We start from the raw sequence: 71,115 nt of genomic DNA, 5'->3' as shown, positions 1-71,115 counted from the left end.
TTGTGGATGAGCTCCGATGATAAAGATGTGAGGGCCGAGGCTCGTAATGGGGAGCCGGCTGAGCTTTTGATACCTCGTATTCGTGTTAAGTATGAGGGTCCTGATTCTGCCAAACCTCGTACCTATAGTATTAAGACTGTGAAAGCTCGTCCTGATCGAAAGCGAAAGGAAGTTCCTCCCCGTTCCAGTTTCAGGCCTAAAAAGATGCCTAACATGAAAGGGCCTGCTGTTGTTAAAAGAAATGCAAGCTCTCGCGGAGATCGTCGCCGGAACAATGTATGGGTTAGGAAGGCTCAGCCGCCTGTAGAAACAATGGCTAGTCTAGTTGATGATAATAATCCTTCTCCCACCATTGTCTGTGCCCTTGAGGCTGAGCGGGCTATAACTAAGAATGTTTCTGAAGCCTTGGCATCTTTAGAAGTTAGTGTCCAGGAGCCGGTTCTTATGGAGATTGATATTGGGGCAGCGCAGAAGACTGTGGGCGTGGATCCTGCGAACATTGCCCTCTATAAGACTTTATTTGATGATCCAGAAGAACTAGAGTAGTGTAGTTCTTGCTAGGGTGTAGGTGCCCTTTTATTTATTTCAGTTGTGTTTGTTTTTCTTATTAGCACTTTGTTTTCCTTCTTATTATTTTTTCAATAAAGGCGTATTTTTATTTTTCATTTTCATTTATTTTGTTTCTCCTCTTTTTTATGTTTTTATTATGTCTAACACTTTTTGCACAAAGAATATGTGTTTTTTTTATTGGACCGAATCCTTGGTAAGGATTGCCTACGTATCTTGTAAGAATCAGGTCGCGCGTAGTTCTAGCTTTAGAATAAGTTCTAATATGCCGGATTTCGGTAGATGTGCCCTGAGGTGGAAGCATATTACTTAATCGGTCAAATGAGTGAAGTATTATCATTATTTTCATATGCCGTTTTTTTGCCGTAAGTCGCGTAAAAAAATGAAATTCGACTATGTTTTGTATGGCTATATTTTTGGTAAGCCTATTTGGATACGTACTGTACCCCCCAAGTGTTCGTTATTTTTCCGTTGTGTGCGGATAAAATGACGAGCACTTTTGAAAAGAAAATTTTTGGCAAGCAGAGAGTTTCAACGCCCAGGCTGGGGCGTCAGAAATTTCGGCGCCAAGCCCTGGGCGCTGAAAATGACTTGGGCGGTCAATTTTGGACGCTTTGCTTCACATGTTCTTGCATTTATTTCTTTTTTGTGCCTTGATATTTTTCTCGGATTTAAAGTCAATTTTGAGGCTATTTTGGAGGCTTTTTTTGACCGTTAGCGTGAAATGCGTTTTTGTCCGGATTAATTTTTTCTATTCGTGACTCGAAACAGTTTTGAAAATGGGGTTAGGGTGCGGAAGTTATGAAGATCTTTGTGTAGGCTTTTGAGGTGGGTTGAAGTGCGTGTTGTTAGTGAAGGGTATGATGGAATTATGTTTTATGAATCTGTTTTTTGGTAACATTTGCATTGTTTTGGATTTTGATTTCCTTTGATTTTGGGTTGCATGGATTGACTCTTATGATGACACTGGTTGGCTTTTTAGGTTTTGGGGATATGAATGGGATAGTGTGGTTTATTTTGTGGGTTTCGGGAATTGGTTCCCATGGCACTATTTCAAAACCGAGTGGGCTTTGTTTGTTGAGCCTAGAGTGGGCCGCCTCTTTATTTTTGTATTTAGCAAGTACATTTGGTGTTTATTTAGTGTTAGAAAAAAAATTTAGGAGAAATATTACGCCTTTATTGATTCGGAAAGTAAGGAAAACACAGTGAAATAAAACTGACCTATATTCTAAGGGGCCTTAGGACCATCTAAAGTCTCTATTATTTTTTCTATTAATCTAAAGAACTACTAGGCGCTTTTTACTAATGGTGCTCTATGTGGCTCAAGCCTGGGGTTTAGTCTCATAAAACTTTGGTCCTTCACCAGTACTCATCTTGAATTCTATTCCTTTTGCATTGACCCACTGATATGTCTTCACCCATCCGTTCTCGATCTCTTCTAGTGTTGATGCAGGAGAGATTAACCGGGTTGGATCGAAACCTTCATCTTGTAAAGCTAGGGTAGTCATCACAGTCTCGTTCTCCATAGGCCTCGATTCGTTAAACAATGTCCATAGAGCCTGGTTGTCCAATATTTCAGCTGTTTTAGTCTTGGTGAGGTGGGGTGCCTCATCCAAGGTGTGGCAGTCATGGAAAATTTCAAATCCGGGTTTTAGCAAGCCATCCTGAACGAAGGGTTCAGGGAAATCACAGCATGGGTGTTCTTCTCCTTCCCGAACGAACATCCCGTTAAGGGTCCTTTGATACGGGGGAAGGAGGGTGGTTTGTTTGGCTTTATTAAGGCGTAGCCTAGACAGGCGGTCAACAATATCTTCCTCCGTTGGTTCATAGCCTAAGCCAAAGGGAGTAGATTTGTTGGGAAAAGGATGGAATGTGTATTCCTTCTTCCTTATGCCCAATGGGGTTCCTGGGAAATAACCTTGAGCTAACAGCATTCTAGGGATGACTCGGGATGCATGCAGGTCTAGGAATGCTCGATCATAATCTTCGATGAACTGGATTGTTTCTTCCATTTGAAACCCGTAAAGGTCGTCTGCAGTTTCGGCCGTTCCAACCATAGTGCAACTGACGTCGAGAGGAGGGGCGCGGATTTCTAGTATTACCCCGTTACGGTTAAGTTTAACCATTTGGTGCAAGGTAGAAGCCACACCTCCTAAGTCATGGAGCCAAGGTCGCCCCAAGAGGAGGTTGAAAGTGGGCTTGATGTCAATTATTTGAAACTCCGTGGTGCGTGCCACAGGCCCGGTTTGTATGGTGAGGTTGATTTTTCCCAACACATGCCTTCGGGAGTTATCATAAGCTCGTACCCCTTGCGTGGAGGTTTGGAAGTCATCGTTTCCTAGCCCCAAGCAATGGGCGGTTCGCAATGGGCAGACATTAACTGCTGAACCATTATCTACGAGCGCTAGAGCGATGTTTTGTCCTTTGCATCCAACCACTAGGTAAAGGGCTTTATTGTGAGCACCCCCCTCTTTGGGCAAGTCTTTGTCAGTGAAAACTATGGCTTTTTCTCCGGTATCTCTCGTGACATGGCTAACCAACGAGTCAGGTGTGATATCTCTAGGTACTAAGATGAGGTCGAGTGAGCGAATAAGCTTTTCGCGATGTTCCTTTGAAGTACACATGAGATCCAAGATGGTAATCTCGACCTTGGTTCTTTTTAGTTGTTTCAGGAGAGGATTTTCAATGACTTCTGCGACGGTGGCGTGCCGTCCATTCTCAGGAGTTTGCCTAACCGGGATGTCGTCCATAGGAGGTGGGTGAATATCCGGTTGGTATATTCTTCCGGATCGGGTGAGGTTGTCGGCCTCGGGCTCCTGAGGGGTGGTGTCAATGAGAGCATACCCGGGCCAAGTTTCGGTGAAGAGGTCCTGGCCGGATACTTGAGATAGGTAAATATCTTCAGCATCATCATCCCACACACCGCACACTTCTCTCTCGATTCGACCCATAGGGACCACAACGAGTGGTGCACCTTGAGGCGTGATGTACACCGTGGGGTCGAAATTCTCTGGTTGGTCGAGAGAGATGTGACAAGAGCCGAGTGGGCTCTTGTTGTTGTTGGGTTTGCCAACGTTAGGGAGAGGTATCACTTCATCCTCTATCATGTCCTGGATTGTATGTTTTAGATTCCAGCAGTTTTCAGTGTCATGCCCATTTCCTTGATGGAATTTGCAGTAAGTACCTTCGACCCAATATTTTCTTTTGACAGGGGGGTCACGGGTGGGGCCTATAGGTCTCAACTTTCCTTGATTGGTTAGTCTTTCAAAGGCTTGTACCAAAGTCGACCCGAGTGGGGCAAACTTTCGGTCGCGGACCCATCTTCCAGGGCTTCTTCGGGCGGGAGTCTCTTCTACAGCATGGACTTCTTGGGCTTGGGATGTGTTACCCCGGTTATAGGTGTTGTTTTTATATGTGGGTTTGCTTTGTATGGTTTTGGCGAGGTCGTCCTCGATCTTTATTCCCACATCATAAACTCTTTTGAAAGTGTCAAGTCCCAGGTACCTAAGGTGTTGTCTGTAAGCCGGGTCCAGGTTGTCAATGAATTTTTGGACCAATTCTGTTTCTGGAGGCCTATTGATTAGCTGGGCCGCCTGGTCCCTCCATCTAGCAAAGTAGGTCGTGAAACCCTCATTTTTCTTTTGGAAGAGAACTTCCAGCTCGCGCATGGTGACTTGGAAATCCATGTTCGACGAGTATTGCTTGATGAAGACATTGACAAAGTCTTCCCAAGTGGGGAAGAGCTTAGGGTCCTGGTGATAGTACCATTTGAGCGGCACAGGTTCCAAGGACAAAGGAAAGGCAGGTAGATACATGGACTTGTCCACGCCTTTCAAGTTCATGGCATTCACAAAGCTCAGTAGATGATCACGGGGGTTGTCCGTGGCCTTGAACTTTGGTAAGTCAGATGAACTGAACTTTTCTGGTAGTTTGCCCGGAAAAGGTTCAGGATCGAGGGAGAAGTATTTGCTCCACATGGTTTGCTGTAGGACCATTTTTTCAATCCTCTTCTCATTATCGAGGTCATTTTTGGCTTGCGCAGCCGCTAAAGCTTCATTTTCCATTTTCAATTGGCCCATAAGTTGGGTCATTTGGACCATCTGGTCTCGCAAATCTTCGATGGACATGTTTGAGGGCGCGAATCGAGGTTGGGGAAGCGGAGATCCTTGAAATGAGTGACGACGGACGGAGCTTGGAGTCACTAAACCTGATGTTGGCGATGTATCTTCAAGACGCACTAACCGTTGATTCCCTGATCGGCACCAAGTGGCAGGACCAGTCCTAGGCATAAGATAAGCCAAAGTTTAGGTTCCCAAAGTTTCAAGCATTACTTAGTCTAGACTTCGACTCTCTCTATTGGTTTTTCACTCTTTCTTTTGTTGGTACACTTTTTGGTTTTTTTTTTCTTTTGGTCATTCTTCGGATTTTCGAAACACTTGCCCGTGTGACATTCATAGTTGTTAGCATGTTCGGTTTTTTAGTGCTGAGCATCGTCGTCGTAGGAGGCCTAACAACGACGCAAAGAGTTATTAATTTTTTACGAGTCGCTTTTGAAATCGAGTGCTTTTCTTACGCCCTCGTAGCAATTCTTTTTACGAATATTTTTTTGTGCTACGTATTTTCCTTTCGCGCGGGCACCGAGGCTGCTGCGCCTGACCAGAAGGCCAAGCATCAACTTCAGCGCCCAGCGAGGGGCGTGAGAAATTCTGGCGCCCAGCTAGGGGCGTTGAAAATACGTCCCTGGCTGGTTCTCATTTTCTGTCTTCTGTTTATGCGACTTCGATTTGCGTGCTTGCCTAATAACGTCCTTTACGCGTAGCAGCATTTGTGGGATTCGTTACAGGCCATCCCGAGCGTCGCTTATTTTTGTGGCGATCATTCGGGTTTGCGGAACACGTATTTCGGTATAACTCTTTGGCAAATTAGTCTATGAATGTTTGGGCAATTTTCAAGGTCGTTGGTTTTGTAGGATATTTTGTCACACACAATCACATATTTCGCTACACATAACTAACATTCATCATGAGGCGATAATAACATGTCATGTAGTTTATGATAGGCTTCTATGAGTAGTTATTTGCGCCTGGCTTGGTACCGCTTCTATCGTAGATCCAACACATGCCCCGGTCTAGGTAGTGTCTTCAACAGACGAATTTCGCTCAAGAGGCCAACCCGCAAGTGCAAGCCGAGGGGGCATGCAGGCGAGAGTGACCTAATGAGCGAGCGATTGGGTTCGGGATAGGTGTACTACCCGCACAAGTACCGAGTGGGCAACATGAGCGGAGTATGCACCCCCCTATTGGCGGATAAAGGTATCCTTAGTCCCAACTCCCGAGGGAGCCGAGATTCGTTATGCGGTTCTGCCCGTTCACATTAATATGCTGATTTTCAGGTCGTCCCAACTTGATGGGGAAATAAACGCGGGGTAGGATCGTTTCACCCTTCGGCTATTTTGATTACCTACAAGCACGAGTATTTCCTTCACTATCCCCTGTGGAGTACTTTCTGTGAGGGGGTCGAAAAAGCACGAGGCTAATGCGTGACCTCGTCCCTCGTGGGTGTGACGATTCTTTTATTCAATCAAGTGTAATTAGATTTCCTGTGAGTATACACCCAATTGACTAGTAATATAGGAGTCGCCATTCAGTTTTTAACAACAATGAGAAAAACTGACAAAACCCGGTTATCGTGACATAAAGGGAGTGCAATTATGTTTGACCACGACGGCCGTAGGTTCCCTTGTGATCCCTGGTGTGGGGATCTCTCAACATACACCCGCAAGGTAGAGATTGAGGGTTCGGGGGACTGTAACTACCGAGAGGAGTACTTCGCTCGTCGATAACTCCAGAGGCAGGATATCCATACTAGCTCAGCATAAATAATTGAAGGGACATGCGTTAACTATTAAACTAATCTGAGTTGATTTAAGCAATATGCAACATATAATACTAGATCGATCGTGATTATCTGATTTAAATAGTATTAAGGGACCTAGCATGATAATCCAATTTCCCAAAAATATTATATTTGTTAGGCGTGATAGAACAATCAGATTTAGTTAGTTTAACAGTTCATAAAAAGGGCGAGGAAAGCAATTAAATCACCGAGAAGGGGCACATTACGACGCACCCTTGAGAGGTGCGTCACGGATCTCAGAAAACTAACCATTTTGACTTTGCTATTTCTCCTTTTTATTTAACGAATCTCAATTATGGGACAGGATACGTTCTGTTCGATTTATGGATCGATTGCGACAGAACGCGTGAACAGTTTCGCTGCGTGAGCCTTAGGCTAAGGGTTGGAGTCAATACTCAGAATATGAATTGTGTGTTGTTTTCAAGTCGAATTTGGGGCTTTATTTATAGGGGAGAGTTCGTGGAAAGATAGAATTGCAGAGTTCTAATCCACAAAGAATTAGAAAAAAACACGTACCCAGGTATTTTCAGCGCCCAGAGCCAGGCGTTGAAAATAGGGTCTGGGCTGTTTTCTTAGTCAGATTCGGATTCCTGAAATCCGTAATGTTTGAGACTTAATCGAGTCTTTTAGTGCGTATCAATTTCATGACGGAGTGCGTCTGGGCCCGTTACGAACTCTAGGCTCGTTAGGATTTTAATTAATACGTAACTCTTATTTCCGAATCATATTAGGAATAGGATTCTCGCAGTTTTCTATCTCATTTAGGATTTATGTTGGAGTGCAACACCTAATTCTGACAGGTTTCTATCTTTTATGACTTGCCACTTTTAGAAGCTACCCTTTACGGCAGTTACTATTTTTAGCAGGTTTCCATAAATAGCAGGTTTCGAATGAAATGAAAAGGGGAATTGAGATTCGTTATTTTATAGGAGATGCGTTGTCAAGTGGAGATTTATGCTTTCATCATCGAACCTTCCCTTTCAGGAATGGGGACAAAGTAGGTGTCTACACTTTCGTTCACATAAAATATGCCTTCAGGCCCACGAGCAACCTCAATGCCTAGGAAATATTTCAGAGTACCTAGATCTTTCATGTAAAAGCAAGTGCTCAAATATTCTTTGAAACGTATTATGGCATCATGAGAATTTCCTGCAATGATTAAATCATCAACGTAAACCAGAACATGTAAGGATATACTCCCCTGAATGTAACTGAACAATGAATAATCTGCATACGAAGGTTTGAAACCAAATGCCCGTAAGGCTCTAGATAACTTTGCAAACCACTGTCTAGGAGCCTGTTTTAATCCATATAATGACTTTCTCAACCTGCACACCTTCCCAGGAACTGGATGACTGTATCCTGGTGGAAATTGCATATAAACCTATTCCTCCGAATCACCGTGTAAGAAGGCATTATGAACATCCATCTGATGTAGTTCCAAATTTAGTGACACATCAACAGCAAGAAACAAACGAACTGTACCCATTTTTGCTACAGGAGCAAAAGTTTCATTATAATCAATACCTTCAACTTGCCGATTACCAAAGACCACCAAACGCCCTTTAAGACGTTCCACTTTTGACTCGTCAGTGTATTTTATCTTATACACCCAACCACTGCCAATAGCTTTCTTACCAGGAGGAAGGTCCTCTACTGTCCATGTACCACTACGCTCAAGAGCATCAATCTCCTCTTGCATTGCCTTACGCCAACCTGGATGTTTCATTGCTTCCTTAAATGAAGGTGGTTCTATCCCTTTTGTAATAGTTGTTAGAAAACATTTATGCTTCTCAGAAAATTTATCATAATCAACATAACAAGCTATAGGAAAAGGTGTACCTGAGGAACGCGATGGAGGAGGAACAGTTGATGTAGAAGGGTCTATATTTTTTAAATGACAATATTAGTAACAAAACCACGGAGCTTAGTCGATGGAATCTTTGTACGCTGACCACGACCAAGAGACTCATCCACATTTGACCCAATGTTATTTGTCGTACTCCCCCTTAAAACAAGAGGCGTCGATGCATCACACTCGTAAGCACCAATACGTACATATGAAGTAGGAGAAGCAAGCACAACAGTAGGCTCATCACTCGGTGCCGTAACGGAAGTAGTTGTACTAACTGTAGCATTGTCTTGCACAACTTTCTTTTGTCTTCGTGCATATACCTTGACAGCAGGATGTAAAGTTGTTTCTCCCTCATTATTGTTACCATGTGGGGCATTAGACCCAACAAGGTCAACGTGAACAATAGGCTGCATATTATTTTCTTGTGCACCATAATATTCGACATCGTCCCATAATCTCGGTTGATTATAATAGTTTTCCCATAAGACTCTCTTAGCATCGGGAAGTGACTCTAGCTATGGGAATTTATCCTCAATGAATTGAACATCACAACTCACAAAAAAATTCATTTGTCTCTAAATCATAAAGACGCCAACCCTTTTTACCAAATGGATAACCAACAAAGATGCATTTTCTAGCCCTGGAATCAAACTTGTCCTTCACACGGGGCCTATTAGCAGCATAACACAAACAACCAAAAACACGAATACTGTCGTACGAAGGTTTTTGACCAAACAGACACTCATGGGGTGTTTTCCCATTCAAGACGGGAATAGGAGTCCTGTTAATAAGGTGAACCGCAGTCAGGACACATTCTCCCCAAAAGTACTTTGGCAACTTAGCCTGAAATCGCAATGCACGAGCAACATTCAAAATATGACGATGTTTTCTTTCAACTCTACCATTTTGTTGTGCCGTATCAGCACAAGTAGTCTGATGTAGTATTCCTTTCTTTGCAAAAAAAGATTTTAAACTCAAAAATTCTTGACCATCGTCACTCCGTACTATTTTAAATTTCCTCTGAAATTGAGGTTTAGCCATTGCACAAAAATCTTGAAGTAATTGTCTAGCTTCATATTTTCCTTCCATCAAATACACCCAAGTAGCACGAGAATAATCATCAACTATGGTAAGGAAAAACCGAGCATCACAACTTGATAATATTTTATTCGGACCCCAAATATCACAATGAATTAAATCAAACACACCGGATGCTCTATTCGTACTTAAAGGAAATGAGTTACGAGGTTGCTTCCCCATAAAACAAATGTCGCAATTAAAGGAACAACCCACACTAGCACTACTACCACCGGCTACTCCAGGAAAAGAAGAAATTACTTGCATTGAAGGGTGCCCTAGTCTCTTATGCCATAACAAACTTGCATCTGAAACCACTACTTTGTTTGCCTGAAGACTTCGTGCACGAACGGGACGAAAAATATAGACCCCCTTACACTGCTCCCCTGCTCCTATTAGGTTCCTCAAATTGTGGTCCTGGATAGTACATAGCTTGTTAGTGAAAATAACAATATATTTTTGATTTTCTAACAATTGAGATACAAAGAGGAAATTACAAGTAAGGGTAGGAACATAAAGAACATTATCCAAAATTAAACCATCACTTAACATAATTCTTCCTTCCTTCGTAGCAGTAGTACTCTTTCCATTAGGAAAACCAACAGGCGAAGAAATATCACATAAACTTGTAAATAAATTTATATTACCAGACATGTGATTCGACGCTCCAGTATCAATAATCCACTTATCGGATTTATGCATACCGGATGATTGTTTCGAGCCTGTGATAGAAACCATACATTGCGCCCATTGTTCATCAGACAATGTAGGGGCACTAGCAGTGGCGGACCCAGGAATTTGATAATGGTAGGGCACTAATGCGCTATCTATGTGTTTAACCACATATTTTTTTTGAAGTAAGAAATATCTTGATAGCCGTAAAAAAACGGTATGTACAAAGGTGAATACCAAAAAAACAACAAAGAACAAAAAAAATGTTGTTTTCTTTTTTCAAATGAAATTTAAGCTAATTATTAAATATTATTTTTTATTTAAAATCTTCCTCTTTATTTTCAAGTTTAAATACCCTCTTATTCTTTCTCCCTAAACCTCCTGTTCTTGAGCCCATCAACAACATTTCCACCAAATTCGTATTTATCCTAAATCTAATTTGGTATTGGAAGCTTGGAGCATATGAAATCATACAAATTCTAAATCAGTATCATTCTATCAATTGCATCTTTTATTGATCTTAATTTCTTGAATTTGGAACTGATTTTCCAAAACAAAATTAATACCATTTTTTTCCCCGCGATTTTTCGAAATTGAAGTCCAAATTATAATACATAATTGCACAAAAAATATTCAAATACAATTTAACTAGGAACTTTGAATGAAAAATTACTATAAATAACAAACCTTATTGAATTCGTGATGTGTGTGACCGTTGATGGTGTTGTAGGTGGCCGAATCGTACAGGAATCCATCCGCCAGGTAATTCCGTGAATCCGTGATGGTGAGAGGCCGCTTCCGATTCTCGTTAGTGTGTCGTGTTGTCGCCGCTTCCGCTTAGATCTAACTCCCAATTCTCAAATCACCAACCCTAATTTTCTAAACAGAGAAGCAGAGAAGGTGATTGACTGATTGTGGTTCCGTTGCGGTGGTGCGCCGGTCCGATGAGAGGACAAAGGAGTCTAAGGAGGCCAGGAGAAGATAAGGGATTAGCTATGGTGAGAGGAGAGATAAAGTATCTTTCAAGTTGGAAGGGGAAGGATGGAAGATGTGTGGTTTTGGGCGAAATATACTGATTTCTCAAATTTTTTATTTATTTAAATAATGGGTATGCACGTGCATAGCCAGGTTAGTAGCTAGGTCCACCACTGGGCACTAGCACGATCCAAATTACTAATTTCTTGGACCATGATAACAATAGGAAGAATCACGAAGGGAAATTATATGGACAAACCTAAGCCTTGCGGAACACTTTGTCACCAAAAAAAATCCAAACTTCCAGACAACCTCAATAATTTGGATCAAGCAAATTGTAGACTTGAGAATGGAAATTGCACCCACCGAATAATTCAAACAAGAAAAAGAAATTGCACTGAACAAACGACCAAACGAATACAAGGATGCTGCTCAACAAACCAACGAAAGATACACTTCAAACGGGCAGCAACAATACTAGATCACAAAAGGAGACTACGAGGCACTTCGTAGCACTCCACGCAATAGACCACACTCACGGACAGGTACACTAGCTCCTGCAGCAACAGACCACACAGGCAGGTACACTCCTGCTAACAATTACCAAGGACAAACTGATCAAGAACAATGCTCGACCTAAGAGATTGAAGCTACGATTTCTCACTTAACTGAATTTGCGGAAAAATAAATAATTTTTAGGGTTGTGTTTAGACAAAGAATCGAAAACAAATCTCTAATCTTAGAGAGGCTGTGATACCATGTTAAACTCAGAAAAGATTAGGAGAAAACGGCTTGCCTTTTCGTATATTGATATAACATATATATACTATAATGTACACAACCCTAACACCACATAAACTCCTAAACCTAATAACATTAGGAAACTTTACATAATATATAGCCTGGAATCATATCTACAATATAATTCCTAATAAGTACATTATTTGAATCCTGTAACGGTTTACAGTTTACCATAAACTCTTTCTTCCTTATCTCTATCTAGGTCCAGGTTCCGTGATCGATACATCATTCACAGACCAATTTGCTGACTTTCCCGATGATTGGTCTGAACCAATCTCCTTATTTGAAACTCTACTCTTTGTGAACAAACCCGGAGCTTCAGGCACAGAAAGAGTAACTGAGTAGCTGTCTAATGTGAGGACTACGGTTGCCATTGTTGGTCTATCATCTGGATATTCTTGAATGTAAGAACTATGACTAATAAGAACAATAATTAGAACAAGCTTATCTGTAACAATGTCGTGGCGTGACACCAATCACTGCCCTAAAGTCGAATTTGCCCCGCTAAGTACACGCGGACTCGTAGCAACCGACCCCCAGGGATACACGACTCCAATCCTTCGGTGTACGACGAAGAACTAGATTGAGAACACCCTTAAGCAATTCCCAGAACAATGGAGGTTTTGTGTTTTTATTTCGGAGAAGAGGAGAAGAACCAACCTTCTGTGTGTTTTCTGTGGAAAAAGATCATGAATTTATAGAGAGTTTTTGGGAAACTGTAACAGCCATAAACGGCTAGTGGAGCAGTTACCGGAGTAATGGGGAACTCCAACAGTCATAAAACGGCTAGTGGGGTTAATGGAGCAGTTTCCAGAGTTAGTGGGTTGATTAAGTCTCCTGACTTAATCAAACTGCCCTTGACCAAAAAGAATAACCCGGTCCACAAAACCCACCCCACGCCCGCGAACCGCATTCGCCAAGTACCAAGTACCAAGGCCCAAGGCCCAAGGCCCAAGGCCCAAGGCCCAAGTACCAAGTACCAAGTACCAAGGCCCAAGGCCCAAGGCCCTCGCCCGAGCCCGGCCCGGCGCGCGCGCGCGCGTGTGTGTGTTGTGACCACCCATGCCACTCTCAAGCACTCTTGAACAAATGATTAAAGGGTAGTGCAATATATAAAGAAGGTAGTATGTGAGTTTTTTATCAATGTGGGACAATTGGTTTTTCATTCTTTTGAAGCATTCCTTTTTTGGAGGAACAAACTCCAACATTCCCCCACATGATTCAAAAGAAGGACGACTTTGGTAATGAAAGATGTTCTGGGCAAGGGATACTTAGTTTTGCAAGTATCAATGTCTTGTGGACTTGAATTGATACCTAGTGCATACTAGGATGTCATACAGCCATATAAGGTGGATTTATCCTTGAACCCTGCATGGGGATTGTAGTAACACAACAGCGCACCAAACTTTTCTCAAAACAAGTAGTGTTCTCGCGAACTTTAATAGTCAGTGCCCCACAAGTTCCTGGTATTTCATGAACGCTCTAGAGGTCCTAAGCCAAGGGACCTCATAGGGGGTTGGGCGTAGCCCCCACATTCACATAGGTAAGTTCATCAGGTTTATACTGTCATAAACCACCTCAATAGGCTATGAACTTATTAAGAGCTTTGGCTCATCCTTACTCATTTGACAGTAAGACAAAATACTACATCACTTTATTAATAGGAATGGCAGTAGTATACAAAACGCGAGTTCTTTTGTGACTTAGTTTGACCCATTGAACTTAGATTTCTCCAAGATGGGTATCCATCACAATTCACTCCTCAATAGGCTTTAAACCCATTCCTTGTGCTGACTCATGCACCATTTTCTTACAAAGGCCTTTGGTGAGAGGATCTGCAATATTCCTCTCCGACTTTAAATACTCAAGTGATATCACATTATTTCTGATCAGATCTCTAACAATTGCATGCCTCACGCGAATGTGCCTCCTTTTTCCATTATAGGATTGATTGTTCGCTACCCCAATTGCAGCTTGTGAGTCACAATGCATGGACACTGATGGAGTTGGCTTCCCCCACAATGGTATGTCAGCTAGCAGGCTCCTTAGCCACTCGGCTTCTTGACCTGCCAATTCTAAAGCAATAAACTCAGATTCCATTGTAGATTTAGCAATACAAGTTTGTTTAGATGATTTCCATGAAATAACACCACTAGCAAGAGTGAAAACATAGCCACTAGTAGAATGAATCTCATCATTATCTGACACCCAATTAGCATCGCAATATCCTTCTAAAACACATGGTGTCCTATGATAGTGCAAACCCCAATTGATAGTGCCTTTCAAGTACCTCAATAGTCTTATTAAAGCATTCCAATGATCACGATTAGGACTATGAGTATACCTACTCAATCTACTAACAGCATATGCAATATCTGGTCTAGTATAATTCATTAAAAACATCACACTTCCAATGATCTTGGCATATTGTTCCTGAGACACACTATCACCTTTATTTTTCTTCAAAGTAATATTAGAATCATATGGGGTTTTCGCAGGTGTACAATCAAATTGATTAAATTTCTTTAAAATTTTCTCAACATAATGAGATTGGTTTAAAGACAGCCCATATGAAGTTCTAATAATTTTTATGCCAAGAATAACATCCGCCTCTCCCAAATCCTTCATTTCAAAACAAGAATTTAAGAAGGCCTTAGTTGCATTAACAACATCTATATTGGTTCCAAAAATTAACATATCATCCACATATAGACATATGATCACACAACCAAACTTGTCAAGTTTAGAATACACACAAGCATCAGAATCATTAACACAAAAACCATCAGAAATAATAGTTTGATGAAACTTGTCATACCATTACTTAGGTGCTTGTTTTAGACCGTATAACGATCTAATGAGTTTACATACCTTGTTTTCCTGTCCAGGAGCAATACATCCCTCTAGTTGCTTCATGTAAATCTCCTCTTTCAAATCACCATTCAAAAAAGCAGTTTTCACATCCATTTGATGCACAATAAGATCATGAATAGATGCAAGTGCAATTAAAGCTCTAATGGTAGCAACCTTTGTCACAGGAGAATAGGTATCAAAGAAATCTAGACCTTTCTTTTGATGATGACCACCAACTACTAATCTAGCTTTAAACTTGATCAAATTTCCATTAGTATCCTCTTTCTTTGTAAAAATCCACTTACTTCCTAAAGCTTTACAACCCCTAGGAAGTTCAGCCAAAACCCAAGTATTGTTACTCATGATAGACTCTATCTCACTATTTATGGCCTCTAACCAGAAACTAGAGTCAACAGACCTCATAGCCTCCCCATAGGTCCTAGGATTTTCTTCTAAAATAAATGCATCTATCTCATGCTCATTCAGAAACTCATTTTCAATAAGAAATGCAGTTATGAATTCAGGACCAAAACTAGACTCAGTTCTAGCTCTCTTACTCCTTCTAGGTTCTACATTAGATGATGCAATGTCATGATGCACAACAGAAGAAGATGGAGATGGAACAGGTAAACTTGCTTGCACATTCAATTTCATAGGAAAAATATGCTCAAAAAATTCAACATCCCTTGACTCACGAATTGGACCAAAACCAGATGCATCCTTAAGAATGAGTCTATATGCAGCACTGTTAGAAGCATAACCAATAAAAATCCCATCAATAGTCTTAGGCCCAATCTTACTCCTTTGGAAATCAGGAAGTCCTATTTTTCCTAGACACCCCCACACTTTAAGGTAACTCAGGTTTGGTTTAAAACCTATCCATAGCTCAAAAGGGGTTTTATCTAGTTTTTTATGGGGAACACGATTAAGCACATAGCAAGCAGAAAGAATGGCCTCACCCCACATGTTAGTAGGCATACCCAAACTAATAAGCATAGCATTCATCATATCCTTAAGGGTTCTATTTTTCCGCTCAGCTATTCCATTTTGTTCGGGGGTATAAGGAGCTGTAGTCTCATGAATAATACCATTAGTTTCACAAAATTTCTTAAGGGGATTGCTATCATACTCTCCACCTCTATCTGATCTCAGCCTTTTAATCTTAAGGTTTAATTGGTTTTCAACTTCAGCCTTATAGATAAGAAACTTTTCTTCAGCCTCATCTTTAGTACTCAACAAATAAACCTTAGTAAATCGGGAAAAATCATCAACAAAAGTAATATAGTAATGCTTACCTCCTCTACTCATTGAATTCTTAAAGTCACCTAAGTCACTATGAACTAACTCAAGTAAAGAAGAAGTACGAGTTACACTTTTGTTAAACGCTTTCTTAGGGTGTTTAGCCTCCACACATACTTCACACTTATCGAAAGAAGTATTGCTAAAGTCAGGAATTAAACTAAGTTGTTTAAGTCGTTTAACAGATGCAACATTCACATGACCTAGTCTAGAATGCCATAAAGAAACAGACTCAGCAATATAAACAGAAGCAGTAGGAGTTTTATTATCAGAAACAACATCAAGCACAAACAAACCCCCATTACAAAATCCCTTTCCCACAAAATCCCCATTTCTGGTGAGTACAAGTTTATCAGATTCAAAAGTTAATTTGATGCCAGCTTTGTTCAATAATGCACCAGAAATGAGGTTTCTGCGAATATCAGGTACATGTAAGACATTTTGCAAAGCAATGGTTTTTCCGGAAGTTAATTTCAGAAAAACCTTTCCTTTGCCAAGAACACTCACAGTGCTTGAGTTGCCCATGAAGACACATTCTCCTTCAGAAACTTTTTCGTACTCCTTGAACATCTCCTTGCTAGAACAAATATGACGAGTTGCACCGGTATCAAGCACCCATTCTGTTACGTTGCTCACCAAGTTTACTTCCGACACCACAGCAGCAATGATTTCATCCTCAACAAGATTGGCTTGAGCTTTATTCTCCTTTGCTTTGTTGTTTGGTCCATGCCTTTGTCTGCAATCTTTTGCAATATGCCCGAACTTACCACAAGTGAAGCAGTTTCCCTTGAATTGCCTATTTCCCTTGAAGTTGTTGTTGGCTTGTCTGGTCCCATGAAGTTGATTAGAACCTTTGCCTTTCGAACCTTTATTATAACCTGCATTTTTAGATTCAACAAGGTTAGCAGTAGAAGAGGAATGATCCTGAGATTTCCCTTTGGTTTGGATGCGATTCTGCTCTTCTATCTTGATCCCAGAAACCAACTCTTGGAGGGTGAAATCCTTCTGTTTATGCTTCATGGAGTGAACATAATTCTGCCAGGAAGGAGGTAGTTTTTCAAGAAGACAATTGGCTTGAAACTGATCACAAAACTTCATTCCTTCAGCAATAATATCAGCACATAGATTCTCATACTCATGTACTTGATCTAAAACAGGCTTATCATCAGTCATACGAAAATTTAACCAACGAGAACAAGCATACTTCTTAGTCCCAAAATCATCAGTACCATACTTAGATTTCAAAGCATCCCAAATATCCTTTGCATTCTTTGACTTACTATGAATCATGTAAAGGGAAGTAGTCATATAATGCAACAACATACCACGACAGGTCTTATTATCCTTATCGAAATCCCTAATAGAATCAACAGGGGCTACATCAATAAGGAGAGTATAATCTACCCCAATTTGACCCAAGAAAAATTCCATTTTATCAGACCACATCCTATAGTTTTTCCCATCAAAATGTTGCATTTTCGACATATCAGGAATGAAAGCATGGGAAAGCATGGATGAGGAAAGGGGTACAGCAGTAGGAATATTACCAGCCATAATTCACGAAAATAAAATAGAATTCGACTTTAGATTGTAAGAACTATGACTAATAAGAACAATAATTAGAACAAGCTTATCTGTAACAATGTCGTGGCGTGACACCAATCACTGCCCTAAAGTCGAATTTGCCCCGCTAAGTACACGCGGACTCGTAGCAACCGACCCCCAGGGATACACGACTCCAATCCTTCGGTGTACGACGAAGAACTAGATTGAGAACACCCTTAAGCAATGCCCAGAACAATGGAGGTTTTGTGTTTTTATTTCGGAGAAGAGGAGAAGAACCAACCTTCTGTGTGTTTTCTGTGGAAAAAGATCATGAATTTATAGAGAGTTTTTGGGAAACTGTAACAGCCATAAACGGCTAGTGGAGCAGTTACCGGAGTAATGGGGAACTCCAACAGTCATAAAACGGCAAGTGGGGTTAATGGAGCAGTTTCCAGAGTTAGTGGGTTGATTAAGTCTCCTGACTTAATCAAACTGCCCTTGACCAAAAAGAATAACCCGGTACCAAGTACCAAGTGCCCAAGGCCCAAGTGCCCAAGGCCCAAGGCCCAAGTACCAAGGCCCAAGTACCAAGGCCCAAGGCCCAAGGCCCTCGCCCGAGCCCGAGCCCGGCCCGGCGCGCGCGCGTGTGTGTGTTGTGACCACCCATGCCACTCTCAAGCACTCTTGAACAAATGATTAAAGGGTAGTGCAATATACTTCCTCCGTTTAGTTATAGTTGCACCATTTGTAAATGGCACAAGATTTTAGGAGAAAAAGAAATGCATGTGAGGGGTAGTGGTTAGCAAAATAGATTAGAAATTAATCAAAAGGCATGCAAGTGGGCTCTGGTCCCCACTGACTTTTCATGTGGATTCATTAAACAAAATTGGGGGTAAATTTCAACTTCCCTCCACTTGCATACTTTTTACATGCAAAAAGTACCTTTTCCCCCCAAATATTTCAGTTGCCCACAATTTCAAAGTTTAACTTTTTGGTAAATTTCAACTTCCCTCCACTTGCACACTTTTTACATACAAAAATTACCTTTTCCCCCCAAAAAATTCAGCTGCCCACAATTTCAGAGTTCTTTTTTTTTGTAACTGCCACCCTTTTACAAGTCCAATATCTAAAATTAAATTACACTTTTCATTACCATTTTCCACAACTTATCTCAAACATTTCTCTCTCATTCACTCAGCACACACATCACAATTTCAGTGTTTGCACTTCATCTTCAATGGATGATGATTGTTGGTTTGAAGCCTTGGTTGCTTCAAATGGGGTTGGTGATTATATGTTCATCGATACAGACGAGTTGCTGCAACTTGAAATGGAGTACGATGCTGCAATTTACATAGAAGAAAATCAAATGCAAGATGAGTTTGAAGAACAAATGATGCAATTTGAAGAAGACATGACGCATTATGAAGACGATCCAACATATGAGTTGGATTCAACTATTTCACCTGAAGAACTACATAGCCTGGAAGAGCAGATGAACCACTTTGAAGATGACATGACAGAAGAAGAAGAAGACACATGGTATGTGACAGATTCTGAAGGTGAGGAAGATGAAGTTATTCTGCCTCTGTTTGTGGACACAGCTCTAAATCTTAGGAAAAAACATGAATTGGGAAACAAAAACAGAGCACACATAATCAGGGACTGCTTGTCAGCTGCAACAAATTTAGAGCTACCATGGGGGAAAAGGAAGCAAATTGCAGAGAAGTGGAATATTCATAGAAGCACACTTTACAGATTATGGTCATCGGCAAAAATTCAAGCAAGTCAAGGGTTGGACATTAATGTGCAGACCAAAAAGAATCTATGTGGTAGAAAATCAAAGATAAATGATGAAGAACTGTTAAGGGCTGTTCCCTTGGAGAAAAGGACAAGTTTAAGGATGTTTGCAGGAGCGTTAATGGTTAGTGTAGCCACTGTTTTCAGGCTTATGAAGAGGGGTATTTTGAGGTCTCATACAAATTCCATAAAACCCAAAGTTACTCACATTCACAAATTACAAAGGTTGCACTTTGTTTTAGGTAAGATCTTACCAAGGACTGTGAATCAAGTACCCAGGTTTTCTGTAACGCCCCGACCTCTAATTCAATTATTTAATCATAATTAGCAGCGGAATTAACCTAATTCGGTCGGGACATTACCCGCCGTAACTCCCTCTTGGGAATTACAAGGCAACTATCAATCATAAGCTATTAAACTCCAAAATTCACATAATCATCCTTCTCAATTCCTTAATCAAAGTACATAACTTAATCTCGAATCTTTACTGAAACTTGATACAACTTAACATTAACTTAGGTGAACTTGGTAATAGTGAAATCCTCGCCACTACTCGTTCCCGTGGTCCCCAGCAGTACCTAAAACGGAAAACAAAACGGTGAGCCGAAGACTCAGTAACAAGTTACCCTAGCATCGTAACATCATTTCAATTCATTTTATTTAATAAACATGGAGAATAGAATATAGTAAAACATTTAATAAATCAATATTTCAGAAGCATCATTTCAAAAACATCATTCCAGAAACATAATTTTAGAAACGTCATCATTTCAGGAACATTATTTCAGGAGTATTATTTCAGGAATATTATTTCATTAACCTTTTTCCTTTTAACAGTATTATTCTGGTCTTCATGACTTTACATGAAAACATGGTAGGACGTCTCCTACGAACAGGGGAAGCCAGTGCTTCATAACAGGGGGAGTCAATGCTCCATAACAGGGGAAGCCAGTGCTTCATTTCAGGGGGAACCTTGGTTCCATATCAGGGGAAGCCAATGCTTCTTATCAGGGGGAACCTTGGTTCCATATCAGGGGAAGCCAGTGCTTCTTATCAGGGGGAGCCTGGGCTCCATATCAGGGGAACTTGACCAGTTCTTACACTTTTATTTATCATGTTTACATTTCTTTTAATAGAACATTAATCAGGAAAATCTCATTCATTCAGGGTGGTTCAACAAAACCATTAAATTTCGTTATTTCATAAAATCATTCTTTCAGGAATAATAATTCGTTAAATCAATCATTTGCATAAAGCTGCATTACCATAAAATAATTCAATCAAATCATGCTTGTAATCCCGCAAATCATAAAACATCATTATAAAACATCAATCATTCATAACATCATTCATAAATACATTTCGAAGGGATTGCGGGTACTAGCAATAACCGTTACCTCAGTTCCACAATTTGCTAAGCCTTTTCGCTGGTTCGTTCTTCCTGAGCTCCGAGAATCGAGATCTTATAAAATAATAATTATTGACTTAGTAATTCTATTTTAATAAAACTAATAATTTAAATATATAAATTTCTTTATGTAAAAAGAATAATTGGTAGATATTGAGTCATTTATAAAATTCCTTTATAAGAATGTTAAAGTACTTAACCAAAATTATTCTTATAAAACATAAATTAGCAAAAATCAATATTGAAAAGCAGTAATACTTACTCAATATTAGTGGGCCTAGTTTTATAAGTTGGGTGGGCTGACTTTGAGTGAATAAAACCAAAAGTTCCAATAGGAACTTTGGTTTCTGGAAACCAAATGCACGCAAAGAGCAGGGATCGAACGAAAAGAAGGAAGGAGAAAGATGGGCGGCGGGGCGGTGGCCGGCGGCCGGCGGCGAGGTGCGACGCGATGCTGGGCAGGGAGGTGGAAGCACGCCAGAAGGGTGGTTCTGGTGGCTGGGCTGCTGCTCGAACGCGGAGGAGAGAGGGAGGCAGGGAAGTGCGAGAGAGGAGGAGAAAAGGACGGTGAGGGGGGGAAAGGAATGTCTGCGGTGGTTCTGGGTGGTTGGTCGACGGTGAGACAAACGGAACGGGACAGAATGGGGGGGGGGGGGCGACGCTGGCGGTGGTGGGCGTGGTGCTACCGCGAAAAGAGAGGCAGGGAGGGAGTAGCGAGGTGGAGAAAGGCAGGGGAGTTGGGCGGTGTACCGACGGTCGGAAGAAAGGAAGAAGCGAGGTGGGGTTTGGCGTTTCTGGTGACGGTTTTTGGTGGTTTCCGGTGGTGGTTAATGGTGGTGGTGGTGGTGTTCTGAAAATGAAACGAAGATGATGGTGAAGAACACCATGTTTATCAATGGTGAACACTGAAAACTTGAAATAGAAAGTTTTTATTTTGCAGATTAATTGAGAAATTGAAGAACTATTTATAGTAATAAGAAGTTGGCCATTTACCTAAGTGATGAACTGATGATATCAATGTCAAAAGCTCAAGTTGACAAATGTAAGGAAATACAGAAAAGTGGGTGATGAGTAATGAAATCTAGTAGTTTAGGTAGTGAATCAGCAAGGCTAAAGACATTAGAGGAAGTTTAGATGGCAAGCACCATGGCTGCCAGTTGTTCACGACAGAGAAGAGGAGAAGGAAGAGTTGACTTGGTTTATAATTGGGTCAAGAAGGGCATTTTGGTAAATATGAAAAGTTGGGGTAATTTTCAGAATTTTTATTACTATATTTGAACATCAAAATTAAAGAAAATAAAATAATGACTTTCATTAAAATTAATTTCCAAAATAATTCTTTTATAAAGTGTTATAATAAATTTAGTTTTCGAATAAAATTTGTTGTTAATAAAAACGTTAAATTATAAATGACGAAATAAGATCTAAAATATAGCTAAGCTCGTAAAATATGAAATTAAATTATAAAATCTGAAAAATAAATCATGTAACAATATTAAAATTCAAGCGAAATATAACTTCGTTAATTAAAATAAAGTTTGAAATTAGGATTTAAAACGATTTTAAGCTAAATTAAAATAATTAAGCATAATTAATCGAGTTTTAAAAATTTGGGTTATTACATTCTTACCCCCTTAGAAAAAGTTTCGTCCTCGAAACTTGAAAATTAGATTTATAAAAATGATTGATAAAATTGAAAACACTCGAATGAAAGTATGATGTTTTATTTTAAAACCAAGATCTCACAATTTCAATTCTGACAATGTCTAGCCTTCATTCCGCCATCATCTTTTAGGACTCCGCTTCAACTCGAGACCTAGAATCGAAGAGTAAAGAATACAAAAGGGGCAAAATTATATTGATCCTTAATCGTCATTATGGTCAATTACATTCCGCCATCATCTTTAGTATCTCCACTTTACTTCATAAAATAGGATCGAGGAGCAAAGAACATAAAAGGGGCAAACTTGTTAGCATAGACTACGCTCCCATGCATTTTACTTTGTGATATCTTGTTTGATAATATTTTCTACCGAAAATAGTAACTTTTAATGAAAATTAAATTATAATTCTGAAAATATATGTATATGTGGTAAAAATAAATATTTATCAACTAATTTCAATACTCGAATAATTTGTAAAAGTCATTCATTATATCAATCTCGTACTCTGAGCTCAGTAGAACTTCCATCGGAGACGGCATCCATGTATAACAATTAGATCACCAGTACAATCATGTCAGCATAAACATAATCCATATCATAGAGACATAATTCATGTGAACATTTCAAATTCAACATAAGCATAACATCTAACACACGAGCATGGTTGACCATAACATAATCATTCATAGAAAACATAGTAATTCATACATCATATCGTTCGGGGGCGAATAATTAGAGATATTTCGCTTTCATTTTCCATTGGGCTTCTTTGTTGCAGGAAACTTATCGTTGACTTTCGATATTCGATTCGTTTCGATTTCGATTTCCGATCTTTTCTTCTACGTCACACAACTTTGTTGACTACGTTCGTTGCAGGGATTCGAGTCCATTCACGTGACGGGAAACACATCGTAAATATATGACTTTGCTATATCCTTAGTATTTTAAGTCGACAAACACTTGGGCTTTGGCGGATAATTCTAAGCCATCACACGTGCCTTTATCAGAAAAAAAAAAATCTAGATTCCAGAAACTTAGTTCATACTACCTGGTTTTACAGACATGTCATTTCGTCGATTTCTTTTCTTATTGCATTCCTCAGTCATTCATAATTCCTTTCGAACTTCATAACATTCATTGATATTATCAACCTCATAGACAGACTAATTCTCGATAACTTATTTTGGTAAGATCCTTGAAACTTATATGCAAAACTCAATCTCATGCTTTCACCATAAATCATATTTTTCCACATAACGTTTTCGCAAACCTTACATTTCCTCGCTTAGCTTTCTTTATGGAGATTATCAAGCATTCTTTCAAAAACAATCCTATAAATGATGCGGAAAGGTAGACTAAAAACACCATCGACCTTACTGACAGACTAATTCCTGATTACTTCCTTTGGTATAATCCTCAGAACTCCATGTGTAACCTCAATTTCATATTTCACCATAAATCATGTTTGGTCTCGATCACATAATATTTTTGCATAACTTTTTAATATTCGAGCTTAACTTCCTTAACGTATCTGAGAATACACTTAGATGCTTATAACCACAAAACAATCATTATGAAGGGTGCGGGAAAATAACCCATAAATCAACCTTAATCATAATTTAAACGCTTTGAACACTGAATATCCTTGATTTAAGTGATGATTCACCTTTCATGAAATACAACTCACACTCTTCTTGTACTCTATCATTCATCTCTAAATACAAACTCATGCTCTTTTGGTACTCCAAAATCAACCTTAAATAATTCATAAACATAAAAGTTCCTTAAAACAATTCATATCCACAAAATCATGCTTTTATTAATTCTTTCATAAACTTCCTCGAGGACATTAATGATCCTTAAACATTTCATAACATGTCCTTGTCAAAATATCTATAACATGATTCAAATCTAAAACAGGAAACTTAGGTTCAAACGTACATAAGAACTAAATTGAAATAGTATCAGCGTCAGCGTCATCTTCTTCTTCCTTGTCAGCTCTCATCATGTAAGCCTTTCCAGATATTGGTGGTCGTGGTGGATCATGATTAACCCTAGCATCGTTGTTGTTTCGTTCATGATTGGTCGAGGTTGTTCTTCCAATATCCGTGGGAGGTGGTTTAGGGCAGTCTCTGACAAAATGATCTTTTCCTCCACATCGATAACATGTCTTTGTTCCTGCACGACATTCACTTTCGGTATGGTTTCTCTTTCCACACTTAGCACACCATACATTACGAACTGCTCTATCGTTATGACCTTGGCCTCTTCTATAATTATGGTTTCCTTGGTTTGGCCTTTTAGCTCCTCCATGGTTTTGATTATCATTTTTCCTTTTATCACCAACATTTTGCGCTTCTCGAAGTAATACAACTCGTTCAACATTAACTGCAATATCAACCATATCTTGATAGGAAGTAAACCTTTGAGTTGCCAACCTATCTTGGTACTTCAAATGAAGACCTCGCTCAAAACGGTTCATCCTAGATTGTTCTGTCGATAACAGCTCCGGTGCAAATCTTGACAATTCCATGAACTTGTTTGCATATTCCATAACACTCATTGTTCCTTGTTGCAAGTGTAAAAACTCGTCTTCCTTTTGTTTCCTCAGGGATGGTGGATAAAACTTGTCTCTTAATAACTTTTGCAGTTCGGTCCAACTAAATCTAGGCTCATTCTTCCTTTCCTTATTAACTTTCCACCATAAACTTGCTTGACCCGTTAAGTAAAACACGGCGAAATCGACTCTCCATTCCTTAGGACATTGCAAGGTTTCAAACAACTGATCTATGCGGTTAATCCAATCCTCGAATTCTACAGGGTCGGGCTTGCCATCATAAGATGGTGGGTTCAGGGATGAAAACTTCTTGAACATTGACGCATTTTCGTTCGCATTCGTCGATTTCTTTTTCTGAGAATCTTTGATTAATTCAGCTAACATCGTGCTAACGGTTTCTAATCGTTCCATCCTTTCTTTGTGATCTTCGATAGGTTGATCGTCATAGGGATCATCATGGGCGACATCCTCGTAGATAGTGTCATCGTTGACATGGACGTTGTGATCGTTGCGAGCTCCCTCGTTAATATCGTTAGTCACCTCGATAGTTGACATTCTGCATAACGTGCTCAATCAGGAGAACATACATAATAGGAAAATAATCCCTTTTCGGCCCGTTCCTACACTCACACTCATTTCATTTTAACATGATTCTAACATATTCTTTTAAACTTATTCTTTAAAACTCTTTGCTTAAAGTCTATTGAATTCTACAACGCGCAAAACCCGTAAGATTTAGCACTTATGGTCCAGAACCTTGGCTCTGATTACCAAACTGTAACGCCCCGACCTCTAATTCAATTATTTAATCATAATTAGCAGCGGAATTAACCTAATTCGGTCGGGACATTACCCGCCGTAACTCCCTCTTGGGAATTACAAGGCAACTATCAATCATAAGCTATTAAACTCCAAAATTCACATAATCATCCTTCTCAATTCCTTAATCAAAGTACATAACTTAATCTCGAATCTTTACTGAAACTTGATACAACTTAACATTAACTTAGGTGAACTTGGTAATAGTGAAATCCTCGCCACTACTCGTTCCCGTGGTCCCCAGCAGTACCTAAAACGGAAAACAAAACGGTGAGCCGAAGACTCAGTAACAAGTTACCCTAGCATCGTAACATCATTTCAATTCATTTTATTTAATAAACAGGGAGAATAGAATATAGTAAAACATTTAATAAATCAATATTTCAGAAGCATCATTTCAAAAACATCATTTCAGAAACATAATTTTAGAAACGTCATCATTTCAGGAACATTATTTCAGGAATATTATTTCATTAACCTTTTTCCTTTTAACAGTATTATTCTGGTCGTCATGACTTTACAGGAAAACATGGTAGGACGTCTCCTACGAACAGGGGAAGCCAGTGCTTCATAACAGGGGGAGTCAATGCTCCATAACAGGGGAAGCCAGTGCTTCATTTCAGGGGGAACCTTGGTTCCATTTCAGGGGGAACCTTGGTTCCATATCAGGGGAAGCCAGTGCTTCTTATCAGGGGGAACCTTGGTTCCATATCAGGGGAAGCCAGTGCTTCTTATCAGGGGGAGCCTGGGCTCCATATCAGGGGAACTTGACCAGTTCTTACACTTTTATTTATCATGTTTACATTTCTTTTAATAGAACATTAATCAGGAAAATCTCATTCATTCAGGGTGGTTCAACAAAACCATTAAATTTCGTTATTTCATAAAATCATTCTTTCAGGAATAATAATTCGTTAAATCAATAATTTGCATAAAGCTGCATTACCATAAAATAATTCAATCAAATCATGCTTGTAATCCCGCAAATCATAAAACATCATTATAAAACATCAATCATTCATAACATCATTCATAAATACATTTCGAAGGGATTGCGGGTACTAGCAATAACCGTTACCTCAGTTCCACAATTTGCTAAGCCTTTTCGCTGGTTCGTTCTTCCTGAGCTCCGAGAATCGAGATCTTATAAAATAATAATTATTGACTTAGTAATTCTATTTTAATAAAACTAATAATTTAAATATATAAATTTCTTTATGTAAAAAAGTAGATATTGAGTCATTTATAAAATTCCTTTATAAGAATGTTAAAGTACTTAACCAAAATTATTCTTATAAAACATAAATTAGCAAAAATCAATATTGAAAAGCAGTAATACTTACTCAATATTAGTGGGCCTAGTTTTATAAGTTGGGTGGGCTGACTTTGAGTGAATAAAACCAAAAGTTCCAATAGGAACTTTGGTTTCTGGAAACCAAATGCACGCAAAGAGCAGGGATCGAACGAAAAGAAGGAAGGAGAAAGATGGGCGGCTGGGCGGTGGCCGGCGGCCGGCGGCGAGGTGCGACGCGATGCTGGGCAGGGAGGTGGAAGCACGCCAGAAGGGTGGTTCTGGTGGCTGGGCTGCTGCTCGAACGCGGAGGAGAGAGGGAGGCAGGGAAGTGCGAGAGAGGAGGAGAAAAGGACGGTGAGGGGGGGGAAAGGAATGTCTGCGGTGGTTCTGGGTGGTTGGTCGACGGTGAGACAAACGGAACGGGACAGAATGGGGGGGGGCGACGCTGGCGGTGGTGGGCGTGGTGCTACCGCGAAAAGAGAGGCAGGGAGGGAGTAGCGAGGTGGAGAAAGGCAGGGGAGTTGGGCGGTGTACCGACGGTCGGAAGAAAGGAAGAAGCGAGGTGGGGTTTGGCGTTTCTGGTGACGGTTTTTGGTGGTTTCCGGTGGTGGTTAATGGTGGTGGTGGTGGTGTTCTGAAAATGAAACGAAGATGATGGTGAAGAACACCATGTTTATCAATGGTGAAAACTGAAAACTTGAAATAGAAAGTTTTTATTTTGCAGATTAATTGAGAAATTGAAGAACTATTTATAGTAATAAGAAGTTGGCCATTTACCTAAGTGATGAACTGATGATATCAATGTCAAAAGCTCAAGTTGACAAATGTAAGGAAATACAGAAAAGTGGGTGATGAGTAATGAAATCTAGTAGTTTAGGTAGTGAATCAGCAAGGCTAAAGACATTAGAGGAAGTTTAGATGGCAAGCACCATGGCTGCCAGTTGTTCACGACAGAGAAGAGGAGAAGGAAGAGTTGACTTGGTTTATAATTGGGTCAAGAAGGGCATTTTGGTAAATATGAAAAGTTGGGGTAATTTTCAGAATTTTTATTACTATATTTGAACATCAAAATTAAAGAAAATAAAATAATGACTTTCATTAAAATTAATTTCCAAAATAATTCTTTTATAAAGTGTTATAATAAATTTAGTTTTCGAATAAAATTTGTTGTTAATAAAAACGTTAAATTATAAATGAAGAAATAAGATCTAAAATATAGCTAAGCTCGTAAAATATGAAATTAAATTATAAAATCTGAAAAATAAATCATGTAACAATATTAAAATTCAAGCGAAATATAACTTCGTTAATTAAAATAAAGTTTGAAATTAGGATTTAAAACGATTTTAAGCTAAATTAAAATAATTAAGCATAATTAATCGAGTTTTAAAAATTTGGGTTATTACATTTTCTTACTTGTACAACATGGTCCACATAGATGAAAAGTGGTTTTTCATGAGTAGAGTAACTCAAAGGTTTTACTTGTTGTCCGAAGAGGAAGACCCATACAGAGCAGTTCAATCTAAGAATCACATGCTAAAGGTCATGTTTATGGCAGGCATAGCAAGACCAATTATCACACAAGACGGAGAAGTATTATGGGATGGCAAGATAGGGATATTCCCCTTCACGAATGAAGTTCCAGCCCAACGTAGCAGTAAGAACAGAGATAAAGGCACAATGGAAACCAAAACGATACAACACATTACAAAGCCAATCATCAGGGAGCTCATACTCACTCAGTTGCTGCCAGCAATCGGGGAGAAGTGGCCGGATTTTGGGTGCAAAACAATCTGGATTCAGCAAGATAATGCAAGACCCCACATAGAAGTCAATGATCCAGAATTTATAGCAGAAGCTTCAAAAGATGGGTTTCAAATGCATCTTGTATGTCAACCCCCTCAATCCCTAGATTTAAATGTGCTTGATCTAGGATTTTTTAGGGCAATACAATCTTTACAACACCAAAAATTCCCCAAAACAGTTGATGCTTTGGTTACAAATGTAATAGAAGCATATGCATGTTATGATCCTAAGATTATTAACTACACTTGGTTGCAACATATGTACTGCATGGTTGAGATACTTAAGGTGAAGGGAGGGAACAATTACAAAATCCCTCACAAAGGTAAAAAGAGGTTGGACAGATTAGGTCTTCTACCAAGTACTGTCATAATTCCACTACAGTTGGTAGAAGACACCGTCGATTACCTAAATGAAGGCATTGTCTGTTTGAGAGCCAACAACAATGAAGATGTACCAAGTTCAAGGGAAACAGATGGTGCAAGCACAAGTGGCAGTGGGGGTATAAGAGACAACAACGAAGCTGGACCAAGTTCAAGGGCAACAGATGATGCAAGCACAAGTGGCAGTGGGGGTATGTAATTAGTACTCCGTAGTCGACTAAATTTTTTGACATGCTTAATGTGTGACGATGCAAATGTTGGGTAAGCATTATGTTTAAAATTTTAAAGTAATTCTTATTAATGTTTTTCTTTTGTAAAATCAAAGCTTAATTTTCACATCATTTTGTAAAAGAAGCATGTGGAATGAATATGTTAGAGCTGAGATATCTCACAGTCAAAGCAGAAGTTGTAATCTCCATATATGTCTACTGAGTACTCTTATTTGACTATTGTTATCTCACAATCAAAGCAGAAGTTGTAAGGATGGCTATTGGTAATTTAATTTTTAGACCAATATCATATTTAGAATCTCTTTATTTTACACTAATGATGGTTCCTCTCATAATAGCATTTGATTACTCTTTTTTTTTTACAGCAATTTGATTACTCGTACTACCGTACTACTCAAATCCCTACTGTCATCAAAGTAACTCATAGCTACGGAGTAATATGCTACTGTTTCATTCTTTTTTTTTAGTTGTACTTAAACTAGTTTTTAAATCAAAATGGAGTAGTAATACGAGACCATATCTCACTACTCAATACTAATATCATCCTTTTTTGGGATTTATGAGGTCAACAACACCATTCTTTTCTTTTTAATCATTAGTGAAATAATACATGAGTGAAAAAAATAACCAAGCATAACTACTTAGAGGTAGCAGATAAACAAGAAACACAAAACAAATTAGCCATACTTATCTGGAAGGAAGCACCGAGAATCCGATCAGGGTTGTGTTTCATCAGAGTCCACTTCGTAATTAGATTTAGGACCACTAATCTTTGACATATATCGAACACGATTGGGCTCACATTCCCAACAATCAAGAGACCAACTTTTAGGAGGTGTATCATGAGCAACCTCTTCCTCAAGTTGTGTTGGGTGAGAAGGTGCTGAGGGAACAAATTCTTCGTCATTATCATCTGATTTCTCACCAACATCATCAGTTTCAATTATCCAATTATGATTGTGGGCTTTCGGTTCCGCGCGAAGACCACATGGTCGAGCAACATCCTGATGGAAAACTTCAGATTGCTTGTACGGTCTATTCACGAATGGTTCTTCATCAGAAAGATCTGGGTCCTTGGGCTCATCCTTGTCAGTAATTCGAGGTTTCTTAGGATACTTTGTATGTCTTGTAAGATATTCATCGTCACTCTCCGAACTATAGCAGAAGTAGAGAGGAACTTTGAAGTCTAAGGGTGAATAATTATCCATGAAAAGAAAATCAAACACGGGTGAATAAAACAACCGAGAATCACGATTCAGATTTTATGGCTACTCATATTTGGGGGAAAAAAATCTAGGGTTCTTTAAATTGATGGGTACTAGAAGAAAATGTGAGAAATTTGAGAAAGGAAAGTGCTAGAGTTTGAAGGATCAGAAGATCAAAACCGAAAAATTGAGAAATTTCAAAAAAAAAAAAAAATTGGGAAGAGGAGAACGAACCAGATCTTGAGCTAGATAAGAGGAGATAGAAACCAGACTCTATTTCTCTATCAATCAATTTGATGATTCTTCATCGGAAGGTCGACAATTTTGATTTTACATTGGAAGCTCCTCAAGATCTGGTTCGAAAATTTGATGCTCTGGTTCTTGAAGAACAAGCACTACTAGAAAAATCGGATACAGGGGCAAGTCATAATTGCCTCTAAAAATAGGGATTTAGCCTCTAATGGGTTTTTGAAGCAAAAAAGTGGATGCCTCTAATAAGTCCGTCGCTAATTATTGGTTGCCTCTAAAGGCCCCTTTTGAGGCAACACAATGTGTTGCTTCTAAAAGCCCATATATTTAGAGGCAACCATATATCCTTGCCTCAAAATATAATTAGAGGCAACTCCATATTATTGCCTCAAAATATAATTAGAGGCATCCATTTATACTTGCCTCAAAATATAATTAGAGGCAACAATATATCTTTGCCTCAAAATATAATTAGAAGCAACCACGTATTATTGCCTCGAAATATAATTAGAGGCATCTGTATATTCTTGTCACAAAATACAATTAGAGGCTACATATATCCTTGCATCAAAATATATTTAGAGGCAATAGTAAAAGTTGATTCTAAAGACACTATACATTTAGGGGCAGCCATATGGTTTTGCCTCGAAATATAATTAGAGGCAGTATAAACGGTTGTTTCTAAAACGACGTATATTTAGGGGCAACCATTTAATTATGCCTTTATATATAATTAGAGGTAACATCTTGTTTTTAAAATAATGATATTTAGATGCAATTTTATATTGTCATAAAAGGTATTTAGAGGTAGCGAAAATAAAGCTAGTGTATTGATAAAATAACAAAAGTAACCACCAAATTTTATAAGAATCGAATATTTATCAACTTCAATAATATTATTAACAATAAAAACATCAATTGTTGTCCAATCTCAAACAAAAAAACACCTTAGAGCTTGCAACAACGAGCAAGCCCAAAACAAACAAAAACCACAAAAATAACATGTCTTAGAAGATGTCTGATTGGTATATTCGGATATTACTATCACTCCTGACGGTTTAAATTTCCCTAGATTGGTGCATAAAAATAGTCACTGAAAAGTCAAACCAAAAGTCTAACAAAACGGAAAAATAGCAGCAAGACAGCAGCATACAGCAGCAGCTTACAGCAACAACAGCAGCAGCAAGACAGCAGCATACAGCAGCAGCTTACAGCAACAACAGCAGCAGCTTACAGCAGCTTACAGCAACAGTAGCAGCAGCAACAACTTACAGCAGTTACAGCAACAGCAATAGCAACAACGACAGCAACAGAAACAACAGTTACAGCAATAGCAACAGCACTTACAGCAACAGCAACAGCAGCAGCACTTACAGCAATAGCAACAGCAACAACACTTACAGCAACAGCAGTTTACAGCGTAACAACAAAAGCAAATCAACGTAACAGCAGCAACAGATCAGCGTAACACCTCACCATGCTCTTCGTCCACATCCTCATCCTCAACCTCATCCTCATCCCCATCCCCATCCCCATCCCCATCCCCTTCCGCATACAACTGCCATTATAGAATTATAATGTAATATATATTAATAATTAAAAAAAATTAAGAAAAAACTAAATATACTACTAGCATATAATGGTTTTAATTAACAAATTACCTCATCCATATCAAAACCCAAACGATCAAATATTTTTCCCATGAACCCTTTCATAAGTTCCATATTTTTTTTCATCACTTTCATCTCTTTAGTAAGTGCTTCATTTTTCTCATTGGCCTCCTTTGCCTCAATCTTTGCCTCATTAGCTTCTTTTCGCAGTTTTTCTCCTTCACTGAATGACCCATATAATGATGTAATAGAGGGGCTTACTCCCTTGCCACGATCACGACCGCGTTTACCAATGGGTTTAACTTTTGCATAGATTTCTTCATCTGTCATCTTTATTTCTCCCGCCTCACGTTGCGCTAAAAGCTCTTTCATTTTTTACTGCGCAAAAAAAATCGTTAAACATTACTAAAAGATTGAGAAACACATAACCACTACACATTGTTTCATAGAAGCCTTTATTTTTCAAGTTCTAACATTGGCTTATGTAACTAACAGAAGTGTTGATGGGAAAATTAAAATGCATTAACAATTAGCAATTAGTATATATATCAAGCATTCATTTCTTACCATTGTTTCTTTTGCCACTTCAGTAACCGGTGTCTTATCATTTTTTGAATGAGTTTCTTCGTACAATTTCAGCATGGTCGGCATTACTTTGTCACGTTCGAACTAGTTTTACAAACGAAAAATAGATTAGCAAATTGATATTTTACTCTTTTTTTATTAATACAAAAATCATAGCAAGCAGAGAGTATTACCATGTCTTCAACTTTTTGAGCAAAACTCTTTGTACCAGAAGTGTGTCCGGCATCTTGGTAAGATCGATTTTTGGTATTTCTTGTACTTTTACCCTATATTATGTAAATATAATTGGAAAATGAGAAGTAGAAAGATCGGGGAGGGATATACGGAAAAAGATTAATATTATACGTAATTACCTTAAACTCGTCTGATCCAAAGTACTCAACAAGCCATTCCCAGTCATCTTTGTCAACATTTGGTGGCCTATTTTCTTCTTTAAGCTTCTCCTCGTCTGTGCTCTCAATATCATAATAATCAGCTTTCAGTCTTGCACGATAATTCCTGTATTTTTTATTCAAAGACCCCATGATGTATGTTTTCCTTTCTTTTTTTATTTTTTCACGTTCCCCTTCATCTTGATCATCCTCAAGTCCAATATCGAATTTTTCCTTGCAAACAAAAGTACAACTCTTAGTAAAAACAAATACGGCACGAAAAGTATATGAAAAATATTTATTACTAAACAAGAAAAACTTATACCAGAACAAGATCCCACATCTTCTCCTTATTCTCTTCTGGAATTTCTGAAAATACTTTCAACTTTTGAAGTGGGGCATTAAGAGGATCTCTAACAAGGGAGCCACAATAACTTGCAAGACAAGCTCTATTCACACCAATAGGTTGGCCTTTTATGTTGAAATCCACTTTTTTCTTCTCACCGGGTCTCATTCTTGCCATTTGAAGATTTCTTGTAGGGCCTCTAGGAGTGACGGTCTTGTATGTTTTCTTCTTTTTCTTGTTTGCTGTAATACATGTATATATAGTTTAAACCTGACTAAATACCATTGCAAAGAAGAAAGAATATTAAATTAGAGAGTATAAAATAAGTCATACCAGAATTATCCTCTCCCCCCTCCTTGTCAGCAAGTGTCTCCTCGTCATGATTTCTCAACGTGTTTGAAATGATATTATTTTCTTGATTTTCTAAACCATAGTTTCTTGTCTCGTCTAGATCCTTACCGCCTTCTTGATCTTCTAAAGCATTATTATCATTGTTCTCAACAAGTTGCCTCTCATCATGCTCTAAATCAACTGTATTTTCATGTTAAGTATCAGAATATGTAGATTTAATACATGTTATGAAATAAAATATTTTACCTGATAGGTGGGGGTGGGGTAGGGGGAATGTGCTGCAATTATTAATATAATGCTTATTTACCAAATAAAAAGAATAACTTATACCTCTATGGAGATTATTGCTTTGCCTATCCTTTAACGTCTTTTGTCGTTGAAGGTCTAGCAAACGTGAATTAAAGATTCGTCAATTTCTAATAAATGTGTACTTTAATCATATACGAAATAACATTCAAACTCTACTGAGCAAATAAATAAACCTTCTTGTAAAGTTGAGAGGGTTTCTTTAATTGTTCCCACTTCTTTTGTTCCATGTGCTGCTTGTTTTTCCTTGTTCGGTCTTGATCTTAATAACTTGGCAACTGACATCGGTGCAATAAATTTGTTTTTTTTCCCTCCTCCTTTGATCTCATTATTTTTAACCTGAAAAAAAATCAAATAAAAAGTAAGTTGGTTCATCATCCGAGGTTCATCCTCTGATCGTAATTTGTGATGATGTTTGAATAGCTCTTTCACTCTTTGTAGTACTGCAGTCTATGGCTTGTAATGCTTGTACCACATTGTATAAAAATAAAAGTGATGTCAATTATAATATAAAAATGCACTGCGTTAAATAACCAGATTTTCCAGGAAAAAGAAAGATGATGAGGCGCGTGCAATTATGTAGAATTCCTACTTATTCCTAGGTATAGTTGTCTCTCACTAACTGCACCAGGCCACAATTCCCTAATTGTAACAGGGTCCTTAAGCAATGAGGTTAATGTTACAACTAATGACAGAAAATAATAGCATAGAAGAATTAAGAATATTGAATGGATACTATTCTGGCTAAAATTCAAGTTTATTTGACAGCATACTTATTCAGTTACCAAAAAGCCACTGAAGATTTTCTTATACCAATGTGGCAAAGTCCCATCTTTTTTAGTATAATTTGGTAATTCGGCTACTTTCATCAAATACACAACTTTACTTCATTTTACTGGTTAATGGGAGTCACAACACAATAAGACAAATTAACAAGAGACTTGACCCAACAGCTGAAAGTGCTTGGAAGTTTTTTCTTAATCAACTCGGCAAAGACCTATTTGGTTCGCGTTAAACAACTATGCGGTCATTGAGCAGAGAACCACTATCTGTTGTAGAAAAGGCCCCAATACCTTAAAGTTATAAGAAAAGCAATTGGTGAGAGATTACATCTGTTTTGAACATGACAGCAATCACAAGTTCAGATGCTATTTTCAGGACAAACTACTATAAGTTGACCAGCAAGCAGCCGGAGAAACTTGATCAATCATAAAGCCTCAAACAATTTCATGCAGCAGGAAACAAAAAGGAAAAAATAGCTTCATAGAATTAGCAACCTGAACAACATCATCTCTTGCAGGTTCAACAATAACTTCTGGATGGTTTTCAAATCTGTAATCATAGCAAAACAAGTTTATGTTCAACTTGCTGCAATAGACCACAGTTAATCTTACCACACCACAGCTTGCTGAAACTGAACAAGGCAAGTTGTTCAGTTTGCAACAAAGAATCTGGAATTGCTACGCAAACCGACTCAATCAGTCTTATGATTATTTGCCATGTCAGTGTTTAGAAAAACTGACTACTTATGAGCTTTGATGATAATTTCAATTTTGATATTTTTACATTATTGTACATGTTGACACTGACTTCTTATGAGTGACTCTGACCTGTTGTTTCCCTCCTAGTAATCTGAATGTTGATTTGTTCTCTCTTTCACTTTGAACTTTAAGGCTATACCAACTTAAGAAAAGGGAGTGAACTATCAGATCTTAATTCTAAAAGTCTCTTGCTAAACTGTCATGGGTCTGACATTGTGTGGAAGACTTTTACTAGCTCTCAGTTGAGATAATATTGCTGGTCCAATGTTCAGTTGAACATTACAGAAATGAACAGAATACTGCAAGTTAGGGGCTGATGGGTCTGAACTCTAAAGACAGAGGTTGCAAGGCTTGACAGGTCAGAAATGGCCCAGAACATGATAAGAGAATTCAGTTGAATTTCCTCTTATATTCCCTGGTGTATGTTGAAGTCTTTTATTCTGCTTTAGCTCTTCCTCCCGAAATTCTGTTCTTAAATTCGGTTGAGCATGATTTGTGGTGTGGCCTGCGAGTCTGAGTAGACACTGAGCTGGATTCAGAGGCAAATTTTTTATGTTTAATTTGGATTTTCATCCTTTAGCAACTTCCAAACTGTATTCTAGCTACTGTGATCAAGTATATGAGGCAAATAGTGCAGAATTGGAATTTCTGAGCTTCTGACAGTTGCTCATAACTAAGAGCTGCAAGTTTAGGATAAATTTAGTGAACCTTGTCTAGTAATATAAATTTAAAGACTAAAAGAAATGATGGCAATGAGTGCTTGAGTTAACAAGTTGCAGAAACTTAATGGCATTGTTGTGCACTACTAATAAACCGATAATGATGGAAATATGAAAACAGATCCTTCGATATTTATCACATGAACTTGGAGATTGACAACATGGAGTCCTCAGTTCTTCTAAAAGCTCGTCAGATGGACGAATGAAAATTTTAGGAACAATTTACAAACCTGAAGCTACTACCCCTTTCACTCCCATCTTTGTATCATCAAAAGCCTTTAGCTCTTTTATGCAATCATCTTTCAGCTATAAAGATTAGATGAATGAAATAATTTTGTCAAAATAAGTGTATCAGTTCACAGGGAAGGGTAAGTGAATTAGGTAATTAAACTGAACATACTAAAAATCATTTAGACTCCCGGTTTGCTTATATCTCCTGGTTTACTTATTTTGGTAGTTAAGACGCATGCCCCGTTTTTCCCCCCAGTTCAATATTCTAATTTCTAAAAACAAAATTAGAGCAGCAAACAGAAATGAGAAGATCAGGAACATCAACACAACAGCTTGTGCAGGGTTCTGCAAGTCCAACATAAACCTCCTTTTACTCAACTGAACAAGAGGCATCCCATTAGACCAAGACAAACCAACTTAGAACAGGAAAACAACACTAAACTTCGAGGCGCATGTAACAGAAGCAAGCAAGCAATAGCAAACTAACAGTCAACTTCCCAAAGCCAAACTCACACTCAGCTTTCCAAAACCAAACTAACAGTCAGCTTCCCAAAACCAAAAACCAAACTAACAGTCAACTTCCAGGCGCATAAAACATAAGCAAGGAATAGCACTCAAGATAATTCTAGGCTAGAAATATAAAATAAACATCAACAACTGAGAAGAAAGAAATATAATAGCATTCGACAGGAGACTACAGGCAAGTTATAACCAAAAGAGTAGATGGAGAGAAAGAAAGCATCAAATAAAGAAAAGACAAAAAAATAAAGACAAAAGAAGGAGAGGAACATAATGGATGGGCAGTGAACAAGATGAAACACGGAAGTAGAACGTACCTTTTTATTTGTAGTCATAATTTGAGTTTGATCCTCACGCTCATCTTCCTCATCCTCGTCAGGCACATAGTCACCATCTTTCTCAAGTGTAAAATTACATTTTTGTCGTCTTTTCTGAGGTTTTGAGCTATCCACCAAACTTGTCACACAAGCAGCAATGCGCTTTATACCTAAAGTTTGCATTTTCAGCTTGTTAGATTTAATATGCCTGAGTCTTTGTTGTTCATAATCATTTGGAGTCGTATCATCATGATTAGAAGGCGTCTTCCCTCCAAATCTGGACATTTTAGTGCTAAGAGAAAAAAAAAGATGTTGTTAGAATGAATACAATTATTATACATCAAATTTAAAATAAAATCATAACATTGTGTCTGCATTAATGAAAATGTAGGCAGAAGACTGCATCTTATCAAACACGTGAAGAATTTTATTATGGTGGCAAGAGAAGTTGGCAAACAAATTCATCAAACAATCTAATCAGTCACTCTTAACGTAAACGGCGTGGTAAAAGGCAAGACAAAAGAGCAATTTACTAACACAAATATATTCAATGTAGAAAGCTTAAATTGAAACACAATTGAAGTTCATAATTTATAACATAACAATGAAAATGAGTAATAGGAAAATATTTATCGAGCATATAATCAGCTTCGTTCTATTCATTTAGCTCCGGGACATCATAGGAGTTTCTTGGTGTAGTCTTAACTACAACCTTCCAATTGGGCTTCACAACATCATCGACATAAAACACTTGTTGAGCTTGAGAAGCTAAAATGTAAGGATCATTAGCCAACACTTTTGAGGTATTGACGCTTACAAACTCAAAAGAATCTGTAATGATCCCTTGGCCTTGGGTATGAACATCCCACCAATCGCATTTGAACAAAATGACCCGATTTCCTCCAATATATTGAACTTCTATGATTTCTTGCAAAAGGCCGTAATATTCTAGATTTGAAGCTCCACTTTCTCCCTTCACAACAACGCCGCTATTTTGTGTTTCTCTCTCCCTTTCACTGTTCTTAGTGCGATACATCGACCCATTAACCATGTATCCATTGACAGACACCACCGCACGATCTGGACCTTGTGCTAATGATATTAAATTATTGGTAGCACTTGGATGTTTTCTCTTAGACAATGTTGTGACCTATAAATAAACAAAATATAGGTTTTAGAGGATTGCTACAATTATAAAAAGAAACTATTAAAAAAGGATTTCGTTATTTTAAAATTCTTACTTGATCTCTAAACCATTGAATGAATTTTCTTTTACGTGAAGAAACCATCCCCGTGGCATTTGTCGCATCGCGATTGTACTCACTATGATAATATTTCGAAAAAGTTATACAATTTTACCATAAAACGGAGAGTATATAGAATGGAACACAAACTACAAACTTACTCGATGAATGGTTGCACTTCTTCACAATTGTTCAACACATAATAGTGAATTTCTTCCCATTCCTTTGTACTAAGTAAACGAGGATTTTCCTTCCCAAATGCTCTAACTCTTATCCCGAATATAGGAAGGCAGTCAGTTGAACTAATATCATCATCACCATCATCATCATAAATTCTATCTTGCTTGTTGAATTTTGTTTCTACATCATCCATATATCTTGAACAAAATGTCAAGCACTCCTCTAAAAGATAACCTTCTTCCATTGATCCCTCCGGGTGACCTTTATTGCGTACATACCCTTTTAGTTTGCTAAGATATCTGTTAAGTACGTAGAAACACTAGTAAGTATTTTACTATTATCAACCAAAAAAAAAAATACCAAATAACATAACTTCGCATACCTTTCAATAGGGTACATCCATCGATACTGAACTGGCCCGGCAATCAAAGCCTCACTTGCAAGGTGTACGGGTAAGTGCATCATAATCACAAAAAATGATGGTGGGAAAATTCGTTCCAACTCACAAAGGGTAACACCAATTTGCTCTTCGAGTTTCTCTAACTCGTCAATCTTCAATGCTTTAGAGCATAACTCTCTAAAAAATTCGCTCAACTTAATAAGTGGAGCGGACAATGATACGGGCAAGTCACGTATGGTAAGAGGCAATAGATGCTCCAAGATAACATGATAATCGTGACTTTTCAACCCAGAGAGTTTACGCTCTTTAAGTGAGGAATTTCGTGAAATATTCGAAGCATACCCATCCGGAAATTTCACACTAGTCAAAAAGTTACACAGATTCCTCTTTTGCTCCAAAGATAAGGTAAAAGGAGCTGGTGGGAACTCTTTTGGGATCTCTGTTGGATTATTAGGATCTCTTATAGGATGCAATGACTTTCTAATGTTCATTTCCTCCAAATCTAAACGTGCTTTCATATTATCCTTACTTTTCCCTTCAATATCTAGCAATGTCCCAAGTAAAGTTTCACATACGTTTTTTTCAATGTGCATCACATCCAAATTATGGCGTATCAAAAGACTACTCCAATATGGCAATTCAAAGAAAATGCTTTTCTTTCGCCATAATTTTGTTGCCTTTTGCTTCTTCTTTGTGCGTCGCCTCTTTTTTGAAGTATGTTTTGAAGAAGCTTGTTCATCATTAACCTGTTGTAGCAGTTCCTCACCAGATAACTGCTTAGGTTTTGGTCTCAACTCTTGCTTCCCATCAAAAGTACTTCCATCATACCTCCACATATGACTCATAGGTAAAAATCTACGATGACCCATATAACAATGTTTTCCCCCATTTGACAACCACCTAGAACAAGTATCACTGTTACAAGAAGGACAACCAACAGCTCCGCCAGTACTCCAACCAGATAGATCACCATATGCAGGATAATCACTTATAGTCCACAGCAAAGAAGCAAACATTCTAAAATTCTCTTTTTTTGAGGCATCGTATGTTTCAACACCAACTTCCCAAAGCAACTTCAACTCCTCTATTAGAGGTTGCAAGTAAACATCAATTTTATCTTTGGGCCCCTTAGGACCTGGGATAAGCATAGAGAGAATGAAAGATTGTTGCTTCATGCAAAGCCATGGAGGCAAATTATACGGGATAAGAACTACCGGCCATGTACTGTGGGGAATATGTCCATTTCTAAAGGGGCTAAACCCATCACTTGCTAAACCGAGGCGAACATTTCGAGGCTCGGAGGGAAATGTTGGATATTGTTCATCAAACGATTTCCAAGCTTTGGAGTCCGCTGGATGTCTCATTACTCCATCAGGATCATCAACACGTTCATCGCTATGCCATCTCATACTTGCAGCGGTTTTGGTTGACATGAAAATTCTTTGAAGCCTAGGGATCAACGGAAAATAACGCATTGTCTTGCTAGGAATCTTCTTAGGCTTAGATTGTGAGGTAGAAGATTCGCTACTTGGTTCATTCTTTTTCCATCTAGAAGCATGACACTTTACACATTCATTTGCATCGGCATGCTCCTTCCAAAATAAGATGCAGTTATTAGGACATGCGTCAATCTTAATGGACTTAAGCGACAAGTTCTTTATGATCTTTTCAGCTTCATAATAAGATTCCGGCAAAGTGTTATCCTTAGGTAATGCTTCTTTGAATAGGTTAAGAACCATTTCCAAACTTTTGTCGGATATTCCAGTTAAGCACTTTATGTGAAATAACTTAACTAAGAAGGACAACTTAGAGAATTGCTTACACCCAGGATATAGCTCCAACTCAAGATCACCCATCAATTTGTAAAAAGCTTCTGCTGCATCTTTAGGATCTCCACCTTCACTCACTTTATTTCTCTCTCCCTCAACATAATTTTCTATCGGTACTCCAAATGCCTCATGTAGCATATCTAACATTTCATCATGCTCATGCTCCTGGAATTCATTTGACTCGTTTATGATATTGTTATGAGTTGTCTGATCAATGATGCTTTCCCCATGCCGCAACCAGCGTGTATAACTCTTAACAATTCCAAATTTAAGCAAATCCAACTCTATTTCATCTCTACATTTTCTCCTTTCGTTGTTGCATTTCACACATGGACAAGGCACCACATCTTTGACATTTTTTTGTGAAAAAGCAAATTCTATAAATTGTTTCACACCAATCTTATACCTAGGGTCATTTTTTTTGCACTGCATCCACTCACGACTCTTTGACTCCATAATGTCCTATTTAATTATCATAGAATAAATAAAAAACAGGAAAAATAAGGTAATTATAGCTCATAAGTGGAAATCATATATACAACACACTACATGTGATCAACCAAGTAGCAATTTAAAATCAACCGAGAACCAAATATCATGAAAAAAAACATCTCAACAAACAACTAAGACATTATAAGCTTAGTTTGATAAATTAAAAAAACATCTTAGCAAGAATATCAACAACATACTAGATAATTCAACCTTATTATGCATCAAATCATAAACACCAGAAAATCTTCACTGATACAGTAATACCCAAAATCATCTGACTGATTATTATAGTATAGTTCTAAGTAAACTTTAGTTTTTTTTTAAAAAATCCAATGGGTATGTTTGAGTTCATTCCTGGTCACAGTTTCTAATTCCATTAACAAATCAACACAAAGTCCAGTAAAATTAATTTCACAAATAATCAATTGCAAAAATTACAACTCGAATTCAAAGCATAATCAATTGCAATAATTCCAACTCGAATTCACAAATTAACACAAAGAATACGTAAAATTAATGGAAGATTACATCAATTGCATTAGTTCCAACTCGAATACACGAAAAAATAATGGATATTAACGCACTGCTAAGGAACCAGTCGATTTTAGTTCAAACTGGAATTCACGAAAAAATCATGGAAATTACTGCAATGCTATGGAACCAACTCGAATTCACGAAAAAAATAATGGAAATTACTGCACTGCTATGGAACCAACTCGAATTCACGAAAAAATAATGGAAATTACTGCAAATACCTGAATTCGTGCAAGCAAGTCGAATCCGTCACTCAGTTCCGAAGTCCACAAAATCGAGATGGAAGTTTTTAATCGTCAACAGTTATTCTCTCTAAGGAACCAGTCGATTTTGTTGTAGTTTCTATATCCCAGAGAAAAGAAAAAAAAAACCTAATTGTAGTTTCTATATCCCACATATTGCGGGATTTTTTTTGGAGGGAACAATTGTTGAAAATTAAAAAATTCCAAATCGATTTTAAGAAATCCAGCAGAATAAGGAATTTGCTTAAAAAAAATAAAATAATATTCCAACAAGAACAACGAGAATCGCGGATGAACAAAAGAGGAAAGTTCAGTTCCAATCAAGAAGATGGACGAATTAAAGGTTTTGCGTCAAAATAAGAACATAGGCGAAAGGTTAATTTTCAAACGATTACAAAATAATCACAATACTTACTTTGTCCCATTGGTTAACTACACCCATTTGTAGCAGTGTAACCTGGGTTCGACACCTGCTGCGTATATTTTTTTAAAAAAAAATTGGTGTTTATTTTTGTCAATTTAATTTTGTTATTTTTGTTGTCCTAGTCCTTTAATTTTGACCTTTAATGAAATTCTCATAGCCTAAACTTTACTTTTTGACTTTTAATGAAAGAGTTCAATATATATATATATATATATATATATTCATTTTCTTTTGGTTAGTTCTTCTTAATTATCTCATAAATATTTTAAAAACTTTAGACAATATTTAAGTTAAAGTTCATATATATTACAAAAGTTTCGGAAAATACTAAAATTTAATTTTTCGATTTTGATATTTTTAAAAAAAAATTTGGTGTTTGTTTTTGTCAATCTAATTTTGTTATTTTTGTTGTGCTAGTCCTTTACTTTTGACCTTTAATGAAAATTCTCATAGCCTAAACTTTACTTTTTGACTTTTAATGAAAGAGTTCTCTCATCGTGAAAATTTAAAGCAAGTCGAGTTGCCTCTCCGACCCAGGTTCGATATATATATATATATATATATATATATATATATATATATATATATATATTCCTTTTCTTTTGGTTAGTTCTTCTTATCTCATAAATATTTTAAAAACTTTAGAGAATATTTGAGTTAAAGTTCATATATATTACAAAATTTTCGTAAAATACTAAAATTTAATTTATCGATTTTGATATTTTTTGACATTTTATGCATAATAGCACATACATAAGTAGCACGAGCAAGCTAGGTTTACCTTTTACTTTTGTGCACACTATATCTCTTGTGTAACATGAGTAACTTGAGCTAGTCTGCTCAACAATACATCAATGACAAGCCCTCGAGTTGCACCAATCAAGGTCTTTATTGGATAAATATAAATATGCAACTTGAGTACGTACCCAAGTGTTATTTTTCTAACTCTAAGCATCCTCTGCAATCCACTTAGTTGAACAACCCTTATCTCCAGCAAGAAATTAATATACTCGATTCCTACAATGTGACAGAGTAAACATTTGTACTGGTCATATAGACGACAAATAAATCAATAGCTGAATTTGGTACGTGTGCTTCTCAATTCCAGTAAAAAATAATTGCACAGGCCTGTAGATAATAAACTCAAAGATTTAGAAAAGGTTTGCATAAACCTAGTTAGTTGAGCAAATTAAAGAAAATGGATGCTTAAATGCCTCAATATTTTGTCATCTACCAAATTTTGTAGCGTAATAGCAAACGAGTAACCTCTATTATTTTCAACATATTCAGAGCATAAACATAATCAATCAAGCATACATAACCAATTCCCAAAAGAAATTCAATCAGTCGACTTAGTAGAGACAAAAAATTACCGTACTCAAATAAAGAATGAACGAAACAAGTTTAAGCACAAATTACAGATAATACTGAAAAACTGGGAAATCCTTGTCAATTTTCCGTTCAAGCACAAATTACAGATAATACCGTGATAGAATACGAGCTGATTGATTTTCCGTTTAGATTTTTTGGTTGATCTTGAAACAACTTGTTAGAATTACGATTTTAGGCATAGTCCACAATATATTTTGTGTGGAACATGTCCATTTAAAGAACTGGTGCTAATTTGGACATGACCGCTTTTTATATGGACAAATTTGGTTATGTGAATTGAAATACTTTGTTAATATTTTTGTTTATTTATTATTATGGCTCAAACAACACTCGCATCACAATTACACCACCACTACTAACAACAACAACACCAACAACAACAATAATAATAACAATTGTTATTTGATATGAAATACATACTCATTCCATTCCTAAAAGATTAAACAATGTAGCTTACTGTGATTCTGCTAGTTTTGAGGTTTGCGCACTGCTGTTTTGGTGTGTATTATTCTGTGCCGATGTTTTGCGGGGAAAAGGTTGTCCCTGGCTCTCTGTTGATTACACCTTATCATATGAAGAGCTAGCTAACTGAATAATATTTGTTTTTTATGCTATACATTCACATATATCAGAATGACCTACCGCACATTCACTTTTTACTAAGATAGACAAAATTTGTTTTCACCAGATTTTCTTGCCATGAGAGGCAGAACAATATACATTGAATATTTAAGCAAGACGTAAATTGTTATTTAAAGATGGTGTACAATAATTATTATATATCGTCGTAAAAGTTAACTTAAAATGCTTAAAAGTTATCTATTTTTTAAAATTATAATAAATATTATTATTTCAAAATATTAATAATGTATAAATATAACTATATAACCTTTTATAATACTTATCCATCAATTTTTTCTTAGGCAAAATTTATTCGGAGTTAATAAATATATTATACATATTACGTGTGCAAGGAGTTATAATAAATTTATTATACATATTACAAAATATTAATAAATTGTACGAAATTGAGTTTAAGCAATATTATTAAGCAATATTATTGATCTAAAATTCATTAGGCGGGAGATTAAAATTTTCATAACCCCGCCCAATGGCTCCCTCTGTCCCTCACCTTTCCCAATTTAACAAGCCTATTAAAATTTTTCTTCTAATTGGCGGGGATACGATAAGTGAAAATTTCAGGAGCCCGCTATTCTGCAAAAATAAAAAAAAGTCAGAGCCCGCTATTCTGCATTCGTTTTTCCGCTGCAACCTCTCATAATACTACTCTTCATAAGTTTTATCTCTTCATTCAGTTTCTCTCCGCTCTTGCAAATCCTCTATAGTGCGACTTCATCTTCTTCAAATTGGTTGATTTTCGCTGTTCCTGCAAAGCTCTTCACCTTCTTTGGGATTACCCCCATTTCAATTTTCTAGGTACGTACGTAATATGTATGATATTTTGTTTCGATTTTTGCTATGTTGATTGCTAAATTTAGGGCTCAAATTTTTTTCGACTAGTTCAACGAATTTCAATTGTTGACGTTAGGGTTTCAGATATTATTCGTTTCAGTGTTTTTAATTGCGATTTTGATTACTAAAATGATCCAATTTTCCTGTTTCATAGGGATGGCGTAGGGTTGTTATTCCGCGATTTCAATCAGATTCACTTTACTTCTCTTTACCTCTTTTAGTGCTGAATCAGAAACTTGACAAGGACTAGTATTTGAAGCTATTTACTGATTTAGTCCATTTGAATTTCAAACTATAGGTTTTTGCTTATGATTTCTTCATGAACTTCATTGTACTAAATCTGAAAGAAGTTCCCTGTTTTTGAAGGCTCAACTTGAATCTGAAACTCTAAAGTAATTGACTTGTAAAAGGAAAATTTTCTCAGTTGAAGCTCACCAAATATCGATGAAGAGAAAACGAAGCAAGGAAGAACATACTCTTTCTTGAAACAGGTAGAGATTGAAATTATGTCCTTGTTTTTGGGTTTGGTTGCTTCTGCTCTCTCTCACATTTGTTCTAATTTTTTAATGGTTTGCAGCCGGATACTGATAAAGAGTGTAGATAAATTAGGATTTGATGCAACATGAGAAACTGGATTCAAAAGGAAAATTATGGTATCTTTGCGTTCAATATTTGCAAGTTGTTATCTTTATCTTGGTTTATTGTCATTTGCAAGTTGGTTTTTCGACAATGGAAAAACTACGTGCTTACTTTGTTTATACACGACTGAATTTTGCGACTGAATTTTTGAACAAGATGGATTCAGAACCGTTTGAGAAGAGGACCGTGTCAGGTCTGAGATGATTCAACTACCGATGATGGTCTGACATTTAGTCTTCAGCTTAGATGTTAGCCTGTGAATTATTTGTAATGATAGATGAAATAAAAGAGATGGAAATTGAATAAAACTGGCTTCATTAATCACTATTTTGGTCTATTGCAACTGTTGTTCTGCTTTATATATTTATCTGCTTATTCTACTGCGATTCTTATGCAGTGTGTGCCATTGCAGCTTTTCTTAGGGACCTCTGCATTGCTGAGGTAACTCCTTCTATTGGACATTCAGTCTGATAACCAGACTTGGTTTATTGCCAATCCTTTTGATGGTATAATTTCCTTTATATTGATAAAGAGTGTAGATAAATTAAGGTTTTATGCAACATGAGAAACTGGATTCAAAAGGAAAATTCTGCTGTCTTGCGTTTAATATTTTCTTTTTCTTTTGAAACCAGTTTGCGTTTAAAATTCTGCTGTCTTTGCAAAAGACTAATATTCACCAGCAAAGCCAAAAACTAATATTCATGCAACATGACTCAATACAAAAGAATATTAGTCTAATATTTCTTCTGAAAGTCTTGATATTAAACTCTTGATATTAGTCTTAATAATAATATTCAGTAGTTATCAACTTCCCCGAGACTTCCAGGTACGCCTCTTTGCTTCAATGGTTACTTGATGTCTGATGTCTGAGTTGAACTATCCTTTTATTTTATGGTAAACACTACACTATTTTCTTTCTGGTTGTGAGCACACAGGGGTCGGATACTAAGATGTTATAGCCTTATCTGCAACTGCAAACAGTTTGTTGCATGAGAAGCTTGACTTGAATAATTTAACTTTACGCCATCTGTAGTTCGTTAGAATTTTGGTTACTACAAGAGAGATTTTAAGACCAAGTACTTATAATATGTTTCAATATGCTTTATAGGTGTCTTACTTTGGTGTTCTTTTTCATCTTAGTTACTTCAACAGAGCTTTTAACTTTTTAAGACAGTTTGGATTCTCGTTTTTAAGCGATTGCTAGAAGTGCGTTTATATGGCACTAGCTGAGCAAAGCACTGCAACTTCCACCCTGGTTGTGCTCGACTACTGTCCGTTGCTCATTATGTTTGGTGCCTTGAGTTGTAATGTAACAATTTGTTATATGTTCATTCTCAGAACATGTTCGGCTTAATCTGCTTTCTGACAGAAAGAAATAGCATAGACCATAAGTTGTTTCCTACTTATTACTGTGAGACTATCTGAAGGAGGCGTCAGTAGCTAAAATGTCCAACCTTTCACCAGTTTATATATGTCCTTTCTTTGATCGATGAAATGCTCACTGGTAAATGCAGATACATCTAGTCATCTGATTTTGTTTAACTTATTGTTGGCTTATTTTTCTGAACTTTTTCCCTTTCTGTAGCAAACCCCAAAAGGGCCCGGCTGTTTCACGATAAATCACTGGCAAGCGAGGATATCTATGAACCGTTTGTAAGGTAAGAATACGAAGACTCTTGTTAGATAATTACTTTTCTCAAACGCTTGCCTGCTTGTATAACTGCTTGCCTACTTGCTGTTAATTCTGGTCAACGTTACCAGAGTTGATCGACTTTCTATGTTTGTGTCGTTTTTTCTTTATCTTTTGTTTGCTATCTTATACGCTTACTTTTGATTTCTTTAAGTCTTGTTTCATCTTTATGTAGGATGCTTGATTGCTTTTAATTTTATTTCTTTCTATTTTACATACTTAAACAGAGTATTACTTTAGTTTTGTGAACTAGAAGCACTATTTATTAAGTGGAGATTTACATTCACATATTTGTATGATTATGTTCTGCCTACACAACCAAGTATACAGGTTTATACAAGCTTTTGAAAGTCTCATATCGTCATTTGAGTTCTACTCTTGTTTTACAATCTCGGGTCTGATCTCTAGCTTTCAGCTCATATCAGCAGGTACTCTTCTGGTCAACATGTTATGTGGTACTTAAATCTCCTAGTGTATGTAGAGATGATGCAGCGTTGCAGCAGCTGGTCTGGGTGTCCATGCTGAGATGGGCTTGTTATGTTCTGCTGATTTGCTTTCTTTATCTGAGCTATTGCATACTGCTTTGCAAAACATTACCCATTCTTGTCTGCATAACTGTGCTGATGATGGGGTGCCGGCTGAGTCCTTGCACACCTGCTGGTTCAGTTCTATATATCTGCTTCCTTCTGCACAATGGTGCTGCTATGGGTTATGACGTGGGTCAACTTCACAAATACCTGCCGGCGAGGACTAAAAGTGCTGCAAAGGATGGTTGAAGCATATATAGAAGAAACGTGAAATTTTCAGTTTGTAAAAACTAGTTTAGACCTAAGTTGATTGCTAGTTTTTGGTTTTTTTTGTTTTGTAATTTTCTTCGTTTAGCTTTGGTAGGCTAACTTTATTTCATTAAGACTTTAGTTTGTTGTGTGACTAAGTTTGGTTGAGCTTGTATAAACTTTACTTTGTTTTTTGGTTAATAAAATTTCTTATATACCCAAAAAGGAAAAAAAAACAAGCTATAAATCTTATATTTTATTCAAAGGAAAAATTGGTGCTAAATTGTGATTAGGCTTTGTGTTTGAGTTTAGCAGAGATAAAATATTTGAATAAATTTACAATCGATTCAGGTTGGGTTAAATGAGTTGAGATTGTAAATGGATCAGTTTAAATTGGTCACGTGTTAATGGTTGTAAATGGTTCGAGAATAACGGGTCACATGAGGTCACAACTTGATATATATTTATACTTACCCTCTTATATAATTTAACAATATTTAATAGGATGTTGAGCTTGATATAGTTTTGTTAGTTGTTTTAAAGCTAAAATGTGAGGAACCCAACATTATCATGTCTTGAATTTTCTATATAGACTTTTGCAACATATATTTAGAAGATAGTTAGTATGGTAATTTATATTTTACTAGTGTTACAAACAACTTTTAGGGCAATCTAAATTTCAATAATTGTTGAAAAGACTTTTAGAGGCTACCTAAACTTCACTAATGTAAAAAATTAACATTTTGAGGCAAACATTATTTTAATAATGTTAAAGTACTTTTTAGGGGCAACTACAATTTAACTGATGCTAAAAAATGTTATAGGGACAACCATTATTTTCTGACGCTAAAAAAAATGTTTTAGAAGCAACCATTATTTCTTTAATGCTAAAAAGTACTTTTTAGGGGCAACTAAAGTTTAACTGATGCTAATTTTTTTTTATAGGGGCAACCATTATTTTCTGATGCTAAAAACATGTTTTAGGGACAACCAGTATTTCATTAATGCTAAAAAGTACTTTTTAGGGGCAACTAAAGTTTAACTGATGCTAATTCTTTTTTATATAGAGGCAACCATTATTTTCTGATGCTAAAAATATGTTTTAGGGGCAACCATTATTTCATTAATGCTAAAAAGTACTTTTTAGGGGCAACGTATATTTCATTGACGCTAAAAAATAGTTTTAGAGGCAGCTGTTATTTCATTAATGCTAAAAGGTACTTTTTAGGGGCAACTTAATTTTTTTTGATGCTAAATAACCTTTTTAGGGGCAACCATTATTTTATTAATGCTAAAAAGTACTTTTAGAGGCAGGATAAATTTCACCGACCCTAAAAGTAACTTTTAGAGGCTAGCATAATTAACTAATGCTAAAAGACACTTTTAGAGGCCATAAAAATTGAATTGCCTCAAGGTGTTGCCTCTGTATCTAAATTTTCTTGTAGTGAAGGGTCTTTATTTTTGAAAGGGGAAGCCAGATAAGAGGAGAGAGAGAGAGATTATAGGCTGGTATTGTTGGAATAGGGAGGGAGAGATTAATGGAAGTAATTAATGTTAGTGGTTGGGAGGATGTTATTAATTTAGGAAGGCACAATAAATAAGGGTGATCTAGTCTTTTTCATAATAAACACATACTATAAAAGGAAATGGTGCAACTATTTTGATATTTCCGAAAATGGAAAGCGATGCAACTATAACTAAACGGAGGAAGTATAAAGAAGGTAGTATGTGAGTTTTTTATCAATGTGAGACAATTGGTTTTTCATTCTTTTGAAGCATTCCTTTTTTGGAGGAACAAACTCCAACATTGAACACATAGCAAGCCTATATGAATGCATCTCATAACTTCATCAATTGAGCACGAGTCTCTTATTGTTGGATCAATGAATTCCAAAGGCGTCCCGTCTCTCCAATGTTTCCATGCCTGCAAAATTAAAATTAGAACACCCTCCTCTTCCTTATCTATCATCCAAATGAAATATTTATTGACAATATACTTACATAGCTTAAAAGGTCCTCTGCTTCCCCTGATTCAGAAAATGCACTGTTTCGCTTTCCACTAATGATTTTCAAGACTAACACTCCAAAACTGTAAACGTCTGATTTGTTAGAGAAATTTCCGTGCATTGCATACTCGGGAGCCATGTAGCCACTGTAACAAATACGATATGAATTGGTTAATTAAATTAGAAAGCCTCACAAAGTTCTGGGTTTACTTTTGTACTGAATTTACTCCCCCCCCGGTCACTTTTTATTCTCTACATTAAATTTTTGGTATCATAGACTTCATTTTAAAACTAACTAGTGTTTGACCCGGGATATGCTTCGGGTTACAACTTTGAACATCCATCATATATTGTGGGGTATATTATGTAAAAAGGTAGTGTATTGTACGATTGGATGTTCCCACATATATGTATTTATGTGCAATGAAGATCATATCTCATGCTTGACTAAGATGGTAATATATCAACCATTTCATGTGACAAGTCTCAAGTTCAAATCTTATTGGAATACAATTTTTTATGTATGTAATATTTGGTATCTATTCTTTGTTAAGGAGATGACTTGACATGTTCTAATGATTAAATATTTTTATATGTGACACATATACGTTATTAGAGATGCATTTTAATATATTAGTATAGATTAATATTTATAAAGATTCCTCATTTTTTTAGACAATGCAAATTACGTTTATTGAAAAAGTTTTCACTTTTATTCAAAATATGACATTGGAAAAGTGTGAGAGATGTAATTTTTCAATGGGAAAGTGTGAAAGGTTTAATATCCCAATGATTTTAATTAATTTAAATACTCACTGGCACGCTTTTTGACAGAATATTAAGGATATTTTATAATACAATATAAAAGGAAATATTAAAATTGAACGTCATAAACGGAAAGCGTGAAGAATAAAAAGGGACGGAGGGAGTGACATCTTGGAGTACTTACTATGTTCCGACAACTCTGCTTGTGTTGCCTTGGCTTTGATCCACTACAAAAATCTTTGCCATGCCAAAGTCTGAAATCTTAGCATTCATATCGTCATCCAACAAGACGTTACTTGCCTTTAGATCTCGGTGTATAATTCTTAGTTGAGAATCGTGATGGAGATAAAGCATCCCTCGAGCTATGCCTCCTATAATTTTGTAGCGCGTACCCCAGTCAAGTAGTCCTTGACCTTCAGGATCTGTACATTATAATTGTTGTACTTAAAGAGTAAAACAAACATTGAAATCATGTTCTCGACTGAAATGCAGGTAATGAAATTTATTGTACCGTAGAGAAAATTGTCAAGGCTCTTGTTGGGCATATATTCGTATACGAGTAACTTCTCTTGCCCCTCGAAACAAAATCCCAATAGCCTCACCAAATTCCTGTGTTGAAGTTTGGCTACTAGTATGACCTCATTTTTTAATTCTTGTAGTCCTTGACTAGAGTTTATAGACAGCCTCTTCACTGCTATCCGTTGTCCGTTTGACAATGTACCCTATTGAAATAATATAATTATATAAACATTTTTGATAATCAACATATTTAAGTATTATTTGTAAAACACTATAAGAATTATATCATTAATGACAACCCAATAATGATGGGTCAAAAATTCCGTCACAAAATCCTTTAGTGACTGCGCTAACAACCCACTACAAGAATTTGTATCTTTAACGACAACCTAATTACGATGGATCAAAAATCCTGTCGCAAAAGCCTTTTGCGACGGGGCTAACAACCAAATAATTACGGGAATAACCGTCGCAAATGTCTTTTACGACGGGTTTACGACAAATTTACGACGGGATTTCTATTAACGACGGCCCCCTTTTATGACGGGTTCGCGACAGGAAATCCCGTCGCTAATCAACGATTATTGGCCTTTCGCGACGGGATTTCCCGTCGTTAATAGTATCATTTCTTGTAGTGACCAAATAAAGACGGGAACAAACGTCGCAATTGCCTTTTACGACGGGCTAACGACGGGATTTTCCATCAATGACAACCTCCTTTTATGACGAGTTCTCGACAAAAAATCCCACCACTATTGGTCTTTAGCGACGGGATTTCCCGTCGTTAATGGTACAATTTGTGTAATGAAATGTGCAAGGTATATTACTCATACTAATCTCATTCAATCCCTTTCTTTAAGCAATATCGTTATCAAAACATCCTCCATTCCAATTACGGTGATACCTTTAGGTATATACAAAGTACTATTAATATAAAACCTCCCTTTGACTTAGTTCAATTTTTCCTTAAGCTTTAAGCTCTAGTGATCATAGCTGGTTCTTAGCCCTTTTCAAAGGGTAGTCTGAGGCTTTTGTGCCTTCTTTTTGGGGCTGTTGTGGGGTTTGTCCATTAGTCTTCTAACACTTGTAAATGTTTGATGCATACATTTATTAGTACTTGCTTATAAAAAAAAAACATTCATTTTTAAATAATCTTTACACATATCGTTTTAGTCTCTTTTATATTATTTCTTTACATTGTCTATACTAATTTGGGACATGAAACTTTATTATCCTACCCTTCTTACCCCACAACATATATAATTTTTAAATCAATTATCTTACTTTATTAATATATTTTTTTTACTTACCTAGCTTTTTGTAAATATCTACATATTACTTTATCCATATTTGATTATATTCACTAACTTTTTTATACACATTTCCTTTTATCTTATATTTTGTGCAAATAGTAACATTAAATATCATTTCGAAACGGAGGTAGTATATGATTATCCGCAGTCTGGTCTTAAGAACAACATAATCAGAATATATGGTGTCTTACCTTATAGACACCACCAAATCCACCTTCACCCAATTTACTGTCATCTGAAAAATCATTTGTTGCCGATCGGAGCGTTGCTAGGTCATATTGCAAGGATTCAACGGTTGTGAAATCTGTATTATTACCTTCAACATCTATCATCCCGGAGAAATCATAATTTAGCAAGCAAAGTATAAATAATTATATAATCTTTGTCCCTTTGAGTGTTTATGGAAAAGGAGCATACTGAACTTACCAATTTCAACAACGTCGTATGTCTTGGGTCTCTTGTAACGAATGATTGTACTCGTAACAAGCAAGGCCACTAAGACAGCGACTATAGGACTAACAATGACAATAATCACCTTGGCTGAAATTCGTTTCCCTGCATAAAACATATTGAGAGATTAAGGTTGGCTAATTTGAATTGTCGTAAGGAACTGTCCGCTAAACGGAGTAAAGCAATAAAAGTTAAATGTAATGTCACACAAAGTGCACTTATTTTTTAGCTGTCAGTATAGTAACATGTGTTTCCAAGAGCTTGTCAGCTGGTTAGGAATTCAGGTTGTTAGTCCAGTTTTGCAGAATCTCATTAGCACTATCAAAAGAAGATATTCCAAGTTCAGAACTCAAATTTGTTATGCAGGGGTGGCAACCTGGTTTATTTGGTTTGGAGAAGCAGGAATCATAGTTTCTGGAATAAACCAGTGCCTACAACTCAGTTTGTTATGAATAGCTTGAAACAAATTGTAAAAGATAGAGTCAAGGGTGTCATGCCTAAGAAGATCAGTAGGAGGGATAGTGTATGGTTGTTAGCTCTTTAAGCCTTGTTGGCTACTAGGTGGGGTTGTTTTGCTGGCTGTTGTTGGCAGTTGGTGGTAGTTGTTGTTGCCTTCTCTGATGAGTTGGCTAGGTTGTAATCTTTTTGTTGGTAAATACTCTCTCCGTCCCTTAATACTCGTACCGCTTTCCTTTTCGGGTCGTCCCTTAATACTTGCACCTTTTTATAAATGGATATTTTTACCAATATTATATTATTTCTCTCACTTACCTACTACCCCACCTACACCCCTACTTCCAACAAAAAATCATTTAAATATCCACATCCCCCACTCACCATTCCCCACCCCTTACGCATTTCCCACTAACTATATTTAAAAAATACCCCACTATCAACAAACACCCATTAAATAAATTAAAAAAAAAAAAGAGTAAACACCCAAAATTGAGAAAGTGAATGCCAGGGTAACAACTAACAAGGCATCAAAACAAGTTGGAGAACAAGAAGTTACCGCTTAAAGTTAATCTTCTAAAAGCTTTTACCCCTCAAAAATATTTCTTTTAGTACAAGGGTAACTAAAACAGATTACATGCCACCCAAAAACAAGTTAAATTTACTGCAATATATGAAGTCGAACGCTAAAATTACTATACAATCGGGGCACAGAAAAGGCCTGGACATAAATTTTCACCTACAATTGTTGTGATTTTGTAAATGGCAGCTGCTACAATGTACACAATTTTAACACTCTGTATAAATTTTATAGAGTAACAAATAATTAAATAAAATTTTATCTATAAATTGTTAGGTTAACACAGATTCTTATTTACAAGTAGTGTACAATACATATTGTGCACCAGAATAAAAGTTACGAAAATGATAAAGGTCGTAACATGCGACCTTTAAGCCGTGTCACAATGATGACATGGCATGCTTATGTGTCATATTTTAAATTAGAAACTAAAATATTTTATTTATATAACCTATTATATATGTTACAAAAAAAAGGTAAGAAAATCTTAATACTCTAATTTGTTTCCTTCTTTGTATCGACTACCTTATTTACAATGCATTGATAGTAAAAATATTCCGTCGACGCATAGCCTACAGAGCGCCTATAAGATTGCGACAACTAAATGTTGTCGCAACTTGCGACCTTTATCATCACCCTAAAAGTTAACTCAAATGCTTAAAAGTTACCGTTCTATATGAAAAAGTTATCTAATTTTTATGATTAAATTATTCATTTTAATAAAACTTATTTCTTCATGATCACTAAAAATTTATAAAATTATTCATTTAAACTTTTAAACTATTTTTATATCACTTTTTTTTCATAATATAAAAGTTAGGGCAACTTTTTTGTAAGACCGCCTTACCAAACATTCGCGAAGAGAGAGAAAGCTCTAGAGAGAAGCGAGAGAAAACCTGCCTTTTTCCCCAAGTTTCCCTTCAGTGCATGGTTCCTCATTGTGCACTGCGCCATGGCAAGGAAATCTGGGGGTAAATCGCAGGCAAGTAAGTATGGCAATGCAAAACAGAAACCACGAGGACCTTCATCTGATTCTCAGGCCCTTAAGACTCGATCGATTGAAGAGGTATTAGGGGTTGAACCACTGGATTTGACGATAGAAAATGAGATTCTCACCCCAAAATCTGGGTTGCAACATCTCCAGGCGCGTTCTGAGCTCAGGTATTCATTCAATGAATGGATGCAATCTGTTCATCGACCAGCTAATAGGGTGAATAATACTCCATCTAATGTTGATATTGGTACGATTTCTATTCCAATATTGCAACAATTTGATGATGTTATGACTGAACATGCTGATACTGATGATGATGATCTTAGATCATTTGATCCAATTAAACCAAATCCTGTTTTTAGCCCAGTACAGATTGATTTTGATGATATACAGGATGAGGTGGATTTCTGGAACTCTTCCATTATCTGCTATGTTATTGGTGCTAACCCCCCAATACATGTCATGGAAGGGTTTATTAGGAGAATCTGGAAAAAATTTAATGTTGATAAGGTGGTGTTGGTGAAGAAGGGGATCTACTTGGTGAGGTTTCTGACCATGGATATGAGGGATAAGGTCACCTCTGGCCATTTTTTCTTTGACAATAAACCAATGGTAGTGAAGCCCTGGAGTGTTGATATGGATATGGAGAAGGAAGAGATCAAATCTGTCCCTATTCGGATTCAGTTGTGTCTAAATTTTAAGTATTGGGGTGAAAAATCTCTTTTCAAAATTGTGAGTCAACTAGGCAAACCAATTAAGAGGGATGCAGCCACTGTGAGTAGGGATAAATTGCAATATGCTAGAGTGTTGGTTGACATGCCATTCACACAAAACTTCCTGATCAAGTAACTTTTATGAATGAGCATGGTGAGCTGGTTCAGGTCCATATCACTTATGAATGGAAGCCAACTATTTGTGATAATTGCAAGTTAGTTGGACACTTAGCTGCTAAGTGTAAGAAGGGGAAATCCAAGAGAATTTGGGTGCAGAAAAAACAACAAGCTCCAAGTCACACAGAGGTAGTGGAACCAGAGGTGGATCAGGAGGGGTTCCAAAGAACTCTTAAACCAATCAGGGTTAGACCTACTAGCTTGGTGCCAACACCAGTTGATAATCCTTTCCAGATGCTGAATGATGAAGGTGTTCATAGTGCTTGTAGTACTGCTGAGCTGGATAGGGGAGATGATATTGAGGGGGGAAGCACAGGAAGAGGAAACTCTTCCAAATCTTATGGATAGAATTTTATCATGGAATGTTAGGGGTATCAATCTAGCTCAGAAACAGGACAATGTGAAGCATTTTCTTCACAAATATCATGTGGGGCTAGTTGGTCTCCTAGAGCATAAGGTTAAGCTTTCTAATTTAGGGAAGCTGTACCAAAAAGTTTTTCCAAACTGGTGTTTTTCTAGTAATGCAAGTTATCATAATGGGGGTAGAATAATCATTGCTTGGAATCCAGGAAGTTTTTCTGTGAATATCCTAGCAGCTTCTAGTCAGTTCATGCATTGTTTCATTCAACCAGTGAGTGGTATGCCTAGTTTCTTCTGTACTTTCATTTATGCCTTCAATGATAGTTGTAATAGAGAAGTGTTGTGGAAATATTTGAAATCTTTAAACACACAGGATGCTTGGATTTTGTGTGGAGATTTCAATTGTGTTATGAACACTGATGAGAGAATTGGCTCCCATGTCAGGAATGCTGAAATAGTGGATATCTGTGAGTGTATGCACTCCTGTAATATGGAGGATATTAAAAGTGTAGGTAACTTTTACACTTGGAATAACAAGCAGCATGGGCCAGCTAGGGTTTTCTCTAAAATTGATAGAATTATGGCTAATCCCAAATGGTTAAGTGTCTATAGTTCAGCTGAAGTATGTTTTATGAATGAAGGTTGCTTTGATCACTCTCCTGGTTTATTAACTGTTTATCCTAGGGATACAGGAGGGAAAAAACCTTTCAAGTATTTTACAATGTGGAAAGCTACTCCTCAATTCATGACTCTTATCCAAGAATAATGGACTGGTACAGTTCAAGGGAGCAAGATGTTTGGTGTTGTTCACAAGCTGAAGAAGGTGAAATTGGCTCTTAAAGAGTTGAATAGGAGGGGATTTTCTGATATTCAAGCTTCTGATCTTCAAGCATATCATGACATGGTTGCAGCTCAGACAACAATGCATCTTGATCCTGCTGATCTGTCACTTGCAGATGCAGAGCTCATTGCAGTTCAGAATTACAAAGTTAAGCATCAAGCTTATCTGGAGTTTTTGAAACAAAAGGCAAAGGCTGGTAGGCTTAAGGATGATGATGAAAATACCTCCCTTTTCCATCAGAGTATCAAAGCTAGGAACACTCATAACCAGGTTTATAGTATCTATGGCATGGATGGGATTTGGAAAGACAACCCTGCAGATACCTCTCAAGCTTTCTTGGACTACTATACAACTTTGGTTGGGTTCTACTCACACTGGTAGAAGATCAGTTCTTAGTCACATTGTGCAAGCTGGCCCTTTGATTACTGATGCTCATAGAGATATTCTTAATGCTCCATATACAACTGCTGAAATAAAGAAGGCTTTGTTGTCTATTCCTGGTAGGAAGGCACCAGGACCTGATGGTTATGGTTCTTATTTCTATAAATATGCTTGGAGCATTGTTGGTGCAGATGTTATCAGTGATGTGTTGGATGTTCTGCAAAATGGCAAACTGTTAAAGGAGCTTAATCACACAGTCATCACTCTCATTCCTAAGACTAAGTGTCCAAAGAATGTGAGTGAGTTTAGACCTATTTCTTGTTGCAACACTATGTACAAGTGTATCACTAAGGTGATCTGTAGTAGATTGAGGCAAGTGCTACCAGACTTAATCATTGAGAATCAAGGGGGGTTTGTTCATGGTAGATATATAGTGCACAATATCATGGTGGTTCAGGATTTGGTGAAGCAGTATGGTAGGAAGAGTGCTAAACCAAGTTGTATGATGAAGATTGATCTTCAAAAAGCCTATGACACAGTAGATTGGGATTTCCTACAAGAAATGTTGGTTCAATTGGGCTTCCTTGGAGCTTTTGTGACACTTGTTATGGAGTGTGTGACTACTCCTAAATTTTCTTTGATGCTCAATGGGACTATGCATGGTTTCTTCAAGTCAAAAAGGGGATTAAGACAGGGTGATCCCATGTCTCCCCTCTTGTTTGTGATATGTATGGAGTATCTCTCCAGAATTATCCATAAAATGAGCAATTTAGCTCAATTTCAGTTTCACCCTAGATGCAAAGAAGTGAAGCTTACTCACTTATGCTTTGCTGATGATCTCATCTCGTGTAGCAAAGGTGAATTTTCTTCGGTGTATCTTTTGTTGCAAGCTTTTGAGCTGTTCTCAGTTTCCTCTGGTCTCTTAGCCAACAACCAGAAGTCAGCTATTTATTGCTGTGGTATGGCTGAGTATGATGTTTCCAGAATTGTCAATGTTTCTGGTTTTACTAGGAGTCAGCTGCCATTTAAATATCTGGGTGTTCCCATCTGTGCTAAAAGAATCTCTGCTGCCCAATGTGATGTTCTTGTGGATAAGATGATTGCTAGGATTAAAGTCTGGAGTTCAAGGAATCTCTTGTTAGGTTATGATACATATGACATTACATAGATCATGCGGAAACAACCATTAACCCAGGACAACATATTATTTACACATAATCATATAGCATAATTTAGATGCATACTCTTTGTTGCGTGCCCTCCCTAGCTGCGCCCGAACCGAACAAGAACAAGTCTTTAGGACTCCAAGTGTCGTCCCTCCGTAGATAGTCCACAACACGTCCGGATCCGCCTTAAGATTGACCAACTAGAATCGCCCTTAAGGTACTAGAAAATTTCGGCACTTTATGAGCAAGATGTGTGTTTTAATTTTCTCTCAAAAAACTCACTTTTGAATACTTTGAAACTTGTTATAAATTGTGAGCCCTAGCCTCATATTTATAGGGGTATGGAAAGGGAATCGAAATCCTATTCAGATACAAATTAATTAAACCTAGAATCCTACAAGAACTCTAATTTAATTAATTTATCAAATAGAATTAGGAATTTAATCATTAACCGAACTCTGCATGTTTTAGGAAACGTGCACGAACACAAACACTTGCACACACATGCACGGCAGCCACGATGGGCCCCATGCGTGCGCGCGAGCAGCAGCCTACGCAGCGCCCGCGCGCGCTGCGCGCTGCGCGTGCTGTGCGCGCTGTGCGCGCTGCGCAGCCTGCTGGGCCTGGCCTTGCGCTGGGCCTGGCGTGGCTGTTTGTGCGGCGCGCTTGGCTTGCTGGGCGATGGCCTGGCTTCGTGCTGGGCCTCGTCCGGCAGGCCTCGTCCGATGCTTATTCGTACGATGCGCTTCCGATTAAATTTTCCGATTCCGGAATTCATTTCCGATACGAACAATATTTAATATTTCCGATTCCGGAATTAATTTCCGTTTCGAACAAATATTTAATATTTCCGTTTCCGGAATTATTTTCCGATTCCGGTAATATTTCCGATTCTGACAATATTTCCGTTTCCGGCAATATTTCCGATTCTGGCAATATTTCCATTTCCGATAATATTTTCCGATACGTACCATGTTTCCGTTTCCTGCAACATCTACGACTTGGATAATATTTATATTTCCGATACGATCCATATTTCCGTTTCCGGCAATATCATCGTTTCCGGAGTATTCATTTCTTGCCTGTGACGATCTTAGCTCCCACTGAAACCAAGATCCGTCGGTTCCGAATATTCATAGATGGAGTATTTAATGCCATTAAATACTTGATCCGTTTACGTACTATTTGTGTGACCCTACGGGTTCAGTCAAGAGTAAGCTGTGGATTAATATCATTAATTCCACTTGAACTGAAGCGGCCTCTAGCTAGGCATTCAGCTCACTTGATCTCACTGAATCATTAACTTGTTAATTAATACTGAACCGCATTTATTAGACTTAACATAGAATGCATACTTGGACCAAGGGCATTATTTCCTTCAGTCTCCCACTTGTCCTTAGGGACAAGTGTGCATTTCCTAATTCCTTTGTCGCTCGATGCTTGCTCTTGAACATAAGGTAAGAGTTGTCATCCTTATTATGTCCAGAGGTGTTCCTCGGTTTCAGAGTTCAACTGATCAAATAAACAGATAATCATAGCCTATGATTCATCCGAGCACGGCCATGCATTTCACAGTTTCTAGCTCTCCGAGTGGCCTTGTACAACTTTTAAGCATCTCATCCCGATTTATGGGAGGACAATCCCAATCTTGCGATCTTGAGATTAGACTTCGTTTGATAGGTGATTACCTGAGCGTTGCCTTTATAGCCTCCTTTTACGGTGCGACGGTTGGTCAACGTCAAAGCAACCAGTTCTCAAACAAGTAATCTCAAATCTCTCAGGTATTGAGGATTTAGTGTCTAATAATTTAATGAAATTTACTTATGACAGATTTTCATCTCTTACAGTAAAGTTTCATAGGTCTTGTCCGATACTAGTCTTCCCAAAGTAAGTATCTATGCAAATGATTATGACATTGCCATGTCCACATAGTTCAAGAAACAGAACTACTAGTCATCTTGCATTCTAATCGTCTAACGTTTTCTATGCGTCCAATTTTATAGAAAACTCCGACTAGGGACCATTTTCAACCTTTGACATTCAAGTTCACTTGATAGACATTTCTTAGTCACAGGACTGGTCCTGACAGTCTATCTTGAATATATCGTCAAATTTGAAGGGACTCATCATTTAATACTAAACCAAGATTAAATGGAATATGAAAATACATTTCATATATGATAAATGTTCAACCCCAATGTTTTATAACCATGGGCCTCAAACCCATCTTCTAAAACAATTCATGGAATTCAAAGCTATGCTTGATTTCCAGTGCTACAACGTGAGTGTTGCTTCTCACTTGTTGCATAGGTTTAGTTATCATGCTTTGCCAATCTTAATATCCTTTTCATCGAATGTTCTTCGAGATATGATGATAAGATCTTTTCGAGTTTGTTTATTATGTGATCTAGTCTTTCTTACTTCGACGGTGGTTTTACTTATTTTGCAATGAAGAACCATCAAGTTAGCAGACGTTTTTCTTGCTTCAAGAGTGGTTCTACGCATTTTTCAATGAAGAACCATCAAGCCAGCAGATAGGTGATCTACCCAAGTTCAGTGAAGAACTTTAAACAACCCTGTTTTATTGCTTCTTAGGCAATAATTACTTTTACTTCAACTGTATAGGTTGCTAGTGATGCTTTGTTTGGATTTACCTATCCAAGCAGTTCATAGATATGTGGAAGACTCTCCTAACTATATCTTAGAACATAGAAATTATTATTTTAATTTCCCACGCAACAACTCATGGTCTCCAATCCATGTTGCCATTTCAAAACACGATGCTCTATAGCTCGTCCTTATCAATGGTTAACTCCAAAGGGTCTTGCTTGATCCTTTGCCAGTGTTTATGTGTGTAGCATCAATATTTAGCATATCTTTATTTCCTTGAATCAAGAACTATTCCTATGTACCTTTTCAAGTACCATAAGTATTCTTGATCTCAATCTAGTTGATCTTTACTTAGATCAATAGAGATTGGTATATGTTCGTCATGCCTAAAGTCATACGATACGTTTTTGGCGATCCTCATATTATATCATACATGATAAATTCTTTTGCAGAATATTTCCCAATTGAATTCTATTCATGTAACTTTAGCTTATCTAGTTTCAGTAGATACTAAATTCAGCTAAATTCTTTGACATATAATATAGGTTAAGAATCTCATTTAGACTCTTTGATGTTTAACTTAGTAAATGCTTATACATAGTTCAAACATCCTTTACTTAGATTTATTCACATGGGTCGAATATCTCCAATGGAGACTTTCGTGTTTGATTTAGTAAATGCCATTACTTAATCCAAAACAATATCATAAGATCTTTGTAAATAGATCTTAATACCCAGTATGTACTAAGTTTCGCCATGGTCCATCATTGATGAATAATTTCAAATCTAAGTCATTAGCATTTGAATGTTATTTCACAATAGAGAGATATGTGTGTAATACACATAGGACCAATTAAGTTTTAAGTACTCCCACTAAACTTCTTATATATATCTATAAGAATCATGTATATTTTATGAAACTAAAATGCTTATTAGCTTCACTTAAAATACAGTTCCAATTCCCAATTGCTTGCTTAAATCTGTACTTAGATTTTATAAGCTAGCTTTCCTTTTCAAGCATTTATTTGGATCCACAAATCCTATGACATGCCATGTACATAGTTTATTCCAACATTTTATTGAGGAATTGTTTTGTCATCCAATAGCCATATGTACCAATATGCAATCATTGCTTGATTTATAGACTTGAGCATTATGATTATGCATGAGGTTTCAACACAATCCATGCCATGAATTTTCTTGTAACCTTTAGCAATTAATCTAGCTTTGTGTGTGAACACAATTCCATGTTTGATGGTTTTTATCCTTAAAACAAACTTGCAACCAATAGGTGTGAAACTATTCTTGCAAATCAACAAAATTTCAATTTTGTCATCAAAACATTGAGTATGTTTTATGGCCTTTAACCAATTAAAACATTTGAGTCTATATATGGCCTCTAACCATTTTAGGGAATCTGGGTTTCATCATAGCTTTCTTACAGATCACAAACTCATTAATCTATATGATAATAGTTTGACTGCAAGTTGTAGGTTTCTTCACTATCTAATGGAAGAATTGCATAGTTTCAGTGACCTGAACTCCATGTTTCTTCACTATCTAATAGAAGAATCTCATAGTTCCAGTGACTTGAACTCTATGCCTACTAGGGTATAGAACATCAAACAATAGAATATCAATAGCCACTTGAAAGTCCTTTGAATATTCTGTTCTCTTTGAAGCACTTGTAAAGTTTTCTAAGAGATGTCTATTCTTTAAAGCCACTTCTAAAGTCCTTAAAGAATAAGTTCGCATTTTCTGAAGCACTTCGAAAAGCCTCCGGAATGTCCGTTTATGTTTGTTGTTCGCCTCGAAAACTTTCGAGGTCTATTTTCTCCCACTTGTCATTTTGGAAACGAATCTCCAAAAGGACATTATTTCGAGCAAACAAACATTATGTTCTCAAAAATTCGTGGTAGAAACAATACCCTTGTGTCTCATTTGAATAAATCACAATGAAACATATATCTAGACTTGGGCCTTAGTTTGTTGAATAACAAACACTAAGCTCCCACTGAGTTTAGCAACTCTTTAGATATATATAATTGAAAAGATATCATGAAATTACTTTTCAATAGCTTTGACGAATTTGGTTTAGTTTGGTGGTAGTTGAGCATTTTGTTTTAGAAATTATAGGAAAAGTCTTTATGATTCATCATTAATCGAATCAAGTACTAATTGACTTCGATTATTCCAACTAAGATATGCCATATCTTATGGACCTAGATTGTGAAATTACAACACACAATCATTGATGATCATATTTGGTCTCAAGTAATCATCAACATGATCTAACCTAGATCTTTATGATTTCTTGCCAAGTGGATTTTATACTTCTGAATCTTGGAACTACCCAAACAGATTCAACTTATATCACATTTGAGTCAATAAGCCTATATTCACTCAAATCCATGTGAAATAATAAAGTCATAAAATCTTTCTTTAGCTTTGAACTCTATCGTCTAGGCGTTCTAACAATAGTTCATATCTTTTGTTACTTTCAACAAGTAAGACTAGCTTGTCTTAAGTTGATCTAGAAATCAACCAACTTTCAAAAGTCCATCAAAATAGAGCTTATGAATGTTAACTTGTTGATATGGTCTAAGCAACAACGCCAAAGATTAGTGGAACTCAAATCAAGGGTTTGATTTGAACCTAGTAAAGTTCTTTAAAGAGTTGTTTGTTTTAATCAAGCATATTGACTCAACCTGTAATTGACCATTTCATTCAAATAAACAAACAAACAAGCATTGTTTTTTCTGAATGTGAGTCTTTCTGTGTTTGAAGCAGAAATTTAGGTATGCTGATTATGGAACAAAATAGCCATTTAGTTCCAGCCTTTGAAAGGACTTAAAACAAACTAGATGACCCTACAACTAATGTAGCATTGCCATGCTTCATTTCCCACTTGTAGGTCATTAGTGTATCCTAGCTTCCATTGTTTGAGTTATTATCGAAGTAAGAACCTCAAGCGGTATATGATACCAAGGAAGTTTGATTGCTAGGTCACTTCTCTTTAAATATAAACTTATAGGTAGAAACGAAATCGTAAATTCCTTTCATTTGTTCCTCGTTTTCCTATTTCTTGTACCTTTTCTTATAGTCTTAAGAATTGAATTCTTTAGTGTTGATTTTTATACTTTGTTAGACATGTCCAATGTCACCAACAAGGTTCTTTACATTTAATTTATGTTGAATATTAAGTTTCAACTAGATGATCTTACCAGAAGCTTCTAAAGTTCTCTAAGCATCGATCTATTCGAATGTCTAGGGACTAGACTCATTCGAGAATTAAATGGACAAAGATTTTAGGTTGTTAACCATTGGTAAAGCTGAGCGTATTAAACTCAATGCTTTATGATCTCAAAACTACATTGTATTTTGAATTCACAAGCACCAATTGGTTTTCCATTCGATTTTGATTCTCGAAAACAACCATAAAAGTCGATATAAGAAACGTACATTTTAAATTGCTCATTTTCTCTCATTTCCGTGAATCGTTCTTGGATTCACTACCAATCGAGGAAATTTACTGTTACCTTTCTAAAAGGATTTATTGCAGTGCAAGATATTCAATTATAAACAATAATTAAAACATACATTGAAGCATGCAAAGTCTAAACATTTATCATGAATAATAACTTGAAATTAAAGCAACCATGCAATTCAAACAAGTTATTAGCATTTTATTCGATTTTATTGTTCCGGCAGGTGTGAATAAAATGATTCCAAGACCCTAAAACCATTGAAGAATTAAGCACAGTTTGTCGACTCAATTCTAAAACATTTTAGGTAAGCAAAAGCCTTTTGCTAATAGTCTAGAAACTACTCTTGGTTGATAGGTACGTCTACGAACTTATTAGGTAAACCTATCGATTTTGCCACGACATAAAAGGACTCCTTACTTATATCGTTGAGTTTCACCAAAACTAACATGTACTCACAATTATTTGTGTACCTTGCCCCTTTAGGACCAATAAGTAACACCTCGCTGAGCGAAAACTATTACTAGATTGATGTAAAGGATATCCAAGCAAGTGTATATTTTGGCATGGCACCTTTTAACTCAATTTTTAAGTTTGGAACTTAAGGCTCTTACTATGTTGGTTAGATTTTAAGTGAACTAAAATCCTTAATCATGCAACATAATCAAGCTTTTGATCTCATGCATTTTAAGACATATTTAAAAGCAATAAATAACTTAAAACATGCATAAGATATTTGTGATCTAGTATGGCCCGACTTCATCTTGAAGCTTTGACTTCAAAGTCCGTCTTGAAAATCTCCGTGGGAGGCACCATTTTCTTCAAATAGGATAAGCTATAACTAATTACAACTATTTGATGGTACGCAGACCATATTTGAATTGAAAAATAACTTTGGTACTTCAGACCAATTACATTCAAATTAATGGTACGCAGACCATATTTTCTATCCTATTTGGGCCATACTAGTCACTTCATAACCTGCAAAACAGTACATATACAATATATACCATTCACCCATTCATTATCATGAATGGCCCACATAGCTGGTTAGTAAAACACATTATGCATCACGTAAACATTTGCAGCAATTAATCAAGGGCACCAATAATCTACCAATTATTCAGTCCTTATTAATTCTAATCAAGTTGTTTTAACCTTAAGGATTTGTAGACCTAATCAAGAGTTTATGACTAAAAAACGCTCCCACTTAAACCAATAAATTTATATGCTTTACTAATTTTAAACATAAAAATGTATTTCTAGTCCAACCGGAAACATACAAATTTAATTAAAATTTAAAGCTCATATAAATTTATAATTGAATCCAAAAAGTTTAATTTCAGTCGTATTTAAATTAATTCATGATTTTAATTTTAGTAAAATAATTATAATAAATAAAATTTATTATAATTACAATATTCAAAATTAAAATCCAAGAAAATAATTTAAATTATTAATTTTAAAATTAATTAAAATTACGTGAACTGAAATTTTCAAATTAAACATTCAAAACGATCTTTAATCGTAACGCAAACACCCTACGCGTTGCACGCCCATGGGCCGCACGCACACAGCCATTGCTGGCCATGTGCGCGCAGCCCATGCGCTTGTCGCATAGCTGCTGCATCCCCATCGCAAGCCTCCGCGCGCATTGGTGCTCGCTGCGCGCGCCAGCGCTCATCGCACGCGAGCTATCGCTCGCAGTGCGCGCGCGACATCGCTCGCTGGGCGCGCGAGCCATCGCTCGCTGGGCGCGCGACATCGCTCGCTGTGCGCGCGAGCAATGCTGGCTGTGCGCGCGAGCAATGCTGGGCGCAGCGCTCGTGGCACGCGAGCTTGCGCTCGCTGCGCGCGAGGCTGCGCGCTTTTGTGCGAGGCAGCGCGCGTTGTGGCGCAGCTCGCTTGCTGCCCACACGCGACTGCCTTGGCTCGCCCTTCGCCCATGCCTATTCGTCCATTGCTCGTGGCACACGACACAAGGCAGGGCTGCTGCCTTGTGCTCGTGCACTATGCCCTTGCTCATTGCATTCGTGCCGCACGATCGACGAGCTCCCTTGCTCGTCGTCGCATGCCCGCATTATACAACACCCCTTAAGGGTAACACGAAGCGTCCATTGCTTCGTGCGTGCAAGTTTTATGAACGAATCGCATAAAAATTTAAAATTTATATTTAAAATTAATGACAAATTAATAAATAATATTAATTTCATAATTTTAGGGCGAAAAAATCGAAAATTTATTATCCAATTGATTTCCGATTGTTATGGATTCAAGTCTAGGTCATAAAAATTTAAAATTTATCATAAATTTACAATTTTTATGGTGGTTTTTAATCTTAGGTTTCTAATTAAATTACAATTAATTATGAAAATCAAATTAATTCTAAATTATTCTAATTTTCAACAAATTAATCATAATTACAAATTAGATTGCATAATTAACAAGACTAGGCATTCAAACTTGTTAAACATATGCAGTAGGTCAATCAAAAATTCAAGATTTATCAACAAGAATCGCAAATATTTAATTTAACATCTTAAATTTACGAAATTTTGCATTCGAAAAACTAAAACCTTCGAAAAGTCATAGTTAGGCTTCGAATTTGAGAATTCTGGGTTCGGCAGAAAAATACTATTTTTGTCAAAATTTTAGAATGCCTTTTACATGCGGAATTGACACAAAAATCACTCAATTCGGATGAGTAACGAAGAAACTGCCGAAAAACTGCGTACGTATAATTAAATAAACGCAATTTGCAATTAATTAACAATTACGAAAATTAATCACCCCTTTTAATTCTTGCAAATTTGTAATATTTAACCATGTTCATGCAATTTAGATTATGAAAATAATAAGGGGCTCGTGATACCACTGTTAGGTTATGATACATATGACATTACATAGATCATGCGGAAACAACCATTAACCCAGGACAACATATTATTTACACATAATCATATAGCATAATTTAGATGCATACTCTTTGTTGCGTGCCCTCCCTAGCTGCGCCCGAACCGAACAAGAACAAGTCTTTAGGACTCCAAGTGTCGTCCCTCCGTAGATAGTCCACAGCACGTCCGGATCCGCCTTAAGATTGACCAACTAGAATCGCCCTTAAGGTACTAGAAAATTTCGGCACTTTATGAGCAAGATGTGTGTTTTAATTTTCTCTCAAAAAACTCACTTTTGAATACTTTGAAACTTGTTATAAATTGTGAGCCCTAGCCTCATATTTATAGGGGTATGGAAAGGGAATCGAAATCCTATTCAGATACAAATTAATTAAACCTAGAATCCTACAAGAACTCTAATTTAATTAATTTATCAAATAGAATTAGGAATTTAATCATTAACCGAACTCTGCATGTTTTAGGAAACGTGCACGAACACAAACACTTGCACACACACGCACGGCAGCCACGATGGGCCCCATGCGTGCGCGCGAGCAGCAGCCTACGCAGCGCCCGCGCGCGCTGCGCGCTGCGCGTGCTGTGCGCGCTGTGCGCGCTGCGCATCCTGCTGGGCCTGGCCTTGCGCTGGGCCTGGCGTGGCTGTTTGTGCGGCGCGCTTGGCTTGCTGGGCGATGGCCTGGCTTCGTGCTGGGCCTCGTCCGGCAGGCCTCGTCCGATGCTTATTCGTACGATGCGCTTCCGATTAAATTTTCCGATTCCGGAATTCATTTCCGATACGAACAATATTTAATATTTCCGATTCCGGAATTAATTTCCGTTTCGAACAAATATTTAATATTTCCGTTTCCGGAATTATTTTCCGATTCCGGTAATATTTCCGATTCTGACAATATTTCCGTTTCCGGCAATATTTCCGATTCTGGCAATATTTCCATTTCCGATAATATTTTCCGATACGTACCATGTTTCCGTTTCCGGCAACATCTACGACTTGGATAATATTTATATTTCCGATACGATCCATATTTCCGTTTCCGGCAATATCATCGTTTCCGGAGTATTCATTTCTTGCCTGTGACGATCTTAGCTCCCACTGAAACCAAGATCCGTCGGTTCCGAATATTCATAGATGGAGTATTTAATGCCATTAAATACTTGATCCGTTTACGTACTATTTGTGTGACCCTACGGGTTCAGTCAAGAGTAAGCTGTGGATTAATATCATTAATTCCACTTGAACTGAAGCGGCCTCTAGCTAGGCATTCAGCACACTTGATCTCACTGAATCATTAACTTGTTAATTAATACTGAACCGCATTTATTAGACTTAACATAGAATGCATACTTGTACCAAGGGCATTATTTCCTTCATCTCTCCTATACAGCAAGAATGCAACTCATCAACTCTGTCTTAATGAGTATACATATGTACTGGGCTCAAGTGTTTATTCTGCCTAAGAAAGTTTTGCATGATGTTACTAAGATTTGTAGGTCCTTCCTTTGGAGTGGACAGACATATAGTCAGAAAAACAGCAATATTTCTTGGGATAGTTCCTGTTGTGATAAAAAGCAAGGTGGTCTTGGCTTCAGAGATGTCATCAGTTGGAATATTGCAAGCATTGGGAAGTATGTTTGGGCCATTGCATCCAAGCAGGATAATGTTTGGATCAAATGGGTCCATGCTGTGTACATTAAAGATGGGGATTGGTGGAATTACATGCCTGCAGCCTCTGCTAGCTGGTATTGGAAGAAGATATGTGCCATAAAAGAGAAATTGAAGATAGTGTATACTCAGGCTGAGTTAGCTGCTATGCCTCATTATTCTGTGAAGACAGTGTATGAGAAGATTGTTGGACCTAAACCTGTGATACATTGGGATAACATGGTGTGGAATAGACTGAATATCCCTAAGCATAGATTTATATGCTGGTTAGCAGTGCAGGGTAGGCTTCAAACCACTGCAAAATTGGCAAGATTTGGAGTTAGAAACACTGCAACTTGTTTGGTTTGTGGACAAGCTGATGAAGATCATAAGCACTTGTTCTTTGCTTGTCCTTACAGCAGTAGGTGCATTAGTGCTCTCAAAAGTTGGTTGGGAATTCCTTATTCTACAGGTAATCTAAAACAGCTGATGAGGTTTATTACCTATGGCAGAATGTCCAAGTTCAGGAAGCAAGTTAGCTTTGCAATGCTAGCTGCTACTG

General features: G+C 37.2%; 6 protein-coding genes and 1 long non-coding RNA gene across 9 annotated transcripts; 1 reads left to right on the top strand and 6 right to left on the bottom strand.

Moving 5' to 3' along the window:
- Positions 1-18,113: 18,113 nt before the first annotated feature.
- LOC110798034 (uncharacterized) lies at positions 18,114-22,264 on the bottom strand. Its single transcript, XR_008922903.1, has 3 exons — positions 20,758-22,264; positions 19,027-19,938; positions 18,114-18,903 (listed from the first exon to the last, which is right to left on the bottom strand). It is a non-coding gene; the product is annotated as an uncharacterized lncRNA (long non-coding RNA).
- A 61-nt stretch (positions 22,265-22,325) lies between these two features.
- LOC130462502 (uncharacterized) lies at positions 22,326-31,302 on the bottom strand. 2 transcript variants are annotated; one of them, XM_056830871.1, is made up of 3 exons: positions 30,206-31,302; positions 26,887-26,951; positions 22,326-25,545 (listed from the first exon to the last, which is right to left on the bottom strand). In XM_056830871.1, exon 3 carries the CDS (start codon positions 25,542-25,544, stop codon positions 24,381-24,383), a length of 1,164 nt encoding a protein of 387 aa, XP_056686849.1. In that variant the 5' UTR covers position 25,545; positions 26,887-26,951; positions 30,206-31,302; the 3' UTR covers positions 22,326-24,380. The 2 variants fall into 2 exon arrangements, 1 of the variants encoding a protein (XP_056686849.1); XR_008922902.1 differs by lacking the exon at positions 22,326-25,545 and adding an exon at positions 25,839-26,058 and having other exon boundaries at positions 30,206-31,288.
- A 537-nt stretch (positions 31,303-31,839) lies between these two features.
- Positions 31,840-32,952, bottom strand: LOC130462504 (uncharacterized). The gene is made up of 2 exons (XM_056830874.1): positions 32,634-32,952; positions 31,840-32,530 (listed from the first exon to the last, which is right to left on the bottom strand). Exons 1-2 carry the CDS (start codon positions 32,910-32,912, stop codon positions 32,432-32,434), a joined length of 378 nt encoding a protein of 125 aa, XP_056686852.1. The 5' UTR covers positions 32,913-32,952; the 3' UTR covers positions 31,840-32,431.
- LOC130462917 (uncharacterized) lies at positions 31,987-32,418 on the top strand. The gene is made up of 2 exons (XM_056831901.1): positions 31,987-32,028; positions 32,110-32,418. The coding sequence occupies exons 1-2, from the start codon at positions 31,987-31,989 to the stop codon at positions 32,416-32,418; spliced, it is 351 nt and encodes a 116-aa protein (XP_056687879.1).
- A 135-nt stretch (positions 32,953-33,087) lies between the features above and the next one.
- LOC110781641 (uncharacterized) lies at positions 33,088-43,374 on the bottom strand. The gene is made up of 9 exons (XM_056830870.1): positions 42,769-43,374; positions 37,869-38,160; positions 34,718-34,880; positions 34,566-34,619; positions 34,218-34,415; positions 33,864-34,126; positions 33,521-33,772; positions 33,341-33,433; positions 33,088-33,251 (listed from the first exon to the last, which is right to left on the bottom strand). The coding sequence occupies exons 2-9, from the start codon at positions 38,151-38,153 to the stop codon at positions 33,105-33,107; spliced, it is 1,455 nt and encodes a 484-aa protein (XP_056686848.1). The 5' UTR covers positions 38,154-38,160; positions 42,769-43,374; the 3' UTR covers positions 33,088-33,104.
- LOC130462916 (uncharacterized) lies at positions 38,301-41,977 on the bottom strand. The gene is made up of 4 exons (XM_056831900.1): positions 39,675-41,977; positions 39,274-39,591; positions 39,110-39,191; positions 38,301-39,018 (listed from the first exon to the last, which is right to left on the bottom strand). The coding sequence occupies exons 1-4, from the start codon at positions 41,975-41,977 to the stop codon at positions 38,524-38,526; spliced, it is 3,198 nt and encodes a 1,065-aa protein (XP_056687878.1). The 3' UTR covers positions 38,301-38,523.
- Positions 43,375-50,894: 7,520 nt separating the features above from the next.
- Positions 50,895-54,749, bottom strand: LOC110798033 (cysteine-rich receptor-like protein kinase 10). 2 transcript variants are annotated; one of them, XM_056830872.1, is made up of 6 exons: positions 54,213-54,749; positions 53,978-54,090; positions 52,466-52,676; positions 52,139-52,376; positions 51,185-51,335; positions 50,895-51,107 (listed from the first exon to the last, which is right to left on the bottom strand). In XM_056830872.1, the coding sequence occupies exons 1-6, from the start codon at positions 54,352-54,354 to the stop codon at positions 50,946-50,948; spliced, it is 1,017 nt and encodes a 338-aa protein (XP_056686850.1). In that variant the 5' UTR covers positions 54,355-54,749; the 3' UTR covers positions 50,895-50,945. The 2 variants fall into 2 exon arrangements, with proteins under 2 accessions (XP_056686850.1, XP_021858854.1); XM_022003162.2 differs by having other exon boundaries at positions 53,978-54,111; positions 54,213-54,747.
- Between the last annotated feature and the right edge of the window lie 16,366 nt (positions 54,750-71,115).

This window comes from Spinacia oleracea, chromosome 6 (assembly GCF_020520425.1).
Source record: "Spinacia oleracea cultivar Varoflay chromosome 6, BTI_SOV_V1, whole genome shotgun sequence".
NCBI classification, from domain to species: Eukaryota; Viridiplantae; Streptophyta; class Magnoliopsida; order Caryophyllales; family Amaranthaceae; genus Spinacia; species Spinacia oleracea.
The sequence above is the reverse complement of the archived record's forward strand: the minus strand, read 5'-3'. Positions and strand labels throughout refer to the sequence as shown.

What these genes read in the sequence shown, in the direction of transcription:
- LOC130462502 (XM_056830871.1), bottom strand. Translation starts at nt 25,544, where the DNA reads ATGTCAACTATCGAGGTGACTAACGATATTAACGAGGGAGCTCGCAAC.
- LOC130462917 (XM_056831901.1), top strand. Translation starts at nt 31,987, where the DNA reads ATGTCTGATTGGTATATTCGGATATTACTATCACTCCTGACG. An exon ending in TATTACTATCACTCCTGACG is followed by an intron (nt 32,029 to 32,109) that starts GTTTAAATTTCC and finishes GAAAAATAGCAG; the next exon opens with CAAGACAGCAGCATACAGCA.
- LOC130462504 (XM_056830874.1), bottom strand. Translation starts at nt 32,912, where the DNA reads ATGACAGATGAAGAAATCTATGCAAAAGTTAAACCCATTGGTAAACGC. An exon ending in TGGGTTTTGATATGGATGAG is followed by an intron (nt 32,531 to 32,633) that starts GTAATTTGTTAA and finishes CTATAATGGCAG; the next exon opens with TTGTATGCGGAAGGGGATGG.
- LOC110781641 (XM_056830870.1), bottom strand. Translation starts at nt 38,153, where the DNA reads ATGTCCAGATTTGGAGGGAAGACGCCTTCTAATCATGATGATACGACT. An exon ending in TTATGACTACAAATAAAAAG is followed by an intron (nt 34,881 to 37,868) that starts GTACGTTCTACT and finishes ATTTTTTTTCAG; the next exon opens with GTTAAAAATAATGAGATCAA. An exon ending in CCTCTCAACTTTACAAGAAG is followed by an intron (nt 34,620 to 34,717) that starts GTTTATTTATTT and finishes CACGTTTGCTAG; the next exon opens with ACCTTCAACGACAAAAGACG.
- LOC130462916 (XM_056831900.1), bottom strand. Translation starts at nt 41,977, where the DNA reads ATGGAGTCAAAGAGTCGTGAGTGGATGCAGTGCAAAAAAAATGACCCT. An exon ending in TGGATGTACCCTATTGAAAG is followed by an intron (nt 39,592 to 39,674) that starts GTATGCGAAGTT and finishes CGTACTTAACAG; the next exon opens with ATATCTTAGCAAACTAAAAG. An exon ending in GAAGTGCAACCATTCATCGA is followed by an intron (nt 39,192 to 39,273) that starts GTAAGTTTGTAG and finishes ATATTATCATAG; the next exon opens with TGAGTACAATCGCGATGCGA.
- LOC110798033 (XM_022003162.2), bottom strand. Translation starts at nt 54,354, where the DNA reads ATGTTTTATGCAGGGAAACGAATTTCAGCCAAGGTGATTATTGTCATT. An exon ending in ATACGACGTTGTTGAAATTG is followed by an intron (nt 54,112 to 54,212) that starts GTAAGTTCAGTA and finishes CCGGGATGATAG; the next exon opens with ATGTTGAAGGTAATAATACA. An exon ending in AGCAGAGTTGTCGGAACATA is followed by an intron (nt 51,336 to 52,138) that starts GTAAGTACTCCA and finishes TATTTGTTACAG; the next exon opens with TGGCTACATGGCTCCCGAGT.